This window comes from Pelobates fuscus, chromosome 2 (genome assembly GCF_036172605.1).
Source record: "Pelobates fuscus isolate aPelFus1 chromosome 2, aPelFus1.pri, whole genome shotgun sequence".
In the NCBI taxonomy this organism is placed as follows: domain Eukaryota; kingdom Metazoa; phylum Chordata; class Amphibia; order Anura; family Pelobatidae; genus Pelobates; species Pelobates fuscus.
Window position 1 is genome coordinate 186398687 of NC_086318.1, and position 72089 is coordinate 186470775.

The following is a 72089-nucleotide window of genomic DNA, read 5'->3' on the forward strand; positions in this document are numbered from 1 at the left end:
CTTACACCCTAAATGGTAGTGAATTAGGGATAAAAATACATGAGATTGATTTGGGAATTGTTATAGACAACAAACTAGGCAACAATGTGCAATGCCAATTGGTAGTTGCTGAGGTTAACCCTTTCAGGACCGCTGACGGTTCAGGACCGTCAGCGGTAAAACATGCGTTTGGACCGCTGACGGTCCTGAACCGTCATAACGGTCTGGGGCTACTTACCTGATCGCCGTCGGTCCCACGGCGGCGATCAGTGCTCCACCCGGTCCAGGGGGGATTGCCTGTCTGCCCGGGCAGTCCCCCCTCGGCAGATCAGGACCCTGCGGCCATGTGATCACTCGATCACATGACCGCAATAGGTGTCTGTGTATCTGCCTGCAGGGGGACTGTCTGTGCTGACAGGCAGTCTCCCTGCAAGTGAAAAATAAAAAAAATAAAGTTAAAAAAAAACAGTGTAAAATCAGTGTAAAAAAAAAATAATAATATGTGTATATATATATATGATATATATACATGTATTATATCTATATATAATATATGTATATGTATCATATATATAATGTCATATTAAGTGTATTTTTATATTTATATATACGTATATTAATATAAAAATACACTTATATTTAAATTACACACGAATATATACAATATATATAATTGCTATATATATGGTATATATATATTATTATAAAATACAAATAATATGTTAATAAAAATAAATAACAAAAAATAAAAATAATTTTTAATAATTATAAAAAAATATTTATATATGCAATTTTATTCTAACAGTATTTTGATATATATATATATATATATATATTTATATCAAAATATACTTAGAATGTAATGATATATATATCTATGTATAAATAAATAAATAAAAACAATACGAAATATACATATGTCCATATACATAATTACATAAATAATTTCATAAATATACACGTAGACGTCAAATATATAAATATGTATATATATTAAAATTCTACATGTGTATTTATGTAATATTTTTACCTAATTAAGTAATTTTACTGATTGCAATTTGAGGGACCTGCCTGCCAACCCAGGTTGAAAGTCCAGATAATTTAATTTGCTAGCACTGTGTTTAACCCTGTAACTTTCTATGACACCCTAAAACCTGTACATGGGGGTACTGTTTTACTCGGGAGACTTCGCTGAACACAAATATTAGTGTTTCAAAACAGTAAAACATATCACAGCGATGATATTGTCAGTGAAAGTGAAGTTTTTTGCATTTTTCACACACAAACAGCACTTTCACTGAGGATATTATTGCTGTGATACATTTTACTGTTCTGATACACTAATATTTGTGTTCAGCGAAGTCTCCTGAGTATAACAGTACCCCACATGTAGAGGTTTTATAGTGTTTGTGAAAGTTACAGGGTCAAATATAAGGCTTGATTTTACTTTTTTTTTTATTGAAATTTGTCGGATTGGTTAGGTTGCCTTTGAGAGCGTATGGTAGCCAAGGAATGAGAATTAGCCCCATGATGGCATACCATTTGCAAAAGAAGACAACCCAAGGTATTGCAAATGGGGTATGTTCAGCCTTTTTTAGTAGCCACTTAGTCACAAACACCGGCCAAAGTTAGCGTTTCTTGCATTTTTAACACACAAACAAATATAAATGCTAACTTTGGCCAGTGTTTGTGACTAAGTGGCTACTAAAAAAAACTGGACATACCCAATTTTGAATACCCTGGGTTGTCTACTTTAAAAAAATATGTACATGTTAGGTGTGTTTCAGGGATTTATGACAGATAACGGTGTTACAAGGTCACTATTGATACATTTAAAATATATATATATTGAAACAGCAATTTCCTACTTGTATTTATAGACCTATAACTTGCAAAAAAAAGCAATAAAGCATGTAAACACTGGGTGTTTTTAAACTCGGGACAAAATTTTGAATCTATTTAGCAGTTTTTTTCATTAGCTTTTGTAGATAAGTAAAAGATTTTTCAAGTAAAAGTCCAAAAACATGTTTTTTTTTTTAATTTTTCACCATATTTTATTATTTTTTTTAAATACAATATTGGACATAATACAAATAATGGTATGCAAAGAAAGCCCCTTTTGTCCTGAAAAAAACAATATATAACTTGTATGGGAACCGTAAATGAGAGAGCGGAAAATTACAGCTAAACACAAACACCACAAAAGTGTTAAAACTGCTCTGGTCCTTAACGTACAAACATCGCAAAAACAGGCCGGTCCTGAAGGGGTTAATAAGGTATTGTCATGTGAAAGGTGGGGCATTAATTCTCAGGATGAAAATATATGCATCCATGTAATGAAGAAGTTGCCTCAGTTAAAAGGTGTTGAGCAGAGGACCCCATGAGGTGGCAAGGAGTAAGATAACATTTCCCTTTTGATTTCATTTAGACACATATTTGGAGGAAGAGAATGTCTACTGTTTGGCCAGTGGGATTAAGCCTATATAGACTACAAAGAGTGTTTTGCAAATGTAATGTATTTTAATTGTGTTATGTCCATAGGCGCAACTACAAACCATGGGGCCCCGGTGAGAAAATTGCCCTGGGCCACCCCCCATAGGTCAACCCCCCCAAACGTTTACTTCCCCTTCCCCCATAAGTCTACTTCTCCCCTCCCGCATACGTCCACCCCCTTCCCACACATAGATGCAGACAAACAGATACACATGCAGACACTCACATAGACACACACATACAGACACACACATATACACACACACATACATACATACATACACACACACACACACACAGACACATAAACACACATACATACAGATACACATATACTAACACACACACACACATGCAAAATGTTTAAGTCACTCTCCTGTTTCCTATCTTTTAGGTGCAGGAGGGTGACTTTCCCTGGTGTCCAGTGGTGGCTCAGGCTGATGGAAGTCAGAGTTCCCACTCTGACTCCCTCTCCTTCCTCCCAAACAGCTCTCTCTGATAGCTAGGAAGAGTGACCAGAGCAGTCACTTCCTTCCAGCATCTGACATCATCACGACACCCCGTCGTGCTATTAAAGCACCGCAGTGCTTACTTGGGGCCCCCTGGATATTCATTGCCATCAGGTGGCTCTAACAGCATGGGCCAACCGATGGACCCCTGCAATGCGGTTCCGGCGGTTACACCGCGCGGGCCGGGGCCGCAACACATGGCGGCTGGGCCCCCTGGAGTGATGGGCCCGGTCACAGCCGTGACCCCTGCCACCGCGGTAGTTCCGCCAGTGGTCATGTCTTATGTGAGTGGTCATTTTGTCTATTATATCCACTAATTTACATTAAATATATTGCACTTTCATTTTCCTTTTTATATGAGGAACATCTGCATCCAAGTGGTAACTATACTATCACACATTGTGATTGTGGTGCCCTGTATTGTGAATAAAGTGGTTTAATGTGCATATTTTTGTTTATCAATTTGGTAGGATTGGGTTTGATTTCAGAGGCTGCCTGCACTTGATTGCTCTTCTGATCTCCACGCACTAATATATTGATTGTTGCATGTGAAACAGGGCCGGACTGGGAAAAAAATTAGGCCCGGGCATTTTTCAATCAGAGCGGCCCCCTAAGAAGGGGGCGGGGTCAGAGAGGGTGTGTTTTGTCATCACTAATGACAAGCACACCCCCTCTCAAAGTGAGCAAGTTGGTTCAATGCGCAGAGCCCTGCTGAAGAGCTCTGGCATTAGAAAAAGGCTTGCGCTGTGTTTGCTTTTAAATTGTCTCTGGTGTCTCCACAAGTGGGATACCAGAGGATAATTGGGCCAGGAAAGTGTATGGTGCATGTGTTTGGAGCCTGCTTGTGAAATTGCGTGTGTGTAGAGTGTGGTGTGGTATTGTGTAAATAGGTCAATTTCATTTGTGTTTGTGGTGTAATATGTGTGGCTAGGGGCTGTAGATAGTGTGTGTATAGGGGGCATAGTGTTATAGGGGATGTAGCGAGTGTGTGCATACAGGCTGTAGTGTGTGTGTGTGTGTGTATAGGTGACGTAGTGTGTGTAGGGGTTGTAGAGAGGGTGTGTAGGAGATCTAGTGTGTATAGGAGATCTAGTGTGTATAGGAGATTGTGTGTGTATATAGAGGATTAAGAGTGCATATAGGGTAAGGGATCTAGCGTGTATCTGGAGCGTAATGTGTGTGGTGGTGCAGTGTGAGGGGTGCTGTAGTGTGTGTGTGTGTGTGTGTGTGTGTGTGTGTGTATATATATATATATATATATTTGGACGTATTGTATGTGTGAGGGGCGCAGTGTGTGTGTATTTAAGAGGGGTGCTGTGTGTGAGGGTGTTTTTATCTGCCGTCACATTCTAGGTTTCTAATTTTCTTTGTCTGTTAACTCACTGAGGGTTATTTTATATATGTGTATGTGTGTGAGCGAGGGTGCGGTCTGTCTGAGGGTGCTGTCTGTCTGAGGGTGCTGTCTGTCTGAGGGTGCTGTCTGTCTGAGGGTGCTGTCTGTCTGAGGGTGCTGTCTGTGAGTGAGGGTGCTGTGTGTGTCTGAAGGTGATGTGTGTGTCTGAAGGTGATGTGTGTGTCTGAAGGTGATGGGTGCTGTGTGTCTGAGGGTGCTGGGTGCGCTGTGTGTCTGGGTGCGCTGTGTGTCTGGGTGCGCTGTGTGTCTGGGTGCGCTGTGTGTCTGGGTGCGCTGTGTGTCTGCGTGCGCTGTGTGTGTTTGGGTGCTGTGTGTGTCTGGGGGGGCTGTGTGTGTCTGGGGGGGCTGTGTGTGTCTGGGGGGCTGTGTGTGTCTGGGGGGCTGTGTGTGTCTGGGGGGGCTGTGTGTGTCTGGGGGTGCTGTGTGTGTCTGGGGGGGCTGTATGTGTCTGGGGGGGGCTGTGTGTGTCTGGGGGGGCTGTGTGTGTCTGGGGGTGCTGTGTGTGTTTGGGTGCTGTGTGTGTCTGGGGGGTGCGCTGTGTGTCTGGGTGCGCTGTGTGTCTGGGTGCGCTGTGTGTCTGGGTGCGCTGTGTGTCTGGGTGCGCTGTGTGTCTGCGTGCGCTGTGAGTGTTTGGGTGCTGTGTGTGTCTGGGGGGCTGTGTGTGTCTGGGGGGCTGTGTGTGTCTGGGGGTGCTGTGTGTGTCTGGGGGGGCTGTGTGTGTTTAGTTGCTGTGTGTGTCTGGGGGTGCTGTGTGTGTCTGGGGGGGCTGTGTGTGTCTGGGGGGGCTGTGTGTGTCTGGGGGTGCTGTGTGTGTTTGGGGGGGTGCTGTGTGTGTCTGGGGGGGTGCTGTGTGTGTCTGGGGGTGCTGTGTGTGTCTGGGAGTGCTGTGTGTGTCTGGGAGTGCTGTGTGTGTCTGGGGGTGCTGTGTGTGTCTGGGGGTGCTGTATGTGTTTGGGTGCTGTGTGTGTCTGGGGGGGATGTGTGTGTCTGGGGGTGCTGTATGTGTTTGGGTGCTGTGTGTGTCTGGGGGGGCTGTGTGTGTCTGGGGGGACTGTGTGTGTCTGGGGGTGCTGTGTGTGTCTGGGGGTGCTGTGTGTGTCTGGGGGGGCTGTGTGTGTCTGGTGGTGATGTGTGTGTGTGTGTGTGTGTGTGAGGGGGCTGTTGGTGTGATTTTTTTTTTATTTACATATTTTTTTTATTAATAATTAAAATAAAAAAAACTTATATCCCCCCCCCTCCCTTCTTACCTTTAGCATGGCAGGGGGGGAGGCGTTCTGCCTGCGAGGAGCCGTTCTGCCTGGGGGAATCCTTTCTGCAGATTCCTTCCCTGGTGGTCCAGTGGTGAGAGTGAACTCTAACCTGCCGGCTAGAGTTCACTCTCGCGAGACCTGAGCGTTGCCGCGGTAACCGCGGCAACGCTCAGACCTCGCAAGAGGACCCGGCGGAGCTGCTGGATTGAGCTCCGCCGGTCCTCTCTGCTGCCTCCCTCACACCCCAAAGCCGGCGGCCGCCTGTCAGTGTCTCAGGGCCGGTGAGGGAGATCTTTGATCTCCCCACCGGCCCATGGAGACACACAGCAGGGCCGGCGCTCGGGTAGCGCGCTGGCCCTGCTGGGGCTGGCAGGGGAGATCCTGTGATCTCCCCTGCTGGCCTCGGCCCCACGGCCATCGCGGCCCACTGGGCATTTGCCCGGTGTGCCCGATGGCCAGTCTGGGCCTGATGTGAAAATATAATTGTTCCTCTTTATATCACTGGTAAGACCACACCTTGAATACTCTGTGTAGTTTTGAACACCTGTTCTAAAAAAGGATACTATGGCACTAGAGAAAGTTACAAAGAAAGGTTAACAAATGTATATCTCTTTAGAAAAATGGAGCCTCAGAGGGCATATGACCAAACCATTGTCTGCAAATCTATTCAGAAACATATCATTTAGACTGGAAGAAATTAGATTTAGACTAAGACAAGGGAAAGGGTTTCATTACAATAAGAGTAATAAGAAAGTGGAAATTGCTGCCTGAAGAGATTTTTTTTCAGAGTCTATACAGATGTTTAATGGATCAACAGCAAAAACAAATGCGAGAAAGACTGAACCTGATAAACAAATGTTTATTTTAAGCTGTGTAACTATTTAAGAGTACTTGCCCGCTGCATCAAAAAAATATATATAACTAATAGTGATGTACCGAACTGTTCGCCAGGAACAGTCCCTATTCTGCTCTGTGTGAGTGTGTATCAGGGTCCCTGAGGACAGGTGTCAATAAATATCTGCCAAGTGACCCTATGTAGGGGGAACAGTCCCTATTCTGCTCTGTGTCAGTGTGTATCAGGGTCTCTGAGGACAGGTGTCAATCCATATGTCAAGGTGTCAATCCAGATGTGAAGGTGTCAATATGTCATATATCAGGTGTCAATCCCATATCCATTGTGATTTAGGAATGTTAGGTGATTTATGCCCTTCATGGATTAAAACCAGACTCTGCATCAACTGTGTAATTTTCCATGGGAGTTTTGCCATGGATCCCCCTCCGGCATGCCACAGTCCAGGTGTTAGTCCCCTTGAAACAACTTTCCCATCACTATTGTGGCCAGAAAGAGTCCCTGTGGGTTTTAAAATTCGCCTGCCCATTGAAGTCTATGGCGGTGTGTGTGTGTGTATATATATATATATATATATATATATATATATATATACCAAGAGGACTGCACTCACCTGAACATGCATAAATGATAAAGGTGCTGCTGGGGCCAATTCTCATACAACATACAAGATCCTTGTATGTTGTGTGTATTGGTCCCAGCAGCACCCTTATAATGTATTCATGTTAAGAAGAGGACAAGCCACAAGAAGATGGCAGCACCCTTGAGGGACAAGTTCAAGTAAGCAAGTCTCACCTTTACCTACCACCCTGGCCACAGGACCACCAGCCGCTATGTCACCATTGGGGGTCTTTGCAAAGCATGCAAAGTCTCCAAATAGTGACAATGTTGCTTAGAAGATAGATGTTTTTGTATCCCACCCAGACGTCCTTTCCCACCCATATTATTTCATTACTCTTAAAGAGAGATGTCGCGAACATAAAATTTTCCGTTCGCGAAAGGCGAACTCGAATTTCCGCAAATGTTCGCGAACGGGCGAACCGGGTGAACCGCCATAGACTTCAATGGGCAGGCGAATTTTAAAACCCACAGGGACTCTTTCTGTCCACAATAGTGATGCAGAGTCTGGTTTTAATCCATAAAGGGCATAAATCACCTAACATTCCTAAATTGTTTGGAATAACGTGCTTTAAAACATCAGGTATGATGTTGTATCGATCAGGTAGTGTAAGGGTTACGCCCGCTTCACAGTGACAGACCAAACTCCCCGTTTAACGCACCGCAAACACTGCAAACTGTTGTCAGAGGCAGACACACCAAAAAAATGCCACACTGCTGAGCTCTGCAATGACGGCATTCTGGTGGTGGCAACAGCATGCGTTGATCGGCGTGCTGTCGGGCTTACCCCGGGTGCCGATGCATGCTGTCTGACTGTGCCACTAGCTCCTTGCGACGACCTCCCCCTGCTTCCAACTCGTCTCCTCCTCCTCTCTGTCTCCCCATCTGAACTTTCCCCCTGTTCTTCTTCTGTTCTAGCGGGCACCCACGTGACATCCACGGACGCATCGTCATCATCAACCGCTTCACTTGTATCTGACAACTCAGCAAAGGAAGCAGCAGCGGGTACAACATCATCATCATCACACCGTACGTCCATGTGTGTAATGCTGCCTGACTGAGACATATCCCTGTTATCTACATCCTCTGGCAATAATGGTTGCGCATCACTCATTTCTTCCAACTGATGTGTAAATAACTCCTCTGACAGATCAAGTGAAGCGGCTGTGGTGCTAGTGTTGGTGGTGGCGGCAGGCGGGCGAGTGGTAACTTGAGAGGTGCCCGAAGCTAAGCTGGAGGAGGATGGTGCGTCAAGGTTCCGTGCGGAAGCTGTAGAAGATTGGGTGTCCTGTGTTAGCCAGTCAACTATGTCCTCAGAACTTTTCGAGTTCAGGGTACGTGGCCTCTGAACACTGGGCATTATTCTAGGGCCAAAGGGAATCACAGCACCACGACCACGACGGCCCCTGCGGGGTGGCCTGCCTCTGCCTGTCAATTTTTTGGGATTAGTGGTACTATGCGTGCAAGCTACTGTGACAACAGATATGAGTGGCACTGTGCACTGGCAGAAGTTGGCAGAGTAGACGCTGTAGGCCTGACACACACGCTTGCAGACAACTAACTGCTATTCAATCTCTTACAGTCAAATTTATTTCTATTTTTTTAAATGTACACTACTGTGATATGAGTTGCATTGGTGTGACACTGTGCCCTGGCAGGCCCTGAAACGCACACGTGTGAAGGAAACTGACTGCTATTATTTCACAGTCAAATTTCTAGTTTTTTTAATGTACTCTACTGTTACACCAGATATGAGTTGCACTGGTGTGACACTGTGCCCTGGCAGGCCCTGAAACGCACACGTGTGAAGGAAACTGACTGCTATTATTTCACAGTCAAATTTCTAGTTTTTTTTAATGTACTCTACTGTTACACCAGATATGAGTTGCACTGGTGTGACACTGTGCCCTGGCAGGCCCTGAAACGCACACGCGTGAAGGAAACTGACTATTATTTCACAGTCAAAAAAGTGTTGTTTTTTAAATGTACACTACTGTTACACCAGATATGAGTGGTGGCACTGGGCAAGTGGGCACAGTATACGCTGTGAGCCTGACACACACGCTGGCAGGCAGGCAACTGTAATTAGATTACACAGGAAAAAAAAAGCAGGGCTTTTTGGGGTGCTGTCCTTACAGCAGAGATCAGATGAGTCCTTCAGGACTGTAGTGGACACTGAATACACTAGCCTAGCTATTGATTTCCCTGTTAAATCAGCAGCAGCTACACTGTCGCTCCTCTCACTAAGAATGCAGCTTCCGACGGGTGGTGCCTAGCTGATATGGAGGAAAGACGCACTCCGTGTGAGCTCCCTCAATATCTCACTTTAAGCAGCTATCAACAAGCGAATTTCACCCCAGAAGGGGATGACCCAGCAATGTTGCTCCTACCTGACCGACCCGACATGCTTAATAGCGGTCAGCAACTCGACATTTTCTTACTTACCTCTGCGTGGCAAGTGTGGCCTGGTGCTCACCGGGCAGGAGAGGCGGCCGATCTCCCGATCCTGGGATGCCCAAGAGCAGCTACTTCCTGGCAGGAGCTCAGTTACCCCCCCCTCTAGGACCTGTGGGGGTTATCCCGGTCCACTCCTGAGAGGCTGTCTGGAGCTAATGGACGCACAGAGCACAGCCGCCCAGGCTGACATACTCATCTGCGACTCTCCCAATATGGCGGCAGCCGCGTGTCCTCCTGGTACCAGCAAAGCATGGCAGGATTTTGAGTCTAAGCTGGACAGACTCTTTAATCAATTTTGGAAGCAAATAACAAGCAGGAAGCCCCAACAAGCTCCACCACAGCTAAGCAAAGCAGTCCCCATTAAAATCCACAAACGCAAAAGGCGTCGAAGATGGGACCGGAGGCACAAACAGAAATGCAGAGTCTGCCCCACGTCAAGCACTCGCCTCCACCTTAAGCCACCACAATCCCGCACCGGACGTGAAGCTCCACCGGGACAGATCCGACCACCCGACAAAACAAGCTTCCACCACCTCAAGCCGCGAACCCGGGACTCAGCCAGAGACTTGCCTTTGTTGTTCCAGGTATCAGGGACCCCCAGGGTCTGCACCTGGCGCCCAGAAGGGATCGGATGAGCACAAGCAGTAAACAGCAGCCTGCCAAGCATGTCCCACTATAGCCGATCCTCCACACCATGCCTTTGATCACATGAACTGCTCTCTGCACATTAACTAATCGTAAAGTAGCAAGTGTTTAAACATGTCATTATTTCAACTCCTAAAGAGTTTATTGTCGTAGTTCCTTACATGCCTTTACCTTAACCTTTCATGTATTATGTTATTCACTAGTCTCATCTCATGGGGCGACTCACACTTGATTTATAACTAGTGGTGGAGCTGCTGATATAAATACACAGTTGATAACGTGCAAGCTACACCCTAAACATGACAGCCATCTTTCACAACAATACTTCTGTCTAAAAAATAAATAAAAAAAAATGCAGCTTCCGAATGAATCTAAAATGGATGCTGTCCAGGAGGTGGGAAGGTCTGGGAGGGAGGGTCTGCTGCTGATTGGCTGGAATGTGTCTGCTGACTGTGAGGAACAGTGTCAAAGTTTACTCAATGATGACGAATAGGGGGCGGACCGAACATCACATATGTTTGCCGTCCGTGGCAAACTCGAACAAGCTATGTTCACCAGGAACTGTTCGCCAGCGAACCGTTCGGGACATCTCTACTCTTAAAACCATTAGTCCTATTTCTTAATACCTTAATACCATAATTTCCTCCTATCTTACAACTACTAGAGTGTGTATATGCGCTCCTCCAATGAAAGCATCAGCAATGGAACAAATAATTCACTAGATATAATGATAATAAATGGAAAAAAACAATAAATCAGCTGGACTAAAGGTACCCATAAAAAGTATATAAACAAAACTGGGGAGCCGTCTCTGATCCTGTCGCTTGATGCTGAAAAAGCATTTCACAGGTCAGATGGCCATACCTATTTACTTTGCTGACACATCTAGGCTTACCAGACCCATACGTTAAAGCAATCAAAGCGATGTATACAGATGTCAAAGCTATTAAAATCACTGGAGCATCAAACAGACCCTTTAGTCTCAGAAACAGGACCAGACAGGGCTGCCCGCTATCTCCACTCTTGTTTATTTTGGAACATGATCCAATTTTAAATAAGATCAGAATCCATCCGAATATTCACAGAGTGACAGTGGGGGAAGAACAGTTTAAAGTGGAGGGATATGCAGACGATATCCTCCTCATGCTAACTCGCCGGAGGATTCAATGCAAGCCCTGACACTAGCGCTGGAAGAATACGGTAGATTATCAGGCTATGAGGTTATCCTAGGGAAGTCTAGTGCTCTACCACCTGATATGACGGACATATACAATACCTTCATCACCATGATACACCTCATACAAATTAACTGCATGGCTATCAAATATTTAGGAGTACAATAGACAGCCTCCCTGGACCAACTATATACACAGAACTATGCCCCTCTTTTTGAAGAGCTGATCAACAATCTAACTAAATGGACAAACCAATATCCACTTAGTTAAAATGAACATCCTCCCACAAATTCTATTTATGTTCGAAGCCTTGCCAATCCCTATCACCAAAACAGATCTTGCACCACTACAAAAAGCAATAGGAACCTTTTTCTGGCATTAAAAATTTCACAGGGTCTCCCGAAACAGGCTATATCGCTCAATGGATACAGGGGGTTAAGGAATGCCAAACCTTTTTTATTATTATTTAGTGGAACAACTGACGCAGGTAGCACTGTTGCATTCCCCCCCGATAAGAGGAGATTGATGGATCTGGAATCACTCATGGCAGGCTTGGACCTCCACCAATACTACATATGGTTACCCAAGGAACACAGGGAGTTTCTAAGATCGATTGCCTGTCCATCCTAAACTCCATCCGGATCTGGGACAAACACACAGGGAAGTATGGTCTAGTGAAAATCCCCTCCCCAATGACACCCCAGTTCAGAAACAGAGCATTCCCCAGCGGGATGAAAACCTGGGATTTAAAAAACTTGGAATATGCAAGACTCCAAAGGCTATGCAACATGACTACGGGGGACAAAATAATAACCTTTGAACTTAAAGAGAAGGCAGCTTTCAAACCAGGTAACTTTTTTAGGTACCTTCAACTTAAAATGTTGTAAGCCAAACCCACATTAAAGAAATCGCTAACAAAAACATTACTTTACTCGAATCCATGTGTCTGAAAGAATCAGTACACAGGGGCATGATCTCATAGCCTCCAACACAACATAATGGGGCAATCTAACATATATTAACCAATGGGAGTCAGACTTAGGAGAGAAACTAGAAGGGGTGGACTGGCAGGAAATTTGGGAAGCTAATAACACTGTGACGGACTGCCTGGCACCTCCTCGCACTAGGAAGCCATCTCACCAGACGTGACGAACCGCCTGGCACCCCGACCGGGTGCCTCCGTCAGAACTACACAAGACTCCTATTGCTCACCGAGGACTCCAAGCACTCCACCTGACACCATCAGCACTGTAGTCCCCACGTCCAGCGTTACAGCTTAGCTGGGAACTCGCCATCCTCAACCCACGCTGGACCCAAGACCAGGATCCAGCTTCCAGTGGGTGAACCTCTCCTACTCCAGAGAGCATAGCAGGAAAAGCTCTTAAATGAGCTAGTGATTATAACACTCCAAAGAGCAATCCCAAGAGCAGGAATTATAGCATGTATAGCGGTTCCCTCATTCACGAGACGAGGCTCTGTGTTGAGGGTAAGCAGGAACTCAATTTTAATGGTGCCACACTTTCCTTTTATGCAAGTCCCCAAGCAAGGTGTATGCCCAAATGGACCTTGTTGGGGACAAACAGTTGCACTGATACAAGCTTGAAAATTCCAGGGTGTTACAGCACTAGGTTCTTGTAAGGAGCAAAGGGAGGTAATGAACAGATAGGTATCTTCTTATGAGCTTTACCCTCCACTCTGTACATAATTTAAAATCCATTTGCTCCTTACAAGAACCTGGTGCTGCGACACCCTGGAATTTTCAAGCTTGTATCAGTGCAACAGTTTTTTTAAGTCTGTCCTTTATTGCATTGTTATGCTGTGATGAAACTAAAATAAAGATTATATTTTAAAAAAGTATATAAACAATTTATTAAGCTTAAATGTATCTTGAAAACAAATAACAATAATCAAAAATGTGAAATAAAATGCAACAATGTATCTGAATCTAGTCACAAAACTAGCCCCAAGTAAAATGATAGTGTATATACTCCTCAAAAACAAGCTTGCCACAGTTTCCAGAAAAAAGGAAGCCGCATATGGCAATCTAGAATGGGAGGTACACACAACCTAGTAATATCACTCATAAATGATAAAATAGTGGAGTAAATACTTAATCCCTATGCAGGAGGTCAGTGACATACACTAAGATAATTTTAAAAAATATGATAAAATATATCACCTAACAGCCAAACCTAAAAAAGTAAGGAGATTCCCAGTAATCAGGAAAGTAAAACAAAATAAAACTGCATTTGACTAGAACGTGCGAGAGCAATGAGGAAATATCACAGCAGAACAATATATCCCCAAGGTGTACGTGACAATGGACGGGACCCGATCAAAGAGGAAGGTGTATGTTGCCTGTTGCCAGGAATGGCAGATACAAAAACAGTACCCTCCGTGATCAGGTACACTTTGGGGATAAAGAAACTAGCAGTGAAACTGCAGGGTCTATATACACTGTGACTGCTTCATTAAGTTAACGTTGTTTTAGTGCCTTTTGTGTCACTTTAAAACTATTGTTGCTGTTCAATCCCTACAAAAAGTGTACACAGTTTGAAAATGCAATATGTTTGCCTCTTTTGGCCCTGTATTAGTCAAAGGTACTACATAAACCAATGCAAGTAGTAACCTGAAATGTGTCAATGAGGTAGGTTATGTGGTTGGATTTTTACATATTGGATATAGTATACAAAATGGTGGTGCATGTTTTATGTGAAAATAATGAAATCAATGGGTTCTGGAGTCATCATGATATATATCTTACCTTGCCTGAGACAGATGGTTTTTACATTATTACCTATAGTAGCTGCTATCTTAAATTACATCTTGGTCAGGCCGTGAAATGTATAATTTATTGCTATACAGAACTAAGGTGTCTTCCATATTGTTTTTTATTGTACCATGATCCTCCCTTTGAAATAAAAAGCTTGTTTTTTATAAATATACCTACATACACGTATACAAGATCCAGCGCACTCACTCATTCACTGAACAGAAAATTCAAAGCTCACAGAATATAATAGTTTTTTTTTTGTTTAGTTTTTTAAAACACCTAAGCTAGCTAAAAATTATGGGGGTTTAGTTACAGTATATGATCATACATTGCTTAAGCTTGCCACAACGCCAGTGTACTCCATTTTTGGCAGGTTCTATCCTAGCAACCAAATTCCTGCACTTACTTACAAAATCCTTCCTCCTGGAACGCTCTGCAGTGCAAGGTGGGTGGGGCAAAACCAGGGAGTTTGCCTGTACTCCGAAATCTATTTATATATGAAACATGTATGAGAGTACACCATTGAGCTCTATGGAGAATCTCACAAGACACAAGTAATATCTCTGCAGCCTACCCTTGCCCTAGTATGGATGAAAGAAAGGCAACTATGTATAGGAGATCGTTTCCATCTGAGACAAAGATTTTGCCTTCTTCTGGTCACTGTGGCTAATGTGCTAAAATAAACTAAACCAATGGGTCCTTATTGGCAATGATATCATATTACATGGCATCTTCAGTTACTCACACAGAAGGCAAGGGAACTCTATAAGACAGACTTGATGAGGCAAAGGAACTAAAACAGTCAGTATGTGTATATCGTAAAAATTGTATCTCTATGAAATACTCATTTTGCAGAGGGATGTAACAGTGCTATTTGAATACAACAACAAGAAGAAACCCTAGTGCAGGTGTAGGCAGCCTTCGGCTCCCATGATGCTTTGCAATCATTATGGCTTTAAGAACATTTTTAGAGATGTAGTCCATGGGTCCTTATTCGAAATGATATAATATAACATGGCATCTTCAGTTACTCACAAAGAAGGCAAGAGAACTACACAAGACAGGCTTGCGTTTCTGATAACCTCTGCTTCCTGTGACATCAGAGTTGTTTGTATTACATTGATCCAGTATAGCTCATTTCCATACATGAGGGACATGTCACTAAGTTAAAAATATATATATATATATATATATAAAATAAAGCAAACCCTGTTGACTTTACTGACATTCCCATGGAATTCCTAACTCACTGCTATTCACAATTCTGAGTACAAGTTGTGTTGCCAGTTACAGAAGCATAAACATTTATGTAACCCTCTGCCCTGCTCTCTGCACTGGATTGTAAGCACACCAATGGTCTGTTGAAGCACACACCACATCAAATTATTATGGTGATTGGTCTTGTTTCAAGGTATACTCAGACCTTACCAAGGTCTTTACAGATTCCTCAGAAATTAGTCACATAAACACAGCCTTCACAAATAGCAATATAAGTGCTGCTTACATTTAAAATGTCAGCTTGATGACACAAAATCTGACCCCAGGGGTTAACCAATCACCATTACCCTATGATATACAGACATGGCTTTTCTTGTTGTAATAGTGTGGAACACCATTTCTCATAAATTATTTTAAGTAAAATGGTATGCATCTTTGAGAGTATAAGATTAATGCACATGGTGCTTTCTATATAATTTACTTTCTATTGCAAAAATATATCACATTCTATGAATTAAATATAGTTTTAGTAGAGCAAAATATTTAAAATATATTAAAGAGCTTTTTCTTAATATAATAGTCAATACCCAATTAATAAGCTACTAAACGGTAGGCTCTCACCTAACCCAATTATTTAATGGTACTAAAACAGGTATGTCAAACACATTTATTCCATGAGCTGTAGCTTAAGTAGAATTCAAAGTTATGGTTTTTGCAATAAACGTAAAAATGTAGTCTGTATGTTTTAAGTGCAAAAAATTACATCAAATACTATTTAAATGTTTGGATTGTAGCATAGATGACATTCAATGTCATGGCTTATCACCAAAAATTTAACATTATGGTCTGAATTCTCTTAGGAGAGAAAGGGTTTACTCTGCTTACTGAATATCAATTCCTGCATTGAAGCCAATGGGAAAATTGAATTCAATTATCAGACTAAATCATTGCTCTACTAGTAGAATCAAGTCTTTTAAAAGGATATAAAGGCATAGTAAGATGTAGTGACTTGGATACCGAATAGCTAAACCAAAATTGCTAGATTGTTTGGGGGGGGGGGGGGGGGGGGGTAGCGAGGGGGTCGACGTTACAAGTTGGTATTCAAGTTGACACAACTACCTAATTATTCAAATAATGCCTTTGTGTTTCTGGGAATAAAATATAGTTAGCTCTACATGTGTTGGTGATGGCAGTACAGACATCACAAGAAAATAAACTGCACATCTCTCTGGCACTATAAGTAGAAAATACACTTAAGTCACAGTTAATAAATATGAAAAAAATTAACACTGCTCTGATTTGGATTTCTACCCATTTATTTTGCAAGTCTATATTATCTTATTTAAATATAAACCAATTTGAATTCATTGACAGTGAACAATAAATACATTGCAGGGTAGTATTTAAAAAAACAAACAAAACAAAAAAACAGGCAAAATCCATACATACTCTGTGCTTGATTTATTAACGATGTGCAGTAGTAATCACTGATTTATAAAATATTTTGCAAGCTTTCTTTCTGTTCCTTTTGTTAATAGAATTTTATTACTAACCCTTTGGGTTTGCAAAATAAATAAACAAATAACATTCCATATATTCTTCTGGCACTCGAACAATTATTCTTGCTAGATGCCTCTAAACCACAGGCTGAGACAGAGACAGTTTTGAAGGTGTAATAAATACTGTAGAGGGCTAACTCTTCAGTTAAACACCCATTGAAAAGAGCATACATCAATACACACCATACTTGTGTACAAAGAAATTTAATAATTTGTGACTCAATTCCCATTTAACTTGATTTAAAAATACAAATATGAATATAGAACCCTGCTTGGCATCTTTGACAAAATAGCAGAGATGATTCATTTATTTTCACATTTGGACATATAATGAAATTCTTTCTTATTTTTCTGTTAAATCGTGTAAACCTTACCCAATACATAAATAAATGACAATAGTACACATAGACACATTAATTCATATTAAAGACAAAACAACATAACATCTGTGCTCCTATGCACACCCCTACAGAAAGCATGGGAGAATTTACAAAACCTCTCAGAAAGCAAATAACAAAACCAAAAAAAAAGGTTAGTGATGCAAAATGGATTTTACAGGTTGTAATGTCAAGAAGAAAAAAAAATACATAGTATAACAAAAGTTAAATATTTATGTTAAGTTTTTCCAATCCGTATGTCATTTGTAATCATGGGTTTGGAGTTGCCCTCCTTGCATTTGAGACATGAGTAAATATTTAAGCAGCATCATTGCAAGAGCCAAAATAGTGAAATGCAGAGCTGAACAGAAGGGTGGCAGTATGTATTGACGTTTTGCTCAGAAGCTCTCATGAGTCTGACAACTCAGGATGGGGACTTTCAGGCAGTGGTTCTTTACAATATCGACTTGGTTCTGCAGACAAAAGGAAAACATTCATAGGATTATTGATAAGTGTTAAAATTGGATGTATATTAAAACGACTAAGTCATGCTGGATTTGCATAGTATATAATTTTTTTTTACTGCTATTGCATGGTCTGCAGGTTTGTATTAGTCAAGAAAGTGATATTAATGTCACACAAATTTCAGTGTGACTTTTCAATTAAATCGGATAATGTATTGAATGACCAATTTTAAGTTACCATTTATAGTAACTCTTTGAGCTTAGAACTACAGGTATGAGGCTAATACAGGCTAAACTATAATCAATAGCTGTATGTGTTTACACAATGCATATTAAGGACTTTGTAATTAATACACATCCACTGGAACACTTTTCATTAGACAGCATATTTTAAACTCTAGAGTTTGGGCAACTTTGCATATTCGTAGGATGTACAATATGTGTGGACTACCAGGCTTTATAAGGATACACTAGGGAAGTATACACTAGTGAAGTCTCATCTTCTTGGCCATGCCCAATACAAGACCTTTTAATGAAGAAGGTGGCGTGAAACAGACAGTTCATTTTGGGCAATGAAACATATGAGCAAGACCTAGAAAAATGGTTTTCTCATGTTGAGCAATGGAGCAGAATAGTGTTTAAGATAATGAATTTTGTGGATATTGTTTAGCCTGGCACAGTGGTCATATGGAAAATATATAGTATGACTGAAGAATGACATGAAAAAGCAAAATAAATCGTTTTTATGTATTTCACCAACTCGTTTGAATAATCACCAACATAGTATCTCTTTACATTGATAACAACACTTTATATAACATGGATCATTTCTCACTTGTTCAGTTCTGTCTCATCAAATGCTAGAATCCCAAATATTCTGAAAGGATGGATAGCACCAGGCCCCTCCTTACCTGAATTTACATGGGACTAATTTGCTCACCATGCCAAGTCAGCATATGACGTCATGTTAATGATATTGGGATTGCCATACCAATGTGTGTCACAAGAGGATCATCAACCCATCCCAATATATCATATAGGTTACTCATATTTTAAATTGCACATATCAAGATCAATTTGATTTTGAAGTATAGATCTCTTAGCAGCAATTTGGCTTAGTTGACTCCAGAAAATGAACCTAAACACTATTCCACCGACTGACCCAATCAAAGCATGATGTATGGACAAAAGCACATCTTTTAATACTTCAACTTTTTATCTGACACAACACACATTGTTACTAAGCTAACTCTTATCACAAAATACACTGTTTGCCATCCTCAGCTCGTGCAGTGTAGCAGCAAAGACTAAATGGGATTTTATTGCTTGTGACCAAGTGAAATCGTTTCTTTTACTACTTTAGAATATCATGATGCAACAGTATCGTCACACACGACCTCTGTGCAGTTATTTTGACTCACAGCTGACCTCCGTTCTCATATGGACCAGGTAAACAACAACAAAATAAATATTCCATTGTCAGAAAATAACTCTATTACAAACACAGCTATAAGCATGTCTCGATGATTTGCTGAATCATGTAGATAATGCATTGCTGCCTAACAGTATAATGCTCCAGTCTGGCAGTCACAGGGTTAATGAGTAGACTTTAGCAGTCATAGGGTTAAAGAGAAACAAGTGTTAGTTTATATAACCCAAATATATTAGAATTTAGTTGAAACTTTAGTTGTTACTTTATATATGTATTGGGGAAAAAATAAATATAAAAAGTACAAATGGACTCTTCAAAGTGACATTATAAAGCAAGCTTGATCACATTTCATGAATCCGATCCACTCATTAGAATAGACAATCATCTATAAGTAGATTTATAATTAAAATCACTTACCTGTGATGTGAGACCCATACAATTGCATTCATGTGTCTTTGAGAAATATGAAGATGTATTCAGGGTGGACACGTTAAACGATGTATCAGTTTGTGAAAGGCTTGCTTGAAGTCTTCATTGGACATAGTGTAAATGATTGGATTTATTAAGGAGTTCAGATATCCCAGCCAATTAAAAAAGTCAAAAATAGCAGGGTGAAACCAGCAAGCGTCTTTGCAAATAGGCATAACCAATGAGATGATGAAAAAGGGTAACCAACAGACAATGTAGGCTCCAAGGATAACTCCCAAAGTCTTGGTAGCCTTCCTTTCTCTAGCTGCCATTATTTTCTTCTTCTCAAGGAGGGCATCAGAAACCTTAACCTTGACCTGGTTCAAATATACTGGTGACCCTGTGTCACTTGCCATATCTGGAGTCCTTGAGTTTATGGAGGACACTGATGAAGATCCTGGAGAATCTGTGATTAGGTGAGCCCTTGTCAACCGTTTTCCTGTGCTTTTGGGAGATTGCTTCAAAATTCTAGATCTGGCTTCTACATAGATTCTTCCATAAAGAGCAATCAGAAGTAATGTAGGAAGGTAAAAAGCTCCAACGGTGGAATACACAGTATACAAAACATGATCTGTATTCACTGTGCACACAGTGAGCTCTTCAGCTTTTGCCTGTCGCCAGAAAAGAGGGGGCATTGAAATTGATATGGAGAAGACCCATACAAGAGCTATCATTATAACGGCTCGTTTTGGAGTCCTTTTCTTAGTATATTCAACAGCATCAGTGATTGCCCAATATCTGTCCAGTGCTATGACACATAAATGAAGGATCGATGCAGTGCAACAGGTGATATCTGATGATAACCACATATCACAAATAATCAGCCCCAAATTCCACTTACCAGTCACAGTATATAAGGTGGCGATTGGCAAAACAAGAATAGACACTAAAAGATCTGTAAAAGCCAAAGAAGCTATGAGATAGTTGGCTGGAGTGTGCAATTTTCTGGTCTGATAGACTGTGGCGATTACAAATCCATTGGACAACAAAGTGGCTAGAGTAATTAGAGCCATGATAATGGTTAGAATGATCTTCCAGAAGGACCACCCAGGTTCCTCATCATAGCTGTCCATGCCTGGGATACAACTTCTACCATCATAGGAGTAGTTGGTGAAGGAGACATTCAGATGGTCAGAACTTGAAGCTGGTTGACATTCAATGTTTTGTTGCTCCATCGTGGGTAACTGAGCACTCAACTAGCTAAATTCATGAAATAAAAAATCTAATTGGCTTAACCATAACTACCTCAGATCTGCAAGAAACTAGACGTGCTTACACATTCTCACCTTATCAAGGATACCTGACTGATAGCTTCCAGAAACATGTCTTCATGGGAAGACTTTAATATTCCACAGCTTTAACATCCATGAGTGGTTTATGCATGTTAATGTGCTCTACAATGGCACAGGAGCCATAATTCTGTAATAAAAAAAATTAAAAATAAAATCATTCAGTTTTATTTGGTTTTGACCTCTTATGAAAGACCATAGATAAGCATAGAATGCACTCTACCAGTAGCAGCAGCAGTTGAACTGATGTGATCCAGGTTGATTTTTAAAGTCTTTCTTGGTAATGAATTATCACACCACTGTTATGATAAATTAATAATTAGTAATAGAGTGATTGCAAGCTGGCTATAGCTTTTGACGTTTCAGTGAAAATACAGCAGCATTCGTTTAGATTTGTAATTCACCTGTTATTAAAACTATAAATATTCCTATGTTATTGCTTTATTTTTCATTAAAAATGTATATAGTATATGTATATATATATATTTTAATATTCACCTGATTTGATTTGCTGGCTCAACCCATTCCCAGGCACAGAGGGCATCCATTGTTACATTCATAAATTTATGTCTGTCTACAAAGAGTCTTGGCTTTCAAAAAAAAAAATCCTTTCTGATTTCCCTCTGCTTGCTCTTTGAAGTTGTGTGCAGAGGCTGAAGTGCCTGCAGGTTCTTCCTAAATCCTTGTTACATTTAGGAGCAATAAAGTTGCAGGAGATGTTGCAGCTAGTTTAGCTGGTCAAACTTGTGAAGGGGTATGTGTGAAGTCTATATTCACAGCCAGCTTTTATATATACTGTGCAGCTCATCGCAGGGGAGAAAGCAGGAGCTGTGGTAAAAGAGGAGGGAGTATGGTTGATTCCAACTTTTGGATGTCCTTAAAACATGCCCCCTGTAAGTTTCCCAGGGAAAATCATTGACCTTGATAGATCAGTGCAGCTGGGATTATAATGAAAGCTGCCGATCTCTCTCCCCTGTCTTGTCTGTGCTTCTTGCAGGCAGCAGCAATAGTACATCTCCTGGTGCTTGCTGCTACTGACATAGAGGCTGATGTGGGAGTGGAGGAGGGGGAGTGGGCAAATGAACACAAGCTTTTAACACTGCAACTATGAAGTGAGCAGTGGGGGGAGGCAGTAAACTGCATGCCAGATAGTATTTCTAGTGCTCTTCCATCATAGCCTTGCTTTGCATGACTTTGCTGTAACTGTTTTGTGAAGTGAGTGCCTAATGACTGTATTAGTTTGCTTAAAAGGGCTGCAGACATGACTCAGTAGATGAGCCAGTACAGATGATTGCCTTCACTTTGTGATGCCTGGATTTGGCTCTTGGAGCAATTGCTCCGATTAGGTATGTTTGCCAGGGATTTTCATTTTTTTTCTTTTAAAAAAAATATTTTTAGGAAAGAATTGAGAACAATTGAACTTTGTACAATGGCATTAACTTTCTTTCAGGTAATTAAAGCATTATGAGCTGCTACATATGAACGAATGTAATATCTAACAACAATAATATAGTATTATACTTAGTTTCTATTGCATGTTTAATTGTCAGAAATGGACAGTAATTAGTATTCAAGAGTCAAACTGCTATTTATTCTGCATGCAGCTCTGTTATGCTGTAGATAAACGATGCATTTCTTTTTATGTCTGTTGCATTCATAAGAGCAGTTTGTATTTTATGAGGATGTAGGGGATATTCTCAAGTCACGCTTCGAGCTAGACAACACAGGGTGCAACTTTTACTTATTATCACGCAGATTAACATTGCATACACTGATATATTCTCATTTGTATGAGAGGACCAATGTGTACAAATACTATAAATTATTCCAGTGCTTGGTGGACTGCTATAACATATCGAAATAGTCTGAAAAAATGTGAAGAGAGGGGTTTTAAGTTCAAGACATCCATTCTGTTTGTCAATAGACATAGAAACAATTCAGTAGTTCAGCTGATGGGAAATCAATGTATTATCCAATAGCATGCTACAAACTTATAAATGAACTTGCCTCAGAAGAAACACTAATAATTACTCCATAACTATAAGACACATTCTTGCAGACCCTTCAGTGCTCTAAACAACCCTTTTATGGGATTCATTGATTCAAGAGAATATTCCTCTAAAGTAAAATTATGTATATTCTAGTACCAAATCCCTCTATCTAGAGTTCAGTAAATAGGATGCACATAGAAAAGAATAGTCTAATAAAATTCGAACAGTGATTGAAATAAATAGCTACAGTAATTTACATTTTATGATACTGTGTGTCAATATATAGTTGTGTGTGTGTGAGTGCATATTATGTTGATGGTGTATATGTGTGTGTGTGTGTGGGGGGGGGGGTGTTACCATAGAAATCAATACAATTTCATTTTGAAGTTATACTTCTAAAATAGAATGTTTTGATTTTTTACAGGTTTCTGAAAGCAATTTTCCATTTCAATTACTCTTTTAAGCACACCCTGATTATTTTCTGAGCAGGAGGCAACTGTGTGCCACAGCAGGAAGTGAAGAGTGCAAATCAGACTTGTGTCCCCCTTGTCTTTTAAAAATGAGCACATTCATTTTCAAATATCCAAAGATCTTTCAAAGGACTTTCCATATTTAGTTTAGTTTTAGAATAAGCTTGTCCTTTAACCACACAACTCACATGAAGTAATATAGAACTGTAGTACATTTTATTATGCATTTTCAACTTTATTATCCCTACCGTGAGTCCAGTAAAGTCCAGTAAAGGTAAATATTACAAGATACTGCAGTTATTATTACATATAAATCACTCAACTAATACTGCAAATTCAAGCTAAGGCAGTTCAACAAATAATGAACAAATGGTATTCTTTATTTTTTTTTAAATATTCTATTTTATCTTATTCTTCATAGTCCTACAAATGATTTTTGTAATCATAGATCCATACTTTCTATGTGAATGTATATAAATGATGTATTTATGTATATACAGTAAACTCTGACTTTTAACTATAAAATATGAGAAACGTTAACAGACTCTCAAAAAGGTAATGTAAACCAAACTAGCTGTTAAATGTACACTCCAAGAACAATAGCTGATGCAGCTTGTTGCAGTAGTTAAGGGGTTATGGAGCATTATTTGGTTGTTGACTATTTATGTCATGCACATGGATTTTTTTTTTAAGAGCTTTCCCCAAATCTCCAGAGTTCACTCCCCAGCCCTACTCTCTACCATTATTATAACATTAGAGAGATCAGAGTTTGCAGGAATCTATGATCTGCAAACTTTCTTTGTCTTAGGGATGAGCATAACCACCTAGCAAAGCTAGTGGGTATGCGGCAGTCTCCCGGAGTCAAATGCCAGAGCTGAAAAGGCTCGCGCTGTGCATCTGCACAGCAACAGCCTTTCAGCCAATCAGGTAATCAGGAGAGCCGTGCTGAGCGCGGGATTCCTGATTACCTCAGATTTTTAAAATTGGGAAACTGCGGATGGTTAGCACATCCCACGAAGTACTAAGGATAAATATTTCCGACAGTGTACGGGAATATATTTAAACGTCTAAACGCAAATAAAACAGTTCAAGATGCCAATAGTACAGGGGAACAAGAAAATATTTAATAAATCATGAAGACATACAAGATAGACTTGAAACTTTGTATAAAACAGCTGAACTGAAAAACAAGGCAACAATGTATGCCAAAGGAGAGTAACAAATGAATAGTGGAAACATTCAACAAATTGCAACGAAATAAGTTCAATAAAAGAGAAGAGAAATGTTGAAACAAGTCTCAGCAAACATATTCTTTATGCAGGGAGTCCATGCGAATATTGAACCGACGAGACTACTTGCATCCACTTCTCCTATTTAGGTGGATCTTTGGTTTGTTGGTCCGGTCTTGGAGTACGGCTATAGTCTGTAAAAAACAAAACAGAGAACGGTTATCAAATGTTGAATAAGCACCAGATAACCTTATGTTTTAGAAAGCAAACTACCACCAGCAGGCAAAACTCTTAACTTGGAGGAGGGTGGGACGGGCGCTATTGCTAGGTGGTTATGCTCATCCCTAAGACAAAGAAAGTTTGCAGATCATAGATTCCTGCAAACTCTGATTTGTCCTCCGGGAGGCATAACCACCTAGCAAAGCTAGTGGGTAGAATAGCACACACCTGGTGGTGGTCCTAAGAAACTGAAGGCGTTCAACTTCTGATGGCCTCCAGTAAAATCTAACAAAGGTTTTACTGGACAACCATCTTGCAGCTTTTAAGATAGTAGGGAGAGGAAGGCCCTTTTCTGCTGCTTTAGTAGCCGAGGCTCCCCTAATTGAATGGCTTTTGAACACTGAAACATCAATTCCAGCCGTAGACATGGCGGAAAGTATCCAGCCTCTAATTGTATTAACCTTGGCTGGACGAAAGGGATTCCTTGATGTAATGAATAATTGACTGATATCATTTCTAAATCCAGCAGAAAGTTGAAGGTACGATTGTAACAAACTGACTAAACATAAGCCTGGATCGGAAGAATCTTGGACCAAGTCCAGTTCTACCGGACCAGGAGAAAAATGGGATGTTTTTTGTCTGCCTTTTAGTATAATATGGAAACCTCCCGGGGTCCTGGACAACCAAGGTTCTGAAATATGGATTTGAGTTAACTCTGCTCCTCTAGCTGCCAGGGCCAAGGACAGCAGAGAAGCCAACTTAATAGCAGTCCATCTTAAATCAATTTTAGCATTATCCAAAGACTTAAGGAAATTTAATAAGACATCTACATCCCAAGTAGATGTGTAGCGTGGGGTATATGGGCGGCAGACGGCTAACCCTTTTAGTAATCTCAAATACAGGGCATCCTGAGTAAGGTTGGGGATCAGGAAGTTTAAGGCAGATCCGTAGGTCTTGATTGAACTGACAGATAAACCAGAATGGAACTTAAGGGTAAGAAATTCTAACGCCAAAGGAATGGTATCAGATCCTTGTGTGTTAGACAGAAAAGAAACCTCCCATTCTTTGAATTCCTCGATCATCTTTCTATATCTTACCCTAGTTCTATGTCTTAAAGATGAGTTAATAATATCCAAGACCTGATCCGATAAAAGGGGATGTGTTAACAGCCTACCAGGGCTGCGATCCACATTAGCTGCGGGAGCTTGAGCAGAAGATCGCTGGTTCCCTGAAAGCAGTCCACTGTCATGCCTAATGGGATCTTGATTCCCTTGACTAACTGGTGGATCAAGGGATACCAGGGTCTGGAGGTCCATACTGGATAAACGAGAACTAAGCTCTGCACCCTGTCCCTGCGGATCTTCTCCAGCACTTTCATCAGTAAAGATGGAGGGGGGAAAGCATAAGGGGCTGGAACATCCGTCCATTGGAAAGACATTGCGTCCATTTTCCAAGCTCCCTTTGTCCAGGTTCGGGAGACGAACCTGGGGGTTTGAGCAGATGTTTGGGATGCAAACAGATCTACCTGTCTCTGGCCAAAATTGCTTTCTATCCGTTGGAAAAGAGCAATCTTTAATTGAATCGTTGCCAGGGACAGACTTTGGCGAGAGAGAGAGTCTGCAAGCTCGTTCGCCTCTCCCGGAACATATTCTGCGAAGACCTGAACGTTGTTTGCTAAGGCCCAGGACCAAAGATCTAGAGCCTCTAAGCAAAGACCCCTTGATCTTGTACCCCCTCTGTGGTTTATATAAGCCACCGCTGTCCTGTTGTCCGAATTGACTTTTACCAACATCGGTGACTGGTTTAGAGGAACTAGGCCCTTGAGAGCTAATTTTATAGCTCGTAACTCCAAAATGTTTATATGGAGGTGACTCTCTTGGTCTGACCAGATTCCCCTTATGGCGTTCTGGGATGTAAACGCACCCCAACCGTGACTTGAGGCGTCTGACGTCAGAGTGACTGTCGCAGGCTGCTCTAACAGTGGACGAGGAAGTGGAATTTCTAACTCCAAAATGGACTTCAGTTCTTCTCTGACCTTCTTGGGGAGAACAAATTTTGATTCCCAATGGCCACCCTGTCTTAGTCGGTTCCCTAAAAACAGCTGACTTCTTCTGCAAAGTAAGGGGGAATTGTTGTATGCTGGTGTTAAAGCTATTAATTTCCCGATAATCTTTGCTAGGTCTCTCAAGGACCAACTCTGGTGCCTGAGAGATGAGTTGAGATGTACCAGTAGTTTGTCCCATTTGTCTCGAGGGATTCCAAGAGACATAGTCCTGGTGTTCAGTATGAAACCCAGAAAGAGGATGCTTTGAGTGGGAATTAGGACTGATTTCTGTAGGTTTACTACAAATCCTAGGTCTTGTAAAAGGGAAGCAAGGTAATCCCTTTGAGAAGCAAGGGCTTCCCCATCTGGATGCATGAGCAGGATGTCGTCTAGATAGTATAGACACATGAAACCTTTTAGTCTGACATGAGCTATCACTGATTTCATAATTCTGGAGAATGTGTATGGTGCGTTGGATAGGCCAAACACCAAAACGGTCCACTGCCACACTTTCCCTTTCCACTGAAACCTGAGAAAACGCCTGTGTTTCTTGGCTATGGGGACTGAATGGAAGGCATCTTTTAGGTCTAACTTTATGCAGAAAAAGGCTTTCTGTACTAAGCCTGGAAGATCTGATAAACCCTCCATCCTGAACCTTTTCCTTTTGATGAAAGCGTTCAGAGGCCTCACGTTTAGGACCGGTCTCCAGGAACCGTCTGACTTTGGTATTGGGAACAATGGGCTGACCCATCCTGTAATAGACGTGTCTGCCAACTCTATTTTCCCTTGACTTAAAGCTAAGGAAAGGGAGGCATCTAGCACTGGGTTCACCTCTCTGAGGGGTGCAAACTTCTGGACTGGGAACCTTAAAAGGGGGAGTTGTAAACCCCTTTGAAAAATCTTTAGGACCCATTTGTCTGAGGAAATATCCTTCCAATTTAGTGGCATATGAGGAGGCACACTTACTTGAATGCATGGGTTTTCTTTTGGAGGCTGAACCGCCTCTGGAATGCGCTCCTCTGCCACCGCCTGGGAGCTTATGTCTTCCACTGTAGTGGCGGTACTGGGCCTGGTGAGAGGCTTCTCGGGACGCTCCTGCAGCCCTATAGGGGCGACCCTCTGTCCGAAAGGGCTTTTTGTAGCCAGGGACGGTCTTCTTGAGCTCTGAAAAGGATCTCCTTGCCTTGTAACGGCCTTTAACCTCCTGAATGAACGAGGGACCGAATAGGTGAGAATCCTCCAAATTTGGGAACTCATGCGATTTGGGGGCTAGGTCGGACAGACCAGCTGCATGGAGCCAGCGTGATCTGCAGATGTTCGATATATAATTAAAGGCTTGGCCGATAATTAGCACTGCCCTGCCAGACGCTTTTAAAAGGGCCATCTTAGATGCTAACAGAGATGAAGTGGAAGGTTTCTGGACATTGCCTTCCTTTTCTGCCTTATCCAGCATCAGTAATAGCGGGCCCACAGCATCAGCAATTTTAAACTGTATATTGCGAAAAGTCTGGTCTGTGGGATCAGAGGATACGCTGCTCCCTGTGATGGATAACAGCGCAGGGTCTACCTCTGGGGCCATTAAAGCCTGAATGTCCGGGATACCGATGTGGTTCCTGAGGAGAAGATCATCTTCCTTAACCAAGGGAGATCTGAAGGCTAGTTTAGCAAAATCTCTAACCTCAGAGTCGTGCTCCATAGCCCATCTGGAGTGAAATAATTTTGATGGGAGAGTCTTTCCTAGGAGACTTACTCTGGCCATCTGAACGTTGCTTAGCTTCCCTCTCTCAGTGGAAGCCGCTGAACGAACCACTTCCTCGGATTCCCAGTCTATTTCTGGAGAGCCGTATCTGGAACTGGGACGGCTTTGGGAGGAAGAGTGAGCGAACGCTCTAGAAGAGGAAGGAGAGGGACTATCTAACCTCCAACGAGATTTGCCCTTTTCCTCTGGAAGGTGTTTCTGGTGCTCAAACGAGGGAAACACACTATTCCTTTTTTGGGGTCCTGTCCCTTTAAATTTTCTTTTACTCAAACGAGTATGAGGGGAAGGAGAAGCGGAGAAGTTTTCCTCAGAGGAGGAACTGTCGGAAGAGACCAGCTGTCTTCCTTTATGTTTTTTATTTAAAACTGGGACCAAATCCTCCTCAGATGATGAAGAGGAAAGTTCCCTGGCAAGGAAAGCTCTTTTATGGAGCTTTCTAACATTGATGGGGCTGCCTTTAAGAGAGGCATCCACTAAATCTGTGGCAGACACAGAAATAGAGTCCTCCATCAATGATGCCATTTTAAAAATCTGAGGTAATCAGGAATCCCGCGCTCAGCACGGCTCTCCTGATTACCTGATTGGCTGAAAGGCTGTTGCTGTGCAGATGCACAGCGCGAGCCTTTTCAGCTCTGGCATTTGACTCCGGGAGACTGCCGCATACCCACTAGCTTTGCTAGGTGGTTATGCCTCCCGGAGGACAAAAGTCTAGATTCTCTGTTTACCAATATGTGAGTGAATGAACAGAAAAGCCTCTTTCTCACCCAACTCTAGCCTGTGTGTGTCACTGGCTGGTTACTCCCCTCGTTATTAAACTAGTTATTCAGAGAACATCAAAACACAAAGAGAAAAATATAGATATATTGCTGGAGATAACACAAAACTTAACAACATATATATTGTACAGCAAAGTGTATTTGTACCCTAGGAGAGGCACTCTAGTTCTGCAACAGCAAAAGAACACTGAACCTCCCCTACAATATTGCTCTTCATATGTCTTCTTTTTAATCAAGGTCATATATGCTTATCTACTTCTTACCTTATGTCATTTATCAAAGACAGAGGAGATCTGGAAACTGACTTACCCATTGTCCACAAATAGTGAAGATAAACTTTTCTGCAATGACCTAGAATAGGGAGTGGGCTTTGTGCATTTTGTGAATATAATTTGCAAAGAAAAAAAAGGGAGAGAATGATACGTTTATTGCACCATGACTACTGCAATCTCTCAGACATGTTTTGGATTTAGTTATATTTGTTTTGTAACTGGCAATCCAGTGTCTTCTCAGGTCTTAACCTTCATATGACCTTTATATCCTGCTTTACTTTTCTATTTTATGTATAGACTATAATTTCATTGTGTCTTAATTTTGATATGATAATGTATCTTAAAGTATAGAGTTAGGATACAAAAGGGAAACAACTATAGACACAATTCTAAGTGAAATGTGTCCGAGTGTTCCCTATGCTCCTAGGCACCAAAGAGAGACTCCAGGGGTCTCTCAGGGCATAACCCTAGATCATTAAGAAAGACAAAACAAAACAGAGCATGCAGGTTCACCACAAGGGAACATACACTGTTTCCTGGAGATATAGATAGTAGTATTGCTAAATATAAATATAAAGTAATTAGCCTATAGCAAAGTAAATGTCCTCTGAAATTCTGCAGTACAGTATTAAAAGAAAAAATAAATACAATACACTCCAATAAACACCTCATATGGTAAACCTCCTATCTCAAAATAAGTATTATACAAAGTCTTACAAGGCTGGTATCACAATAAAAAGGAGCTTTATTAAATATGGCTCTGTATACAAACACACGTCAGCCCCTGTGAAAACAATTGATTGCTGCAAGGAAAGAGAGTCTATGTAGTCAATCAGTATACATAGCACCAAATGGATCTAAGGTAATGTCAGCCTGTATGAGGCATAAAGGGCTGTTTAAATGAGTCAAATGAACCCTGCTGGGTGGCCAGGTGGCCAAATAGGTATATACCATATAGCCGATCAGAGAAAGAGGAAAAATTCTATTACCAGTAAAAGACTGGCAAAAAGTTAAACTATCAAAGCCTCTCTCCCTGTTCAGCTGGCTAGACAGACACAGGAGGAAAGATCAAAAGTAATAATCAAAGTAAGTGAAACATCGAAGCAATATGCTAACATTAGTGAAAAATAAAGTGCCCAGTGTTAAAACAAAAAGCAAGAACGCACAACGCGCGTTTCTGTGCAGAACTACATGCACCTTCGTCAGGGGAAAAAGACGAAGGTGCATGTAGTTCTGCACCAAAATGCGCAATTTTGTTCCCTTGTGGTGAACCTGCATGCTCTGTTTTGTTTTGTTGATATTGTATCTTATATTACTGGTTTGCTATCATAGGAATAAAGGAGTGAGGAGATGAGATGGGGAAAGTAAAATAGCATAGAATTGATATTATATGTGACCAACATGCAAAAGGCAGTGGCACAGAAAGCAGTTTGGCAGTCATGAAGGAGACATTAAATATGATTAGATTGGTGGACAGGGAAGAAGGAGGCTAGGGAGATGAGCAGAAGGAAAGGAAGGATTTTAAAATGAGGAGAGTAGGAATCAAGAAGATTAAAAAATGAATCTTAACGCTTGTGAGAAAGGTCTGTGGGAAAGAATTGAGGCAGTGGTGGGTGGCTTGTTGTGTTAATGGGGGTAGTTATAAACTGAGATGAAGTAAGAGTGGGGTAGAAACTGAAGAGATGAATCTACATGATTATATTAGCTAGAATGTTCTGATCTTCCCAGCTTCTAACACTTTACTTGCTATTCAGTACTACAAAGTGATCAAGAAGCCTTTTCCAACAGATCTCTGCAACCTTCTAAAATAATAAAATGCTTACCACTTTTAAATCTCTTATGCAGTCTTTCTCCCTGTATCATCAAGCACATAACTGTAATCCATGCTAATGTTTAATGATTTGTTTTTAAATGTTTAAATGTATACATTTATAGTTGCGTATGTGAGTCCTCAAGTCATAAAAATATCTGAAAATTAGATCTCAATGTAATTTTCCTAGTAAACTATTGAATATATACATAGAATGACAACAAATATTTTGCAGTTTTGTGCCTTTTTTACATTCAATGGTTTGCATTTTGCTTTCCTACTGAGTTATAATTATGTTAGCTGCTTGCATGGATGCTTAACTATTTGGCTAGGCTGCTACTGGCATTGATTGGCAATGCTGCTGTACTGCCAATGGCTCTTTGCCTATTGCACTGACTTGCTTTTTAGCAAATTCCTACTAAAACAGAGAACTATTTTTACTCTCAGGTCACAGGGTTGATATTTACAATAGATATATATAAAATATATATATTGTGGCTGATTTTATATATATATATAAAATCTAAGGCAAAGGAAAGGTTTTTTTACTGTAAGAACAATCAGGATGTGGAATTCTCTGCCTGAAGAAGTGGTTTTATCAGAGTCCATACAGATGTTCAAACAGCTACTAGATGTATACTTGCAAAGACAGAATATTCAAGGATATAATCTTTCAATGTAGGGTAATAACTGCTTGATTCAAGGATAAATCTGACTGCCATTCTGGGGTCAAGAAGGAATTTTTTGTCCTAGCTTGTTGCAAAATTGTGCTTCAAACTGGGTTTTTTTCTTTTCTTTTGGATCAACAGCAAAAAACAGGTGTGAGGAAGGCTGAACTTGATGGACGCAAGTCTCTTTTCAGCTATCTAACTATGTAACTATGTAATATATATATATATATATATATATATATATATATATATATATATATATATATATATATATATATATATAAAATCAGCCACAACAATAAAATCACAGGTGACAGGTGAAGTGAATAACATTGATTATATCGTTATAATGATACCTGTCAAGGGGTGTGATAAATTAGGCAGCAAGTGAACAGTCAGTTTTTGAATTTCATGTTTTGGAAGCAGGAAAAATGGGCAAGCAAAACTATCTGAGTGACTTTGACAAGGACCAAATAGTGATGGCTAGACAACACTGTCAGAGCATCTCAAAAATGGAAAGTCTTGTGGGCTGTTTCTGGTATGCAGTAGTTATTAGTTACCTTAAGTGGTGCAAGAAAGGAGTGAAGTGGTGCTAGGGTCCTGTGAGCCCAATGTTTATTGATGCACATTTGGAGCGAAGGCTAGCCCGTCTTGTCTGATCACACAGAAGAGCTACTGTAGCTCAAATTGCCGAAAAACTAGAAAGGTGTCAGGTTTATGGAGCTGCTTAACTGTAGACAGGCCAGAGCGCCCATAATGACCCCTGTCCAACACCGAAAGCGCCTTCAATGGGTACATGAGCATCAGCACTGGACCATGGAGCAATCGAAAAAGGTTGCCTGGTCTTGCGAATCATGTTTTCTTTTAGATAAGATGGAAGGCGTGGGTTTGTGTGTGTGTGTGCGTTCTGTACATGGTGAAGATATGTCAGCAGGATGAGAAAAGAAAAAAAGGTAATTAGCGCTCACAGAAAGAAATTGGTATTACCTTCTACATACAATATTTCAGGTAATCACACAAACAGGTTTTTCTTGTAACCTACATATAAATAGATAAAACACACATAGTGTAACCTGTATATACAATGTCAAAGTGAGGAAAAAAGATTTTCTTCAAACTCACAATTTCCAGAGCCTTTTAAAAGTTGGCTCTAAGCTTTTAGCGCTTATCGTCTCCTCCTTGAGACATATAGTATAGAGACTTCAGGTATGTCCGCAGGAACTTGGAACTGATGAGATTGTAGCAGACTCCAGAGTAGGTATAAAAAATGATTTATTTTAACAAATAGTTTAAAATAAAGAATGTATATATATACAAATAAAATACAAATACAGCACAACGCGTTTCAACCATAAGAGGTCTTTTTCAAGTGCATCGGACTTGACAATGAGCTTAGAAATACTTATATACAAAAAGGGAAACAAGGAATAAAGTGAATAATTACTTACACATGTATATACAAAACCACCCACTTCCATATATAGTCATAGCCGGAAGTGTCACGCCAAACAAAATATGGCCGCACCTCCAGCTATGTACTACTCCCTCTAAGCCTCCCCAATATGTCCGCTAAGTCTTTCCTTTATTCGCCGTCAGAGCCGTCCGGTTGGTTTTTCGGAACGTCACTTCCTGTAATTCCGGCTTTGTGTGTGCCGGCACGTCACTTCCTGTGACGTGTAAATCATCACGTTGTAAAAGTCACATTGGCGGTAGACGGGACGTCATTTCCTGTGACGTATCAGTCATTACGTGGTGAAAATCACGTGGGCGGTAGACGAAGCGTTCATTAGGAGTAGGGCAAAGTGCCCTCAGTTCATAATTAGATTACCGAATTACCGAACCATATTAGATTACCAAATACATAAAAAAAAGAAGAGAGGGAAGGAACAAAATAAAAAATATTTGTTACTATGTATCATAAACATGAAACAATATATTGCATCCACATGAACATTTCTTTTTTAAAAAATATTAAATGTTGATACAATACTCTACAACCAGTATGTGTATTACGTCCTGTAAGCCTGGGTACTTAAGCACAAAGCGTTGTACGATCAGATTACACACATGTGCCATGCCGCCAACAAATTTCTTCCGTTGTCACAAACCACTTTGCCGATCTCCAGTTGGTGCGGAGTCAGCCACTAATCCACCTGTGCGTTCAGGGCAGACAGGAGTGCTGGTCCGGTGTGACTCTCTGCTTTCAGGCAAGTCAACCCCAAGACGGCGTGACACTGCCGTATCCGGGATGTGGAATAGTACCTGGGGAGCTGGGGGGGTGCCGTTGATGTGGAGCAAGACGCAGCAGCAGAAGAGGACTCAGCCGAGGAGGTTATGGAAGAGGATGGAGTAGAAGGAGTAGAGGAGGTGGCAGCAGGCCTGCCTGCAAGTCGTGGCGGTGTCACCAACTCATCTGCAGAGCCACGCATTCCATGCTTGGCAGCCGTCACCAGGTTTACCCAATGCGCAGTGTAGGTGATATACCTGTGCTGACCATGCTTTGCAGACCAGGTATCAGTGGTCAGATGGACCCTTGCCCCAACACTGTGTGCCAGACATGCCATTACTTCCTTTTGCACAAATTGAGTACAGGTTGGGTATTGCCTTTTGTGCAAAGAAATTTCGGCCGGGTACCTTCCACTGCGGTGTCCCAATAGCTACACATTTTTGGAACGCCTCAGACTCCACCAGCTTGTATGGTAAAAGCTGGCGGGCTAAGAGTTCAGTCAAGCCAGCTGTCAGACGCCGGGCAAGGGGGTGACTTTGTGACATTGGCTTCTATGGGATCAACACATGAGTACAAGCAGCACACAAACTCAAAGCGGCCATCCTCCTCCTGGTCCAGCATCTTCAGCCACGTCAACCACTGCTGTCCTCCTTGCCCCCTCTTAACCATCCGCCACTCCGTCTCTCGACCTGAGCAGTTCCCGCTCATCTGCCCACAGTCAGGTGTCTGTCAAAGACATGTTTGAGCATAAGAAGCCAATGTCAGAAAGTCACCTCCTTGCCCAGCGTCTGACAGCTGGCTTCTCTTAACTATTAGCCTGCCAGCTTTTACCATGCAAGCTGGTGGAGAATGAGGCATTCAAAAAATTTGTAGCTATTGGGACACTGCAGTGGAAGGTACCCGGACGAAATTTCTTTGCACAAAAGGCAATCCCCAACCTGTACTCGATTGTGCAAAAGGGAGTAATGGCATGTCTGGCACACAGTGTTGGGGCAAGGGTCCAACTAACCACTGATACCTGGTCTGCAAAGCATGGTCAGGGCAGGTATATCACCTACACTGCGCATTGGGTAAACCTGGTGACGGCTGCCACGCATGGAATGCGTGGCTCTGCAGAGGATTTGGTGACACCGCCACGACTTGCAGGCAGGCCTGCTGCCACCTCCTCTACTCCTCCTACTCCATCCTCTTCCATAACCTCCTCGGCTGAGTCCTCTCCTGCTTCTGCGTCTTGCTCCACATCAACGGCATCCCACCAACTCCCCAGGGACTATTCCACATCCCGGATACAGCAGTGTCACGCTGTCTTGGGTTTGACTTGCTTGAAAGCAGAGAGTCACACCGGACAAGCACTCCTGTCCGCCCTGAACGCACAGGTGGAAAAGTGTCTGACTCCGCAGCAACTGGATATTGGCAAAGTGATTTGTGACAATGGAACAAATTTGTTGGCGGCATTGAAGTTGGGCAAGTTGACACATGTGCCGTGCATGGCACATGTGTGTAATCTGATCGTACAACGCTTTGTGCATAAGTACACAGGCTTACAGGATGTCCTGAAGCAGGCCAGGAAGGTGTGTGGCCATTTCAGGCGTTCCTACACGGCCATGGCGCACTTTGCAGATATCCAGTGGCGAAACAACATGCCAGTGAGGCGCTTGATTTGCGACAGCCCGACACGTTGGAATTCGACACTCCTAATGTTCGACCGCCTGCTCAAACAAGAAAAAGACGATAATGAATATTTGTATGACCGGGGTGCTAGGACAGCCTCTGGGGAGCTGGGAATTTTTTTGGCCACGTTGATACCGGAGAAACTGACGGAAGCCAAGCACAGAGAGATGGACACAGGTTTCTTCAGGAAGGAAGAGATTCTTTATTCGATTCACCGACCGGGACTCAGAGGGACTAATGTCACCAAAAAACAGCAAAGTCTGAGTCCTGATCATACAGTGTAGGTCCCTTATATAGGCATGTAGCTCCTCCCATAATCAGTTCAACCTACACATACTCTTATCTAATCAACCGAATAGAGACTAAAATCCTGTTTGACCACATGGCTTGCCCAGCACAATGGAGGAGGGGAAATACTCGTATATCCTGTATTCCTACTTATGCTCCTTACACTACTGATTGTATCTTAGCTACGTGTAACTGACTTAACTGGTACATCAACATATGCAAATGCACATACCATGTGGCAATCTTGTCCTAGTAAATTTATTTTTACTGAGATTCCACCACATTCCCCCATTTGATGCTTCTGATATTTCACAATTCCAGATGCATCACTTAACCATAGTTTGCTTACACCTCAGGTTGCTATGAACCAGACCAGACTTTGCGACTCCCTAACGATATGAATCCCTCAACATTCCTCTTCCTGTACTAGTTCTCCCTGATTTAGAGCCTCATACCTATATATAGCCATTATCTGTGCAGCAGCCTTTCTCTCTGCTATATTCTCTATAATGCTCTGCACAGACCTAACTACCAAAGGAATCAGACATGGTAGGAGAAGGCACAGCATCAAAATTAGCATGACTCCACCTACCAATGCCTTAAGTCCTCCAAACTGCTCATACCAATTACCAAACCAACTACTTGGATTATACCCTTTCCATACCTGGGTAGGCACATGCGCTAGTTTAACCATATGGCTAGTAAGCTCAGCTATTGCTTGCCCTTCATCATCTATTTGAAGACAACAATTGCTTAGGTTAAACTTCCCACATACACCTCCCTCTACTGCCAATAGGTAATCCAAGGCTAATCTATTTTGGTAAACGGCTGTCCTCATCCTAGTATTATGTTTTGCTAGGAGATTGAGCGCTTGTGATGTCTCATTGGTAATTATCTCAACCACTGCCTGTAATCTTATAATGTGGTTGAGCATATATATTGGGGTTCTATATCCGAAAGTACCATCTTCTGCCCAAGTGGCTGGCCCATAATAATCTATGATACGCTGGGGAGGCCATTCATTATCTTCCCAGGTACCTATCTCTAGGGGTCCCCTTTTCTTCCTATGATTCACATCATATACTTTAACTCCCAACGTCTCTCCTGTTTCAATAGGCAACAAGAAGAAGGATGGTTTGAGCATACCTAACACACATGCCCCTTCCCAGTCCTGTGGTAACTCCGAATAGGCCTTATTACCACAGATCTAGTACAAATTTGCTGGGGCTTTCCAACTAGATGTGATAGATAGATCAAACCACACATCCTTTAAATTGGCATAACTTGCAAACGGGTTAGGTGGTTCTGAGACATTTGAAGCCGACCACCAGGTTGTATTCTTTGTAGTATCATCATAAGCTTTTTGCCCTAGACAAGTTAGTTCTCCTACAGATGTGTTAAACATTATTCCTTTTCTTGCTATGCAAACATAACCTATAATGGAGGTCTTTAATCGCCACTCAGATTTACCTCTAACACTCATTTGATAATCGGCTTGAGAAGATGTTATCTGTTCAATTGTCTCAGAACCAGAATACATTACCTCCTTTGCTTCCCAGGGCCATTGGTCTCCCATATTAGTACCTCCACACACATAGCAGTTGGTCACATTAAGACTACCAGCAATACTCTCGGCTAGATCAATAAACAGGTTCTTAGCATTATGGGGAATCTTATTTTCTACACTCATCTCTTCATAAAAAGAATGGAAAACCTGATGAGTTTGGGATTCTACGGTATCGGTCTCTATCCCTATAAATAATATTGTCCCAGGATCCAAACCCGTCCCATATATCTGGAACCCAAATAAGTTACCAAACCTATCTAAAAATTGTTCAGGATTATTAATAAGTATATGGACTGGGTTACACTCCATAGACTTACAATACGGTTTGGTAGGCAACTTAGTAACAATCATATCCTTATCTACTGTCTGTCCCCAAGTTGCCCACCCCACACAAGACCAATATGGGCAATAATTATAATCCCTATCTGGGCATTTTGGACTTACGTACTTATTTTTACTACTGGGACAAATATACTTATCGTTAGACCCATACGTTCTCTCCCACTTAAGATCCCCGCATACATTCCACGGTTTTCTACCACTTGATATCGCCTTACATGCATCAAATAGCAGAACACCTGAAGAATGTACGGTTTCTAATACTATTTTATTTATTAGGGTCCCCTGTGAGTCTCCATTCCGGAGGGTCAACCAAATTGTACGGGGTTGATACTCTGGATTGAAGCACTTAGGTTCGCCTACTCCTAAATGGCATACACTATACTCTATACCTAAGTATCTACACCTTGATACATATCCTTTACATTCATATTGTGAATGCCAAATTAGGGTCTGGGAAATATGATTACCTGTTATAGTAGTCTTAATGCAAACCTCACAGCTAGGTGTGTCGGTACCTCTACCTTCCTGAATAATAAAAAACATAAAAATACACATTATCAAGAGCACTTCTTTCGACGTCTTCATCCTCAGTCTTCGTCCGTGCGATGGCACCTCAGCTTCCAGGATGTAAGGGCTGCAAGGAATGGAGTTCTGCAGGTCCTCTCTTCCCTTCACAGAGGTCCCTTCGAGACACCCTGGCTATGTCACGTGGGTGAGTGGTCTGGCTTTATTATGGCCGACAAAACACTCACTTACTGATCTCTTTAAACACACTTGTAATCCCAATATCTCCTCGTTACTCCTACTGAGTCATGCGCTTTAACCGGATCTTGCAGGGATTCTCTGGATCTGGTGTAGCTTGCCAAGAATCTACTGCTGCTGGTTTAACCCTGGAGTGATGAATCCACGGAGTCACTTCAGCCACCTTTATTGCTGTAGGGGTAGACAAAAGAACAACATAAGGACCCCTCCACTTAGGCCCTAACGGTATACTGTTCCACTCTTTAATCCACACTCGATCTCCTGGATGATAGCTATGAACAGGGGGATAAATATTCACAGGTAATCTATCTTGTACCCATTTCTGTACCTCCTCCATAGTTTTACCCAACTCTACAACCTGCTGCCGGGTAATTCCTTCTCCCAACTGACTCAAATCGCCCCTTAAGTTACCAAGTACGGGAGGTGGATGCCCATACATGATTTCAAAAGGTGAGAGACCCATCCTTCTGGTAGGTGTACTACAAATACGTAACAGAGCTATAGGCAAAAGAACATTCCACTTAAGTTGAGTTTCTTGACACATCTTTGCCAATTGGTTCTTAATAGTTCTGTTCATCCTTTCCACTTTCCCAGAACTCTGAGGTCTATATGCCGTATGAAGCTTCCACTTAATACCAAGCATATGAGTCAGTTGTTGTAGGCACTGGTGAACAAAGGCTGGACCATTATCCGATCCTATAGAACATGGTAGTCCATATCGGGGTATTATTTCTCGCAACAGGAATCACACAACTTCTCATGCTTTCTCTGTACGAGTGGGACATGCTTCCGCCCAACCTGAGTAGATACACACAACTACTAGTAGGTAGCGATGTTCGCCGGATTTAGGCATTACCGTATAGTCTATTTGAAGATCGGACATAGGGAGTCCCCCCATATACTGGACTCCCGGTGGTTTCACTGGTCCTTGCTTTGCGTTATTCTTACCACATATTACACATCTTCGTACAATGGCTTGAGTCAAGTTGGACAATCTTGGTATGTAGAAATGTTTTCTGAGAGATTCTTCCATACTATCTCTTCCAGAATGTGTCCCGTTGTGATAGTTCTGGACAATTTCTACAGCTAGTGATGCTGGAATGACTATTCTTCCATCTTCTAACTGATACCATTTGTTCTCCAGGTATTTCCCAGCTTCTGTCTTTAACCACTCTTCTTCTTGAGCTGTATAAACTGGAGTCCATTGAGACAGTGGAGTCGGTATAAGTGCAGCTATATGTTCCACATATTCCTGTCTTCCTGATTCAGCGGCACGCTTAGCTGCATTATCTGCCATCCGATTTCCTTTGGTTACGTCACCATCTCCTTTCAGATGCGCCCGACAATGTATAATACCAACTTCTTTTGGTTCCCACACGGCTTCCAGTAGTTGCAATATTTCAGCTGCGTACTTAATTTCTTTACCCTCTGAATTCAATAGTCCTCTTTCTTTATACAAAGCTCCATGGGCATGAGTGGTTAAAAACGCATACTTGGAGTCCGTGTAGATGTTCACTCTTAAACCTTCTGCCAATTGTAACGCTCGTGTTAGTGCAATTAATTCTGCCTTCTGTGCTGATGTTCCTTTTGACAATGGCCGAGCTTCTATCACCTTGTCTATGGTAGTCACTGCGTATCCTGCATAGCGAATACCTTCTTTCACATAACTACTGCCGTCCGTATAATACTGGACATCAGGGTTCTGGATAGGAAAATCACGAAGGTCCGGTCTACTTGAGAACACTTCATCCATCACCTCCAGGCAATCATGTTGACTCTCAGTAGGTTGTGGCAAAAGGGTAGCTGGATTCAAGGTATTAACAGTCTCTAAATGCACTCTTGGGTTTTCACACACCATAGCTTGATACTTAGTCATGCTGCTATTACTAAACCAATGATTGCCTTTATAGTCTAGCAACGTTTGTACTGCGTGCGGGACTCGCACGTAGAGTTCCTGACCCAGAGTGAGCTTATCAGCTTCGGCTGCCAGCAGGGCGGCGGCAGCTACAGCTCTTAGACAAGGTGGAACACCACTGGCCACTGCATCCTGTTGTTTGGACATATATGCAACAGGTCTTTGCCATGATCCCAAGTACTGTGTCAATACTCCCACAGCCATTCTTCTTTGCTCGTGTACATATAAGTAGAATGGACGTGTATGATCAGGTAGACCTAATGCTGGGGCACTCATCAAAGCCTTCTTCACATCTTCAAATGCCTTTTGCTGTTCAGGGGTCCACAGGAAGGGATCGTGTTCTGTACCTTTTATAGCTGCATGAAGAGGTTTCGCCATTATCGCATAACTGGGAAACCATATCCTACAGAAGCCTGCTGCCCCCAAGAATTCCCGCACTTGTCTTCTATTCTTGGGTATTGGTATTTGGCATACAGCTTCTTTTCTCTCTGGCCCCATTATCCTTTGACCTTCAGAGATATGGAATCCCAGATACTTGACAGTTGGCTGACACAACTGAGCTTTCTTCCTGGACACCTTGTATCCTGCCTTCCAGAGAATGTGTAGTAGATCATGTGTTGCTTGCTGACATATTTCTCTTGTAACTGCCGCTATCAACAAATCATCTACATATTGCAATAGTACACACTCTCCTGGGATGGACTTGAAATCCAGTAAGTCTAGACTTAAAGCTGATCCAAATAGGGTGGGTGAATTTTTAAACCCTTGGGGCAGTCTTGTCCAAGTCATCTGGCGTTTCGAGCCCGTTACAGCATTTTCCCGTTGGAATGCGAAGATACACTGGCTTTCCGCAGCAATTCGAAGGCAAAAGAAGGCATCTTTGACATCTAAGACAGTGAAATAGGTAGCCCCGCCCGGAATTAAAGCAAGCAGGTTATATGGATTGGGCACAACTGGGTGTATACTTACGACCGCATCATTGACTGCTCTCAAGTCCTGCACAGGGCGATACTCATCTGTACCAGGCTTTTGAACAGGCAACAATGGGGTGTTCCAGGGGGAAGTACAGAATTTTAGGATACCATACCGTATGAACTTATCCAAATACGATTGTATATTCTTCTTGGCCTTTTGTGGGATATGATATTGCCTTAAGCTCACTGGATAGACCCCAAGTTTCAGTTCGATTCGAATTGGTGGGATATTGCGGGCAAGTCCTGGTGGGTTGTTCTCTGCCCACACTCCTGGTATATTAAACAAGGATTCATCACTCTTAGGGTTTTGGCTAGTCAACACTGTATAAAGTCGCCACTCTTCTTCCTTTGGTACAGATATTGTCATTATACCTGAAGGTCCATTGAACTTTAAAGATGTTGTTCCATTTGGTAGAAACGTTATCTGCGCTTGTAGTTTTGACAACAAATCACGTCCTAACAGTTGGACTGGACATTCAGGCATATAAAGGAATTGATGTTTTACTACGTGGCCTCCCAATGTACAGAGTCGACTTTTAAGAACCGGTTTAGCAGCACTCCTTCCAGTTGCTCCTATTACGGTGATAGTTCTTCCGGATGGAGGAGCAACTAGGTCAGTCACCACCGAATGTTCAGCACCAGTATCGATCATGAACGCACTCCTTTTTCCCCCTATTGATACATCGACCATAGGCTCCGCTCGGCCAAGGGGGATGGAGCCCGGTCGGTATCAATAGTCCTCCATGACCGTGTCAGCCAATCCTACAAAGTCCCTATCTTCTCTATCGCGGGATCTCTGCGCTGCTGGATAATACCTGTCTTCTCTAACACTTCCTCTATTGCTAACATTATTCCCTCCAGGACCTCCTCTACCTCTCGCTCTGCCTCTATAATTACCATATCCTGCCCTAGGTCTGTCTCTCTCATACTGTTCCCTTCGCGGACACTCACTTCTCCAATGCCCTTCTTCCCTACAGTATGCGCACTGATTTCTACTCAGGGGTTCCCCATTCCACTTACTATCACCTCTATCTGTTCCCCTATATACTTCCTTTTCCCTTCTATCTACGCCTGCGCTTGCTACCGCTAGCTTATCTGCCTTCCTACGCATCTTGCGCTCTTCCTCTTTCTTTGTCTCTGTTTCCCTGTTCATGTACACTTTATTCGCTACCTCCATTAGTTGGGTTATGGACATCCCTACAAACCCTTCTAACTTTTGTAGCTTGCGCTTTATATCTCCGTAGGATTGGCTGACAAAGGCAGAGTTAACCATCCGGGAATTCTCAGGGGCCTCCGGATTAAAGGGGGTATACAAGCGGTATGCCTCTAATGATCGGTCATAAAAGACACTGGGCGATTCATCACATTTCTGCAATACCTCAGCCGTCTTAGACATGTTAATCGCCTTCTTTCCTCCAGCTTTCATGCCAGCAATAATAGCGTCCCTGTATGCTTTTAAATGGGCCATATCTGCGCCATTGATATTCCATTCCGGATCAGTGTTTGGATAATGTGCTGCGGCCCATGCTGCCGGATTGGCCTGATTTTGTGTACGGGCCACTTCTTCCAGCGCTTTAATTGCCGCTTGGTTTATCCTTGTCCTTTCCTCGTTATTAAACAATGTCATAAGCAGTTGCTGGCAATCAGCCCAAGTGGGATTATGTGTCTGGACTATGGAGGTAAACAAATCCGTCATGGCTTGAGGCTTTTCGGTGTATGAGGAGTTATGGGTCTTCCAATTAAATAGATCAGTAGTTGTGAAGGGAACATAAACGAATACTGGATCAGCATATTGTATCTGGCCGTCACCGTTAATGTGTGTCGGGCCAGGTGTCAGTCGAAGTGGCATTTGATAATGTCGGGGTTGTAGGGTACCGGTCAATTGTCGGGTTAGTATGGGGCTTCGTTTAGGAACGTCAGTTAGGGGTTCCGGTCGAGGGGTAGTAAGACAAGGGGATGGGGATGCTTTACTGAGGGGGAGGTCGGTGAGTAAAATATTCCGGGCCGGGCTAGGAGGAGCCTGACCAGGAACTAGAAATGGCGCCAAATCTGGGTAGGTGGAGTTGACAGAGGTAGGTACTGAGAGGGGAGGGTTTAAAACAAGAGGGCTGGGCTCTGAGCTAGAGGAGGAAGTAGGTGGGGACAACGGGGCAAGGGGAGGAGCATTTCCAGCAGCACCTCCTCTTCCTCTTCCGGTGGAGGAGGAGTAAGGGGGCGGCATAGGGATCTCAGACTCAGGAGGCGTGTCCAAAATGGGCGTAATTACGGCCTTAGTGGACAAGCGAGTCCTGGCCACCATGAGGCGACATTGTTCCTCGTGGCATACTCGGATCCATTTTGGCGAGTCTTTTACGGCCTGCCTCCAACAATCAATATATGGAAACTGGCTGTAAAGTTCAGGCCTACCTGATACAGCCACGTGTACACGCTGTACCAGATTAGGATCCAAACTGCCACGTGGCGGCCATGCGGCAACCAAAGTAGGCCATTCCCTACTACACAATGTAATCAAGCGTGCTGGAGACATCTTTACCCCAAAATCACATACTGTATATCCCTTTTTAAAATTCTTTATCATACATCCTAAGGGATCCAAAATCGTTGAATCTGACGCGCCCATACTTAACAATGGAGCGTCGTTTCCAACAGAAACTATACAAACACTCTACCAACGGTCACACCCATTCCCTCGGCAACAGCACCACGTGGTACAGTTACTAAGTGAAACGCACACAACAAAACACTCAGGGAATTCCCGTACACACACAGCTGTTACACCAGTCACTAAGTAACTAATACTGTGCCCTTTGGCGAAACTATACGGTCACCAACGCTATCATTCCCTATATTTCAATTACCCGTCTATAACATACCCCAGTAACATCGTCTTTACAAACAGTAGTTACAGTACGGTTAGCATAGGTTAAAGTACAATTTAAAGTCACAGTACAATTAGTAGTGGTTATGGTGTTAATACATGCAACATAGACGACAATTATTAGTACTTATTTACAGTATCAGTAATTATACATGGTTATGGTACCGTGCGCTATAATACAGTTACACACTATTCACACTCTTGCTAGACGGCAGAGCTCACGCTATCTAGCAAGATATACACGCTACTACAACAATCTTTAACACATTTACAATTCCCAACTAATCTATTGGCCAGTACCTTGATGGACTACCTAAACTATCTACATACGTTTTGGTTAGCCACACTGCCCAAGCACCACATATAGCGAACTAGAAGGCGGAATTTACAACAGCACCCTTTTAGTCTATTTACTCTATCAAAAATCTAGTGGGTTCCAAATTTACACGCCTTCCCACTTAGCCAAGATAGGTTGAGATCTAGCGGACCGAATTTACACAGACGCCGCTTAGTCTCCCGGGCCTTCCGACCTAGCGAACAAAATATACACCCTAGAATGCTAGTCTAGACAAGACACCGGTGTCCGGCTAGGGCTATTTACACCAGAACCCTGCCTGACTCCAAACCAAAATTAAACGGGCTTACTAAAGGGCGTTTAATTGAGCGGTGCGCCTTCGCTCCTTCCCTCCACTGGAGGGGGCAGATTCCAAATAACCCCTTATGGGCCTAACGCACAATCGGTATCCAATACCCCTAGTGGGTCCGCCGTCTAAAACAGCGGTCATCTTACCTCCTCGTTCCTGAACCTGAGTTCACACTCATCGACGGGGACACCCCAGCACTTACTACGTAGAGGCCAATGATCTCCTGGACAACAGACCAGTGGCGCCGAGATGAAGGGAGGTCCACGCAGAAGTTTAGGGGTGCTGCCGTAGAGAACGTGGGCAAAGATAGACCGTCTCACGCCTCTGCTTCTCAGCTACCGTTGAACGATGAGCTTCCCGGCCAATGCACCAAATGATACCGGAGAAACTGACGGAAGCCAAGCACAGAGAGATGGACACAGGTTTCTTCAGGAAGGAAGAGATTCTTTATTCGGTTCACCGATCGGGACTCAGAGGGACTAATGTCACCAAAAAACAGCAAAGGCTGAGTCCTGATCATACAGTGTAGGTCCCTTATATAGGCATGTAGCTCCTCCCATAATCAGTTCAACCTACACATACTCTTATCTAATCAACCGAATAGAGACTAAAATCCTGTTTGACCACATGGCTTGCCCAGCACAATGGAGGAGGGGAAATACTCGTATATCCTGTATTCCTACTTATGCTCCTTACACTACTGATTGTACATTGTACATTTGGTACATCAACATATGCAAATGCACATACCATGTGGCAATCTTGTCCTAGTAAATTTATTTTTACTGAGATTCCACCACAATGTTACTGGACGCTCATGCGCAATGCCTGTAGGCTCATGCGTCCTTTTGAGGAGGTGACAAACCTAGTCAGTCGCACCGAAGGCACCATCAGCGACATCATACCATTTGTTTTCTTTCTGGAGCGTGCCCTGCGAAGAGTGCTGGATCAGGCCGTAGATGAGCGTGAAGAGGAAGAGGAAGAGTTGTGGTCACCATCACCACCAGAAACAGCCTTATCAGCATCGCTTGCTGGACCTGCGGCAACACTGGAAGAGGATTGTGAGGAAGAGGAGTCAGAGGAAGAATGTGGCTTTGAGGAGGAGGAGGAAGACCAACCACAACAGGCATCCCAGGGTGCTCGTTGTTCCCATCTATCTGGTACCCGTGGTTTTGTATGTGGCTGGGGGGAAGAACATACCTTCATTGAGATCACTGAGGAGGAACGGGAAATGAGTAGCTCGGCATCCAACCTTGTGCAAATGGGGTCTTTCATGCTGTCGTGCCTGTTGAGGGACCCTCGTATAAAAAGGCTGAAGGAGAACGACCTGTACTGGGTGTCCACGCTACTAGACCCCCGGTATAAGCAGAAAGGGGCTGAAATGTTACCAAATTACAACAAGTCGGAAAGGATGCAGCATTTGCAAAATAAATTAAAAAGTATGCTTTACACAGCATATAAGGGTGATGTCACAGCACAACGGGAATCTATCAGGGGAAGAGGTGAAAGTCATCCTCCTCCTCCCACGACCACGCCGGCAAGGACAGGACGCTTTAAAGACGTGTTGTTGATGTTGAAGTCCTACACATCGCCACAGTGTTTTCGGGATCCACCCTCAGAGAACGACTTGACCGACAGGTAGCAGACTACCTCGCCTTAACTGCAGATATCGACACTCTGAGGAGCGAGGAACCCCTTGACTACTGGGTGTGCAGGCTTGACCTGTGGCCTGAGCTATCCCAATTTGCAATAGAACTTCTGGCCTGCCCCGCTTCAAGTGTCCTGTCAGAAAGGACATTCAGTGCAGCAGGAGGTATTGTCACAGAGAAGAGAAGTCGCCTAGGTCAAAAAAGTCTAGATTACCTCACCTTTATTAAGATGAATGAGGGATGGATCCCGAAGGGACTGACAGTGGGCGATACATTTGACTAAAAAAAGGCCTGTTGAGATGAGCTGCCTTGGGCTAAAAATGGTGACCCTATGTAGGAGGAACAGTCCCTATTCTGCTCTGTGTCAGTGTGTATCAGGGTCCCTGAGGACAGGTGTCAATCCATATCTGCCAAGTGACCCTATGTAGGGGGAACAGTTCCTATTCTGCTCTGTGTCAGTGTGTATCAGGGATCCTTAGGATAGGTGTCACTCCATATCTGCCAAGTGACCATATGTAGGGGGAACAGTCCCTATTCTGCTCTGTGTCAGTGTGTATCAGGGTCCCTGAGGACAGGTGTCAATCCATATCTGCCAAGTGACCCTAGGTAGGGGGAACAGTCCCTATTCTGCTCTGCGTCAGTGTGTATCAGGGTCCCTGAGGAAAGGTGTCAATCCGTATATGCCAAGTGACCCTATGTAGGGGGAAAAGTCCCTATTCTGCTCTGTGTCAGTGTGTATCAGGGTCTCTGAGGACAGGTGCCAATCCATATCTGCCAAGTGACCCTATGTAGGGGGAACAGTCCCTATTCTGCTCTGTGTCAGTGTGTATCAGGGTCTCTGAGGACAGGTGTCAATCCATATCTGCCAAGTAACCCTATGTAGGGGGAACAGTCCCTATTCTGTTCTGTGTCAGTGTGTATCAGGGATCCTTAGGATAGGTGTCAATCCATATCTGCCAAGTGACCCTATGTAGGGGGAACAGTCGCTATTCTGCTCTGTCAGTGTGTATCAGGGTCTCTGAGGACAGGTGTCAATCCATATCTGGCAAGTGGCCCTTTGTAGGGGAACAGTCCCTATTCTGCTCTGTGTCAGTGTGTATCATTGTCTCTGAGGACAGGTGTCAATCCATATGTCAAGGTGTCAATATGTCATATGTCAGGTGTCAATCCATATCCATTGTGATTTAGGAATGTTAGGTGATTTATGCCCTTTATGGATTAATACCAGACTCTGCATCAACTGTGTAATTTTCGATGGGAGTTTTGCCATGGACCCCCCTCCGGCATGCCACAGTCCAGGTGTTAGTCCCCTTGAAACAACTTTTCCATCACTATTGTGGCCAGAAAGAGTCCCTGTGGGTTTTAAAATTTGCCTGCCCATTGAAGTCTATGGCGGTTCGCCGGTTCGCGAATGTTTGCGGAAGTTCATGTTCGCCGTTCGCGAACCGAAAATTTTATGTTCGCGACATCACTAGTCAGAGGCAGACACACAAAAAAAATGCCACACTGCTGAGCTCTGCAATGACGGCATTCTGGTGGTGGCAACAGCATGCGTTGATTGACGTGCTGTCTGGCTGACCCCGGGTGCCGATGCATGCTGTCTGACTGTGCCACTGGCTCCTTGCGATGACCTCCCCCTGCTTCCAACTCGTCTCCTCCTCCTCCTCTCTGTCTCCCCATCTGAACTTTCCCCCTGTTCTTCTTCTGTTCTAGCGGGCACCCACGTGACATCCATGGACGCATCGTCATCATCAACGGCTTCACTTGTATCTGACAACTCAGCAAAGGAAGCAGCAGCGGGTACAACATCATCATCATCACACCATACGTCCATGTGTGTAATGCTGCCTGACTGAGACATATCCCTGTTATCTACATCCTCTGGCAATAATGGTTGTGCATCACTCATTTCTTAAAACGGATGTGTAAATAACTCCTCTGACATACCAAGTGAAGCAGCTGTGGTGCTAGTGTTGGTGGTGGCGGCAGGCGAGTGGTAACTTGAGTGGTGCCCGAAGCTAAGCTGGAGGAGGATGGTGCATCAAGGATCCGAGCGGAAACTGTAGAATATTGGGTGTCCTGTGTTAGCCAGTCAACTATGTCCTCAGAACATTTCCAGTTCAGGGTACGTGGCCTAGGAACACTGGGCATTATTCTAGGGCCAAAGGTAATCACAGTACCACGACCACGACGGCCCCTGCAGGGTGGCCTGCCTCTGCCTGTCATTTTTTTTTCGATTAGTGGTACTATGCGTGCAAGCTACTGTGACAACAGATATGAGTGGCACTGTGCACTGGCAGAAGTTGGCAGAATAGAAGCTGTAGGCCTGACACACACGCTTGCAGACAACTAACTGCTATTTAATCTATTACAGTCAAAATTACAGTACATTTTTTTTAATGTACACTACTTTTACACCAGATATGAGTTGCACTGGTGTGACACTGTGCCCTGGCAGGCCCTGAAACGCACACGTTTGAAGGAAACTGACTGCTATTATATTACAGTCAAAAAAGTTTTGTTTTTTTTAAATGCAAGCTATTGTGACACCAGTGAGTAAGTGGTGGCACTGGGCAGGCCCTGAAACGCACACTCGTGAAGGAAACTGACTGCTATTATATTACAGTCAAAAAAGTTTTGTTTTTTTTAAATGCAAGCTATTGTGACACCAGTGAGTGAGTGGTGGCACTGGGCAAGTGGGCACAGTATACACTGTGAGCCTGACACACACGCTGGCAGACAACTAACTGCTATTCAATCTATTACAGTCAACATTGTATTTTTTTTTTTTTTAAATGTACACTACTGTTACACTAGATATAAGTTGCACTGGTGTGACACTGTGCCCTTGCAGGCCCTGAAACGCACACGTTGGAAGGAAACTGACTGCTATTATATTACAGTCAAAAAAGTTGTTGTTTTTTTTAAATGCAAGCTATTGTGACACCCGTGAGTGAGTGGTGGCACTGGGCAGGCCCTGAAACGCACACTCGTGAAGGAAACTGACTGCTATTATATTACAGTCAAAAAAGTTTTGTTTTTTTTAAATGCAAGCTATTGGGACACCAGTGGGTGAGTGGTGGCACTGGGCAGGCCCTGAAACGCACACTTGTGAAGGAAACTGACTGCTATTATATTACAGTCAAAAAAGTTTTGGTTTTTTTAAATGCAAGCTATTGTGACACCCGTGAGTGAGTGGTGGCACTGGGCAGGCCCTGAAACGCACACTCGTGAAGGAAACTGACTGCTATTATATTACAGTCAAAAAAGTTTTGTTTTTTTTAAATGCAAGCTATTGGGACACCAGTGGGTGAGTGGTGGCACTGGGCAGGCCCTGAAACGCACACTCGTGAAGGAAACTGACTGCTATTATATTGCAGTCAAAAAAGTTTTGTTTATTTTAAATGCAAGCTATTGGGACACCAGTGGGTGAGTGGTGGCACTGGGCAAGTGGGCACAGTATATGCTGTGAGACTGACACACAGGCTGGCAGGCAGGCAACTGCAATTACATTACACAAAAAAAGCAGACTGATGTTCTAGCCCTAAAAATGACTTTTTGGGGTGCTGTCCTTACAGCAGAGATCAGATGAGTCCTTCAGGACTGTAGTGGACACTGAATACACTAGCCTAGCTATCAATTTCCCTATCAAATCAGCAGCAGCTACACTGTACCTCCTCTCACTAAGAATGCAGCTTCACAATGAATGGGAGGGAGGGTCTGGGAGGGAGGGTCTGCTGCTGATTGACTGGAATGTGTCTGCTGACTGTGAGGTGCCAGCGAACAGTTCAGGACATCACTATATATAAGTATTTCTAAGCTCATTGTCAAGTCAGATGCACTTGAAAAAGACCTCTTATGGTTGAAACGCATTGTGCTATATTTGTATATATATACATTCTTTATTTTAAACTATTTTTTAAAATAAATAATTTTTTTATACCTACTCTGGAGTCTGCTACAATCTCATCAGTTCCATGTTCCTGCGGACATACCTGAAGTATCTATACTATATGTCTCAAGGAGGAGACGATAAGCGCTAAAAGCTTAGAGCCAACTTTTAAAAGACTCTGGAAATTGTGAGTTTGATGAAATTTTTTTTCCTCACTTTGATATTGTATATACAGGTTACACTATGTGTGTTTTATCCATTTATATGTAGGTTACAAGAAAAAACTGTTTGTGTGATTACCTGAAATATTGTATCTACAAGGTAATACCAATTTCTTTCTGTGAGCGCTAATTACCTTTTTTTCTTTTCTCAATCACATTTGTAAGTGTAATAGGTGTCACTACATTTGGGTAATTTTAGCTGCACCAGGTTTGAGAAATAAATAGCGCCTCTGTATCCTTTATTTGTTTTTTAACTATATTAATGTCAGCAGGATGCACTATGGGAAGATGGCAGACCACTGGAGGCAGTGTTATGCTCTGGGGAGTGGTCTGCTGGGAAACCTTGGATTCTAACATTCATTTGGATGTTAATTTGATACATACCACCTACCTAGACTTTCTTGCAGATCACATACACAACTTCATGGGAATGATGTTCCCTGATTGCAGTAGCCTCTTTCAGCAGGATAATGCACTCTGCCACGCTGCAAAAATTGTTCAGGAATTGTTTGAGGAACATGACATAGAGGAACATGGTTTAAGGAACATGACCTTCCTAATTCCCCAGATTATCTGTGGGATGAATCTAATGTCTTGATGCCTGATACCACATGACACACTTAGAGGTCTTGTGGAGTCCACGCCTTGACTCATCAGAGCTATTTTGGAGGGTGACCTACATGATATTAGGCAGGTGGTCAAGCATGTGTTGTGGCTGATCAGTGTGTTATATATGTTGGAAGGCCATTTGGCCTGAATTTGTGGGAGGAGTAATGATCCTATTTAAACCCTACTTACCTTTGTCTTGCAAGCCGTTTGTCTCCTTGGTTACCTGTACTTCTGGTCGAGGTTGCCGCCAAATTCTGCCTCGAGTATCTAGTCCCTCATTTCAGCTCCTGTCACCGACCTCCGAGCTCCTTCACCGGCTTCCAAACCGCCTTCATTACTCGTGTCCGGCTTCCGGTCACGAGACCAGCACCTACACGTAAGCACAAACGTGGGAAATGACGTTCGGCTATTTCCCACATTGGGGCCTAAAAACACGGGGATAGGCTCCCTATTATTATTAGTAATACTTACCATTTCATTCCTTACGCCGTTCGGTTACTTCTGCGTTCGCGCGTCTAATAGCCGAACGCAGAACTTCATACTCACCTTTCTTTCATTCGTTTAAATATTACATACCGATCGCTCATACTTACCCTATGTTCGACTGTTTCACACGTTCATACAGCCGAACACGCTTACGTACGGCTTTTATGCAGCCGTTTCCATTTAATCATACAGTCTGAAGTTGTTTTATAGGTTAAATCCCTCTCTTGTTCGCTTAGCCGAACGCGGGAGGGATAAACAGGTATTCCTATATGTTTTGTATATACCCCAGTGTGAAACTATACATGTCTATTTCCTTGTTATATTTAAAGTTTATACTCAGTTTTTTCCCCCTGTATTTATCATAGTCCTGTGGCACCTTTTCCCGTTCCACCGTTACATTTAATTATGAACTTATTCCCAGCACTCTGCGGTTTCCACAAAAGGGTTACCCTCTTAAACAAAAACAGTTGGCCATTTAAACCCCTTTTTATTTTCTGGGTCACTCAGCAATCCCCCCCTCCCCCCCCCCCCCCCCCAGGTACCCAGGGGCCTGTCTCTTACTATGGACCAACGTTCAGGTCCCTCAGCTTACTCATGCTTACGTTACAGTACCTCTGGTACACACCTACCCATACGTTCTACATTTTTACACTTGGCACACCGGTGGCACGCCTCAGGCCCACTAGCATCTCCTTTTTCCTTAGGTTCTGGATCAAGCCTGTTTTCCTACAGAAGCGGTTTTATAGCCATATTGAAGTCTACCTGTGCTTTGTCCGAACTAACAGGTCTTATACTCAAGGTTAGGTATTTACATACGTACTTATACATCACTACGAGAGACAAGCCCCAGTAGTTTAGAGAACTGACTCCTAAGGTTAGGTTCTGGCCTTAGCTATTTAATTAAAAACCTGGTCCCGCGAGGTCTACACCCCCACCTCATACACAGAGGTTCGTCCCACGACCAAATCATTGTTAGCCACCTCGCTCGCCCTTCTTGTGGGCTATAGCTAGGGTTTCCAAAGTCACGGCCACACGTTTTGACTCTCTCTACGGTCACCGAGAGGCCTACACGCATGTGGCCACAAAATCCCCTCGGGCCAAATCATAGGTAGAGCCTCTCTCCGCCACTTGGCACTAGCAGGGCCTCACCTGTCACTTCGTCTAGGTAAACTTTTCGCTTCGGCACTAGCTAGCAGGCCAGTTCTCCAGAGGTCTCAACCTCACCTCCTCTTCACCCTACTTATTCAAATCATTATTCTCTTTCAGATATCTCAAAGGTCAATCACCAATCTACCATCGGGCAATATAGCCAGCATGCCAGTCAGGCCTGGGTCTCTGGAGAAAACCCTCACCCCTTTTACCCACAGGTCCCTGAGATACTGGACCATTCCAAAAATCTCAGTGGAGCTCAGAAGCAGGGGTATCCCCTTTCCTGCCACGGCCAGAAAGGCCGAACTATATAGGCTCATGACCACTCAAGCCAACGTTCCCAGGCCAGGCTGTAGTTCACAAATCCTGCCAGCTCACACTTCGTATTCCACACGAGACACCCTGGCTGCTATACTCGCCAACCTCCAAATAATCAATCACAGACTAGCGAAACTGGAATCCGCTATAGCCACACAAGATGCCTTGTCTGGCTCGGCAAACCTACCCCTGACGGTCTCAGCCAAACCCACTTCTTACGTTTCCCCGGCTCACCCTGTCCCTGACTTCATCAGTAAGGGCATTTCCAAGGCTAATAATGTCAACTCCATGGCCCTACTGCTGACCTCCCAAACTATGCTCACTAGTACGACAATCACTTCCACAGCCCCCCCCCCCCCCCCACCCCACACACTAGTCAGGGTGCCGGTTGGAGTGACACGCCAGACAGTCACATCACATTTCTAGGCAGGGTTCGGGTGTGCAGTGACTTTAACGCCGGAGTATGTAATCTCACGACAAGCGGAGCACTGCATATCTGCTCCATTTGCTTCAGAACCCACTCCAAGTCCATTTGCCCAGCCCTTCTGTCTCCTAAGAAATGACTGACCGAAGTCAACATTGACATACTGGAATACTATCTCCAGTCACATCCAGCTAGGCACCTGGTAGATTATCTGGTGATGGGTTTTTCACAGGGGTTTCACCCCTTTAATTCTGAGGCTCATTCTAAGTGTGATTGTATGCTGGCTTTGCATTTATAAGATACACTCCAATTATAACGGTGCATGGCTTAAGAGCCTGTATGTAAAGCTATGTCAGCGTGAGGAGAAAGTTAAAAAAAAAGAATTTTGAAAAAGACATAGCTAGCAAAATCATTTAAGCATCAACTGGTGGCAAAGAGAACTGGGTCAGTTAGCCATACAGCACTGGCAATGTAGGAGTGATCTGCCCTGGCAGTAAGCCTTGCATGCCAGTACAGTCAAGCAGTCATTCAACCAATTCCCTGGCTGGGCTGTAAGCTTCCATGTGAAGACCGTTCATGCAGGGCTGGTGTCGTTATCCCAGATGTTGGTAAGGTAAGTCCTTGGGGTTATAGGTTGCTCTGAGAGGGCGGATGTATTAGTCCGGTATAGCCAGGTAATGGTGGCGCTGGGGTTGGAGCGCAAGTTCCTCAGCTCTGTTTAGGTGACTGGTGTGAGGTTTCGGGGTACAAACGTGGCGCTGTTCGCCGGATCCCAGCTCCGATTCGGTGTGGTGGGGGCTCGAAGGCCCGAGTGAGTCCCAGGTTTAGCCTAGGGCCTGTAGCAACTCCGTTGCGTCCTGTGGGTCGTGGATTTGATAGGTTGTCTCACCTCGCTGCACAAATAGTATGTGAGGGGACCGCCAGCGATATTGAATTTTGCGTTGTTGGAGTATGGCGGTGAGGGGTCGGAGCGATCTACGCCACTCCAGGGTTCCCTTTGGCAGGTCGCTGTAAAAGGTTAACTGTGCATTTTCAAATTGTAAGGGTTTTTTCCCCGTAGGGCGGTGAGGAACGTAGTTTTGTCCGGTCCGTTTTTAAAGGATAGAATAGTGTCCCTTGTGGCTGTGTCTGGGGCCTTAGCGGGCTTTGGGATCCGGAAAAGGTCTGTGGGTGCGATAGGTTTAGTTGGACCTGGGGGCAGTATGTGTGTTAGGAGGCGTTTGATCGTGTTCGGGAGTTCTGTCTCCGGCAGCTCCTCCGGGATCCCCCTAACCTTAATGTTGTGTCTCCTTCTCGCATCCTCCTGGGCGTCCAGGCGCCGTTCAAGCATCGCGTTTTTGCAGCTCAAATCCTGCATGTCGCTTTGCAGTGTAGCGATAGTGCGTTTTTGGTCTTGAGAGGAGGCCTTCAGCTCAGTAATGCGGCCTGTCAAGCCCTGCAGCTCTCCCCTCAGTGCTGTGACGTCTGTGAGAATGTTTTTCTGCAGGTCTGCGAGGAGGGCTTTCAGCACCCCGGTGGTCACTAGATCAGCATCCTTATCTTGCTAGGTTTTTCTTTTGGTTTTGGGTCTGGTGCTCGGAGGTATTCCTCATCATCTTCCTCTGAGTAGCCATCCGAGAAATCCGTGCAGCCTCCATGGAGCGCCGCCATATTGGCTTCACTGGGGCCGCGTGCTTGCCTCCACATTTCCCCTATTGTGAGCCCAGGGGCTGAGTGGTCTGGCATCTTTTTCTTATTTTTACGGCCCATGGAGCTCGTGGGGGGTCTACTTGTGGTCGGTGTTTCGTGGGGATAGTTTTTGCTGTAATTAGGCTTGATTTCTCAGCGCTTAGTCTGGAGGCCCACTTATTAGCTGGTAGTGGAGCTTGGTTGAGCAAAACAGATATAACAAACGCCTTCAAATTATTACCTATTCACCCCTCACTATGGCACTTACATGGTGTTAAATGGAGAAACAGGTATTTTTTCGCCACCCAGCTCACTTTTGGCTCTAGGAGCAGCCCCAGGTTATTCGATATCCTTGCAGAAACCCTCTGCAGGTGCCCCTCTGTCATCCACTACCTAGACGATTTTCTATTGATAGAACCAGGTTCAAAATCCCCTCACTTCATACACTCCACCACAGCTTTTTTCACAACACTCGGGGTCCCCTTGTCACCTAGCAAAACACTCGACCCCTCCACTAAGCTAGTTTTCTTGGGCATAGTACTCAACACCACTAACACCACTACCTTCCAAGCCAGTTTACCACCAGACAAGCTGTCCCACATTAAGAACGAGATTGTCCTGTTCCTGCAGAGTGTTGCGTGCACAAGGAGGAGCCTCCAGTCCTTATTGGGGCCCCTTAACCCCTTAAGAACCAAACTTCTGTAATAAAAGGGAATCATGACATGTCACACATGTCATGTGTCCTTAAGGGGTTAACTTTGCTATGCGCATCATTCTACAGGGTAGATCTTTTGTCTCCAGGCTTCTCAACTTGCTCCACGGTGTGCCCGACTCATGCCCAACCGGCTAAGTCAGATTTACTCATGTGGAGTAGTTTTCTGGCTGATTGGAATGGTATCTCTTTGTTTATTCCCTTTGTTTATTTGTCTTTGTTTATTCCCCCACTTTCAGAGCATTCACCTTCAATTCACACAGACACAGCAGCCCACACAGGGTTCGCAGCCATCTGCGGCAACCACTGGTTTAGGGACAACTGGCCCCCTGAGACGGATGCCTTGCTGGCCTTTAGAGAAACATCTACTTTATTTGAGATCTACCCCATCGTAGCGGCCGCCCACACGTGGGGTCACCTTTGGACCGGCAAGGCAGTTAGATGCTTCTCCGACAACTCCGCAGCCTGCGACATCATTAACAAAGGTCGGTCCTCCTCCCTAACAATTATGAGGCTGATTCGCAGGCTGACATGGTTGGCAGCTACCTCTAAGTTCTTCCTAGTCTGTATCCACATTCCTGGTGTCCACAACACAGCAGCTGACGCTCTGTCAGCGGCACACCTCAACCAACTTTTGCTTCCCCTTTACATTTCATTACGTGTTAGATAAATTCCGAGCACAAATTATATATATATATATATATATATATATATATATATATATATATAATGGTACATACATCTTCATAGAGGCTTAAAGCAATTTAGTGTCCATGTCACGCTGAGTGTTATCTACTGATTTCGTGTTTGATATGCTACAATGTCATCTTTCAAACTACACCATTGTTGAATCTCTGAAGAACCTTCTATTGGATGCGTATGTTGCAGAATTGCAGCACTGCTTTCCTATGGGAATTTGACTGAGGCTGGATGTTCTCATGCAGAGGTTGAGAATGTCCAGCATTAGTTAGGTGACCAGGAAGTGCTTGACAGTCACTAGAGGTAGACTTAACTCTGCAAGGTAATCATTATAGTTTATCAGAAACTGCAATAATTAACATTGCAGTTTTAAGGGGACAGGTTCACAGCACCCAGACTACTTCAATGAGCTAAGTGTTTGGTGGTTATAGTGTCCCTTTGGGACTAATTTGATTCTCTTTTTAAAATATAACCTTTTTTTACTTAGCTATCTATATAAAACTAACTCAGCTGCAAATGTTTTCATGTGAGTGTTCTCAAATTGTCCTGAACATAGACAAGCGCAGCAGAGCAGGGAATCCCTCAAATCTATTTTTGGGGAATATTCCACAAACATAGACCAGCTCTCTAACATGGGGAATCCCTTGAATCCCCATGCTAGAGAGCTGGTCGTAAATGCGAGCTGTCGTAAAACAGGAAGGTCGTAAAGTGAGGACCACCTGTATAGCGAATTGGCCAGCTGGATGTTTGACCCCACTGAATTCCATGGAATTCAGGTCAGAAAATTAAAAATGTTAGGCATGAAATCTCACAATGCGATCTGCTAAACGAGTTATGGAATTATGATTTCTAGGCTTGCTTATGAGGTTGATTTTGCTCTGTCTGGGAAATATATTTCTCTGTCAGGGATGTTCACTGGTAATAAGTGAGTCACATGCTGGCATAAAATACAGCATCACCTAAAAAAACAAACAACAAATAAGCTAATGACACCTATGAATGTAACACACCATACAAACATAGTGAATTGGTTCAGTAAATATTATACTGATTAAAACTGATTTCACTTCTAGGAAGTAGGAAGCAGGACAAGGTCCACAAAACCACATTCATCTGCACCCAAACTGAGATTCACGCAGGTATAGCAACTAGATAACATTGACTTGTAAGGCAGGAAAAAAACAAAAAGTAAGTTTATCTCCCTGGGAACAACTGTCCACTGCATGTTACTCTGGAAGTGCTGCAGTCAGGGTTAGATTAACATAGGGTTATTGAATCAGGCCAATCTTCAGGCCAATCTTTTAAATAGTCCCCCAAAGGGGGGTTACTACTAACTCTTCAGATCTCAGCTTGTACTGTGCATGGAGACTGGAATGTATGTTATATATGCAGCTTCAAATATGTGACACAATCACATGGGAGTGAGAATCCAGAGGTCACGCGGACCAGTTGTAGTTGCTCTATATGTCATACATGTAGTCCATACCTTCTATGACAATGAAAATTTAAATTCAAATTGCTCATCAGAGCCATACATTTATTTTCAGCTCCAGGAACATGGACCTCTAAGTCCAGCACTGTCTGTGGTCCCACTAGGTCATTGTCTTGTGTGTCATCTTCCGAACAAAGAATTCAGCAGTGCTGGGCTTTATCCTTGACCTTTGAGTCATCCTCGATATAATTTGAGGTGAAATGTCATAGGGTCATCATACAAGTAGTGACAAGAACACAGGCAATGTAGAGCAGTGCTTCCACATGATACTCGATTGCACCCCTTTTTACACTGTAAATAGTACGTGTCTCCCTCTCCTCCTTTACTGCCTGCTTTATCTACTAGATATAGTCATCTACAGGACTGTACTCAGCAAATAAGGACTACTTATACTTTAACTACTCCAATAATGTACTCAGCATAATTTAAACAACTGAACAGTTAACTCATCCAGTGTGCTATACTCAGTAGTCTGCCTATATTTTCTGTTAGCCGCTCCAGTGTTGTACTCAGCAGACTGTTTTTAACTGTACAGTTACCTGCAGAGTTGTTTGATTTAAATAAAAAATTTTTTTATCAATTTAATAATTTCCATTGTAACGTAAAGAATGTAAAATGCTTTAAGTTAACTATACTTATAATAAGCTAATACAGCAGAAAATAAACTAAACAGGCCAACAAACAGATTAGTGGATAAAACTTGCAGATGGTATCCTGGACTTTAGTTTCTGAAAAGATGGTTGCCAGTGCCTTCTGATGCATGGGAAAAATGTAATCAATTTTGTGACAATACAAATTCCCTCATAAAAACTTGAGTCATAGCAAGAAGCAGAAAAAGGAACACAAGACTCTGTGCCACAGAGTAAATTAAGGTAAAAAAATATTTGGGGGCATTTTATGTAAATACCAAATGCCAGTGGGAAAAACTTAAGAGCAAAATGCAAATTTTGTAAGAAAGAGCTTCAGGACCGTGTGCCGTGTGCTTGTTGATAAATGTCCAAACAACTGTACATAATTCTGGTGTCAACACTTGACCCAAGAATGACTCCAACCTTTGACTCAGATTTGACCTGAAACTGATGTCCTACCCATGATTACATCTCCCCATGATAATGTTCCTTCCATGGCTATACTGCTAACAGCAAGCAGGAATATCACTGCATAAATGTGCTCTTTCTATTGAGATATTGCCAGTGAAAACTCCCATGAGAACTTATATTTATTGAAGCATGGATTCACTATTTTATCAATGCCCAGGGCAATTGCTTTTGGCACTTCTGTTAGTATATGCATGTGTATGTTTGTGAGTGTCTGTTGAATCAGTGAGAGTCTGTTTGTCATTTAGAGTGTGTGTGACTTAGTGTGTGTCTCTCAGTGTGTTTGTGTGTGTCTCTCTGTCAATGAATGAGTGTGTGTCAGTGAATGTGTGTGTGTCAAATCAGTGACGTCTGTGTGTTTGTCATTGAGTGTGTGTGTTACAGTCAGTGTGTATCTGCCAGTGTGTGTCAGTGAATGCGTATGTGTCTGTCAGAGAGTGTGCTTAAAGGGACACTATAGGCACCCAGACAACTTCAGCTCATTGAAGTGGTCTGGGTGCAGTGTCCCAGTCCCCTTAACAAAATGTAAATGTAATATGGACTGACAGTGAGAAATAAATATACCCAATGGGATGAAATAACAGTAGGGCTGCGTCACATACAAGGGAGCGACTTATTAAATGAAACCGAAAAGATATAACTGGTATGTGAGCGCTCCAATTAATTATGCAGATCTACATAAAAATCAAGATGAAAATATCAATAAACTTAAAAATGACCAATCTCGCCGAGATCACCACAATGACCACCATAAACCACAATTGAATGTACTGGGTGAGTCTTATCTGAATCAAAATACTCTACACATATATATAAGAGTATAACAAAATATCATTTATTGTATAATAAACCAATCATAAAAAATGAAACAACATCTCAAAACGTCCAGTATCAGATGTAAACGTGATGAATAGTAAGGGGCCCCTTATTCATATTCTTGTCGACAAAGGACTGATGTAAAAAATCAGAGATGTGCACATTAGCATAAAAACTATATGTGAACTCAAAAAAGTTCAAGCAGTAGGCTCCAGTCCAGTCCGTGAAAAAATATATAAGTGGATAAACGGATAGTGCCCAGACGACCAAGCCGTCTTACGGAGAGGGAGCTCAAACACCAGCCAAACACCCTGGTCAAGACTAAGAGGGAAGCGATAGGGATGGCCCCAAAGGTGAAAAATCACATCCAGATATGGAAAACTATGGGGATATCACTTCAGCAACTTACCCTATCCGTCCGACCATCGGGTGAGAAACTGGGAGCACATAAACTCCAAACCGTGAGGGCTGCAGGAAAAAGGCCGTTCTCGCCAGGTCGCTTGCCGAAAATCAATGGCGGGTCGTAAAGGACGAATCGGCTGGGAAGTTCAAATCCGTCGGCGGTGTGGTGAGGTAGCAGACAGCACGTCTACGCGTTTCGTCCTAGCTGGAGGACTTTTTCAAGGACTTTTGTCTTGAAAAAGTCCTCCAGCTAGGACGAAACGCGTAGACGTGCTGTCTGCTACCTCACCACACCGCCGACGGATTTGAACTTCCCAGCCGATTCGTCCTTTACGACCCGCCATTGATTTTCGGCAAGCGACCTGGCGAGAACGGCCTTTTTCCTGCAGCCCTCACGGTTTGGAGTTTATGTGCTCCCAGTTTCTCACCCGATGGTCGGACGGATAGGGTAAGTTGCTGAAGTGATATCCCCATAGTTTTCCATATCTGGATGTGATTTTTCACCTTTGGGGCCATCCCTATCGCTTCCCTCTTAGTCTTGACCAGGGTGTTTGGCTGGTGTTTGAGCTCCCTCTCCGTAAGACGGCTTGGTCGTCTGGGCACTATCCGTTTATCCACTTATATATTTTTTCACGGACTGGACTGGAGCCTACTGCTTGAACTTTTTTGAGTTCACATATAGTTTTTATGCTAATGTGCACATCTCTGATTTTTTACATCAGTCCTTTGTCGACAAGAATATGAATAAGGGGCCCCTTACTATTCATCACGTTTACATCTGATACTGGACGTTTTGAGATGTTGTTTCATTTTTTATGATTGGTTTATTATACAATAAATGATATTTTGTTATACTCTTATATATATGTGTAGAGTATTTTGATTCAGATAAGACTCACCCAGTACATTCAATTGTGGTTTATGGTGGTCATTGTGGTGATCTCGGCGAGATTGGTCATTTTTAAGTTTATTGATATTTTCATCTTGATTTTTATGTAGATCTGCATAATTAATTGGAGCGCTCACATACCAGTTATATCTTCCCAGTCCCCTTAAACCTACAAGTGTAATTATTGCAGTTTCTCAGAAACTGCAATAATTACCGTGAGGGGTAACTGCACCTCTAATGGCTATCTACCAGACAGCCACTATGTTGACTTTCGGGTGGTTAGGTGAACAAAAGTCGGCTAACTGATGCTGGATTTCCTCACGCTGTGCATGAGGACATCAAGCATCTGCTAAATACCCATAGGATTTTAACCCCTTCAGTGTCGAGTGGGGGAGGGAAGGACACGAGGGAGAGGGGCACTATAGGGAATTATAGTGCCAGGAAAACAGCACAAAATTAAAATACACCACTGTGTGAGTGTCTGAGTATGTGTGTGCGTCTGTGAGTGTCTGAGTGCATGTGTGTGTCTGTGAGTGCATGTGGGTGTCTGTGTGCACCTGTCAGTGTGTGTGCACGTGTTTATATATGCATGCAAGTGTATTTTTGGGGGGAGAGGGGCAGGAGGGGGGAGATCTTGCAGAGGATCCTGTTACAAAATATTACAAACATAAAATTAAGTTAGTTAAAAAGTAGTTTTAAAAATAAAGGTAATAATAAGTTTTTTTTTTAAATAATGAGACAGGTTTCTTCAAATGTGGATAATGTTTATCATGTACAGGAATAGCAACCCATAGACAAGCTATCAAGGAATTTTAAGGTTTATATTCTGTCAAGATCTACAAAATTAGACAATTGATAACCTGCCATACCACTAATGTTATTTATATTTTAAGTTGTCTGTTTAGGTTTCAATATGTAGGAAAAACTACTTGACAGGTGCACTAACACACAGACATATTAGAAATATTAGAAGTTTTAAAGAACATCTGCTATCTTTATATATTTTTTTAAACAACATGATGGAGAGCCTAAATTATTAGATATTTTGTCAATGGAGAAGGTAAACAAATATTGGAGGGGTGGGTATTTTTATTTACATAATACAATTATTACAACAGGAAATGAGGTGGATTGTTAAATTAACAACACTCTCCCCAAGAGAATTAGACAACACACAGAGAGTTGTCATAAATGGTAAATCGTCAAGCTGGACAATAGTGGTATGTGTTCTCTTCTGGGAACTCTTCTATTTAACATATTATAAATGATCTTAAAATAGGCATTAAAAGCCATGTTTCAGTGTTTGCAGATGCCACAAAACTTTGTAAAAGAGTACTATGTGAGGCAGATATTGTTTTTCTGCAGAGGGATTTACATAGATTGGAGGACTGGGCACTCAAATAGTAGATGAAAATCAATGTGGAAAAATGCAAAGTTATGCATTTTGGGGTAAAAAATAAACAAGCAACTTACACCCTAAATAGTAGTGAATTAGGGATAATAACACATATGAATGATTTGGTAATTATTATAGACAATAAACTAGGCAACAAAATGCAATGTCAATCGGCCGTTGCTAAGGCCAGTAAGGTATTGTCATATATAGATAGGGAAATAAATTCTCTGGATGAAAATATACTATTGCCTCTTTATAAATCAATGTTAGGACCACATCTTGAATATGCTGTGCAATTTTGAGCACCTGTTCTAAAGAAGGAATCCTGTCACACTCCTCCCTCCAACCACTCCACCTTTACTCCAACTCTGTCATACTCACCCACCAACTATGTTACACTTATCCTGTCATATTAACCCCTCCAATCCTGTCACACTCATCCTTATTACCATACCAAAATTGCCCTGGCATACTTACCTCCGCCCTGTCAAACTCCCTCATCAAATCATGTCATACTCCCTCTCCCTCATTCTCTCTCACAACCACCCCCATCCCATTTACTCCATTCACCCTGTCACGCTCTCCCTGCCACAGGTACCCCTTTACTAACACTGTCACAGACACCAGCTGAAGACATTCACCATACACACACAGTCAAGAAACATAGCTTTGCCATAAACACAAAGGCTACAGGCAGACCCCCATACACACAACACACTTCAATCAGCTTCCCCTATACACATACAGTCCCAGACAAAAACGCACACGTGCTCACAGAGACATACATTTACACACACAAGGATACTCTCTGTCAGACACACACTCTCAGGGACACACACTGATAGACAGTGCAAGACACACTCAGAAATACACACAGCCAGATACACATTGTGATTTTATGCGTGTGTGTGTCTATGTGCATCAATGTGTATATGTGTGCTTGTATTGCACTTTTCACTTCCGTGGTGTTAATGGGGCTTTATGTTTGAGTTTCGCCTAAGGCCTCATAAAGTCTAGAGCCGCCTCTGTTTGAGATTAATTTTGTTTGGAGCACAGGCAATAGGAGAAGTAAGCCTGTGACTTCACCATGTCTCAAAGGGTAATGCACAAATGAAGGTATTTGAAATGCCAATCTATGGCCAAGAAAACAGCTATATTCATTCTGGGGATTGCTATTCTCATTACACTTCCTTGGATTATAATCACTAGCTCTTGTAAGAGCTATCCTGCTTTACTCTCTGGATTCGGAGAGGTCTACCCACTGGAAGTTGGATCCTGGTCTTGGGTCCAGGGTGGGTGGAGGACAGCGAGACCCCAACCAAGCTGTAATGCTAGCTGTGGGGTTTGCGGTGGTTATTTTTGTCGGGTGGTGTGCTTGGAGTACTCGTGAGCACTAGGAAGCATTGATTGGCGGAGGCACCAAGTCGGGGTGAATGTGAGCACATGACTGAGAACCCACAAAGACTTTAAGTAAGCTGCTTTTAATATTGTGTTTAATAAATATATGTATTCTACACCATTTGGTTTCTCCCTTCTTAGTATCCACACTCAAGATACTGTGTGGCTGGTGATCTTTAACATTGTCCTCCTCCCCAGATTACACTAGATGGTCTGCACCATTATGTATTAGTATGATTTAAGTATTATTCCAAGTACACCATTGTTTTTTTTTTTTTTGGTATACATAGGAAAAATGCTTTTCCCCCTGTGACTTCACAAGAGGCACTATAATCTTGTTTCAACATAAAGATCTGGCCCACATAGTCTATATTACCACAGTGCTTTAATATAAATTGGGCCTATTCATTTAAGACAAGTATCTAAAATGCTCAGCAGCAAAGCCTACCTTTAATTCCTTAAGAAGTGCATACATTTGCCACCTATATCCTGGGTTGCTACTTTAAGCAAAGACCACTGTGGTCAATATTTAAGATCATTGGGGAAGAAGGGGGATTATCAGTGGTTAACCAAAGAGCCAACAATGAATCCCTCTCAAGCACCCTCGTTCACCCAAATTGTTAACAAGTTGCAATACTTACTTTACTTACCGTATATACTTGAGTATAAGCCGACCCGAATATAAGCCGAGGCCTCTAATTTTACCCCAAAAAACTGGGAAAACTTATTGACTCGAGTATAAGACTAGGGTGGGAAATGCAGCAGCTGCTGGTAAATTTCTAAATAAAATTAGATCCTAAAAAAATTATATTAATTGAATATTTATTTACAGTGTGTGTATATAATGAATGCAGTGTGTGTATGAGAATGCAGTGTGTGTGTATGAGAATGCAGTGTGTGTGTATGAGAATGCAGTGTGTTTGTATGAGAATGCAGTGTGTGTGTATGAGAATGCAGTGTGTGTGTATATGAGTGCAGTGTGTGTATGAGTGCAGTGTGTGTGTGTGTGTGTGTATGTGTGTGTGTAATGCAGAGCCTTGGTGGGAGGTGGGCATTTTTATTTTTTAATTATTATTTTAATATTTTTTTTTGTTTCATTACATTTTTTTATTATTATTATTATTTTTTATTTTATTATTATTTTTATTTTATTATTTTTTTATTTTTATTTTTTTATTATTATTAATATATATACACATTTTTTCGTCCCCCCTCCCTGCTTGCTAGCTGGCCAGGGAGGGGGGCTCTCCTTCCCTGGTGGTCCAGTGGATGGGCACTGTGTAGGAGGGGGCTGTGGGGGCTGCAGAGAGATGTTACTTACCTTTCCTGCAGCTCCTGTCAGCTCTCTCCTCCTCCGCCGGTCCGTTCAGCACCTCGGTCAGCTCCCAGTGTAAATCCGGCTCTCGCGACATTTACACTGTGAGCTGACAGAAGAGCTGAACGGACCGGCGGAGGAGGAGAGAGCTGACAGGAGCTGCAGGAAAGGTAAGTAACATATCTCTGCAGCCCCCACAGCCCCAGTCTGTATTATGGCAATGCAAATTGCCATAATACAGACTATTGACTCGAGTATAAGCCGAGTTGGGGTTTTTCAGCACAAAAAATGTGCTGAAAAACTCAGCTTATACTCGAGTATATACAGTAAATTAGTTGAAACCGTTCTTAAAAATAAACTAACAAAGAGGGCCAAATGGTCTCGCCTTAATATCCAATTATCCACATGGTATTCAAAATAAAGTGGGAGGCAAAAAAAGATATACAGTTAGGTCTGTAAATATTTGGACACTGACACATTTGTTATTTTGGTTGCTTTGTTAATATGTAAATACGTAAAAAAATAAAAATAGAAAAATTATTAAAAATTAAATATTAAAAAATATATAGATGTGTTTTATTTCGTTCTAACTGTATTGTGATATTAATATATATATATATATATTTATATCAAAATACACGTAGAACGAAATAATATATATATCTATATACATAAATATATACGTATATATCGCTATATATACCTATATATAAATAAAAATATTTTAAAAAAATTATATATATATATATACGTATATATACACATATGTATATATATACATATATTAATTCTACACATATATTTATGTAATAATTTTACATAATTAGGTATCCTAATTAATTACAATTAGCGGGACCTGCCTGACAACCCATGCCGAAAGTATAGGGAATTTAATTTGCTAGCACTATATTTAACCCTATAACTTTCCAAGACACCATAAAACCTGTACATGGGGGGTACTGTTTTACTCGGGAGACTTCGCTGAACACAAATATTAGTGTTTCAAAACAGTAAAATGTATTACAACGATGATATCGCCAGTAAAAGTGAAGTTTTTTGCATTTTTCACGCACAAACAGCACTTACACGGACGATATTATTGCTGCAATACTTTTTACTGTTTTGAAACACAAATATTTGTGTTCAGCAAAGTCTCCCGAGTACAACAGTACCCCTCATGTACAGGTTTTATGGTGTTTTCAAAAATTACAGCGCCAAATATAAGGCTTGTGTTTCATTTTTTTCACATTAAAATTCGCCAGATTGCTTACGTTGCCTTTATGACCCTATGGTAGCCCAAGAATGAAAATTATCCCTATGATGGCATACCATTTGCAATAGTATACAACCCAAGGTGTTGCAAATGGGGTATGTCCAGTCTTTTTTAGTAGCCACTTAGTCACAAACACTGGACAAAATTGGCGTCCTTTTGCATTTTTCACACACAAACAAATACTAACGCTAACTTTGGCCAGTGTTTGTGACCAAATATACAGTAAAGGAAAAAAAAGGTTGCGCCACAGATAAAATGGATCAAATAAAAGTAAAAACAACAATACAATAAAAATATAAATAGGTATAGTCCAAAATGGTTTGTCAGTTCCAATAGGTGTCTTGAGGTAAAGTAGGTATAGTCACTAATTCCGCTGTGGGGGTAGATTCTCTTGTTGTAGTATTTTCTACCGTCTCGTAATATGGAAGACACAAGATGAAAAAGACTGATCGTGCGGAGTGTATACACTTAATGTGATAGTATAAAAATGATATATGTTACACTCACATTTAGTTGAGCTATAGCCAGCTCGGGGTTTGTAGGCATACAGCGGTATAATCCCCGCTGATGGGATATATTGTTGCTTGTCCTCCAAGGGGTACGTCCAACTCTCAGGAGAAGAGGGAAATAAAAACAGCAGATAGTGCTCTCCGATTGATTGATTAAAAGGTGGTGAATAAAATAAGATAAAATATACTCACAAATAAAGTGCAGATCACACTGCACTCAGGTAATAGCGTTAGTGGTATAATCCCCACTTCAGGATATGTAGAATAAAAATGCCAGGAAAAAAATAAATAAAATAAAATAATAATAATAATTGTGTATATAAAATGATAGTGGTACACTAATTAGACCAAAAAATCATTTATTATAAAATAACACAATATAAATAACCATTTAACGCGTTTCACCACTGGGGCTTTATCAAAAATGGAATAACATATTACCTGGCACATAAAGAATTTATATAGGTACTGGTACTTTAAAAAATGGCGCCAAGATGACATCATTGTTCGGCAGCCAGTTAGAATCATACAATTAACATTTCACATAAAATAAGTAAAAGCTTTAAATAAGAATATGCATCATATTCCTTAATGTACCTTATCCTTGTGGGTTACATTCTGTTCAAAACCGAAGTCTTAAAACATAGATTTGAATAATTTTTAAAAATTGCGCGTCACGTGACTCGCACAGCATCTTGGGGAATGTAGTGTGCGAGTCACGTGATCGGCGTGAGGTAGTGCAGCCGTCCTATTGGTGGGCGGCATGTACTCCTCTGAAGGTGGGGCAACGATCATCACGTGACCCGCGGCCAATAAGGAAGTAGTGTGCGGGTCACGTGGTCGGCAGATCGGCGAAAGGGCGCTTGGGAGATGTAGTTTAAAGCGCCCTTTTGTCTAAAAATCGGATTAAATGAAAAGGATTCTTTACTTTTACACATATAGATAGACTTAAGAATAGACATAATGTTTATATTTTGGTTGGACATATTTTGTATTCATATAAAAGTTAAATTGATTGTGTTGATATAAATTAGGGGGGGGGGGAATTAATTAGAGACATGTGTATGGGAATTATATAACAAATATTAATAATATGATTATTAAAATACATAAAACAATTTTAAATCTAATAACACATTATATGAACCATTTTTAAAAGGAGTATTTTAAATAAATATATTTTTTTTAAAGTTTTTTTTTTTAAATTAACTTAGGTATAATAAAACATTTTAAGAACCATTATATAATAAAATGGTGGTAGGTAAAAATATAGGAATGCCACATAAAAAAATGATTATAATGGGGATTATATGTACATACTGCAACTGTAATGCATACATTGAATGTGTGTTGACATATATATATATATATATATATATGCTGCAAATAGCAGTGAGGAATGCTGTCAGGTTGGGGGTATCTTGGCCATAATGCCGTAGTTGACAACTATGAGTAGGATAGCCCCAAACTGACAGCAAAGAAATAAAAATGATAATATAATTTAATAACATCATAAAAAATTAAATAAATCAAAATCAACATTAAGACCTTGGGGGGTTAAAGTTTGTAAATTAAACACCCACTCCATTTCTAATCTCCCTAGAATATTTTTCATATTTCCACCTCTCCATGGCATTTTGCATTTCTTGATTCCTATACATTTGAGGAATTTAGGATCTCGGTTATGTTTGACAAAATGCTTTGATACAGAGTGGTTGGGATATCCGTTCTTTATATTTCTGCAATGTTCTGCTAATCTAACCTTAAGACATCTGGTGGTCATGCCCACATATTGGAGGCCACAAGGGCACTCCAATAGATAGATGACATTGGTGGTATTACAGCCTATAAAGTCTTTTATAGTATAGTTCTTCTTAGTATTGTTAGATCTGAAGCTAATAATTTTGGACTGTGTGGAGGGGTCAGTACTCTTGCATACAATGCATCTTTTGCACTTGTAAAAACCTTTAGCTCCATTTAAAAAAGTGTGTTGGGTATTTTTGATTTCTTTCGTGTAATTATTAGTCAGAATGGATCTAAAATTGGGAGCACCTCTAAAAACAATTTTCGGTTGTGTTGGTAAAATGTCTTTCAAGATATCGTCTTGTTTTAGGAGATGCCAATGCTTTTTGATTGTTTTCTTGATAAAACCACTTTTATTGTTATAGTTAAAAATAATCGGGAGGGTGGGGGCTTCTGTGTTACTTTTATCCCTATAGGTAAGAAGACTCTCTCTTGATTTATCTTTCACTGTTTGTATAGTGTTATCCAGTTTTGTGGGGGAATAGTTTTTTTCTTTAAATTGTTTCTTTAAAAACTGTGATTGTTCACTGAAATCATCGATATGGGAACAATTGCGTCGTATTCGTAAAAACTGACTTTTGGGTGCACTTTCAAGCCATGGTTTATAATGGCAGCTGGTGTGGTCAATTGCAGTGTTGGTGCATACTTTTTTAAAATGTGTTTTAGTGTGAATTGTGCCTTCTTTGATAAAAATACATAAATCTAAAAAGTTAATTGTTTCTTTACTATATTCACATGTTAAAACAATCCCTCTATTATTAGAATTAAGATGGGATATAAAAGAATTAAGTGAGTCCTCTGAGCCTTTCCATATAAAAAATAAATCATCAATATACCTAAAATAGGAGACCAGGTTTTGCTCCCAGGCATGTTGTCCCCAAATGGCGCTGGATTCCCAGTCTGCCATAAAGAGATTGGCATAGCTGGGAGCAAACCTGGTCCCCATAGCTGTAAAAAGAATCATAAAACCAGAAATAATTATTGGTTAAAATGATATTAATACCTTCTACAATAAAATCAATCTGAGTATCCGGAATTCTTTTTTCATTGGATAATATAGTTTTGACAGCATCACATCCAAGTTGGTGAGGGATGATGGTATATAATGAGGTGACATCACATGTGACAAGTATAAGATCTGGTTCCCAATTAAAACTGTTTAAAAATCTCAGCAGTGACATTGAATCTTTCAAATAAGATTTTGTAAGTTTTGCTGCTGGTTGTAGCAAGATATCAATATACTGAGATAAATTACACAGTGGAGAGTTAATCCCTGATTCAATTGGTCTACCTGGGGGATTTTTAGCATCTTTATGTATTTTTGGTAAAAAATTAATTACCGGAATCCGAGGGTACTTTAAAAACAAATAATCAAATTCTTTTTTGTTTATGATATTGTTATCTAGTCCTTTTTGTAAAAATAATTATTTATTTATTAATTATATAGGCTGTAATACCACCAATGTCATCTATCTATTGGAGTGCCCTTGTGGCCTCCAATATGTGGGCATGACCACCAGATGTCTTAAGGTTAGATTAGCAGAACATTGCAGAAATATAAAGAACGGATATCCCAACCACTCTGTATCAAAGCATTTTGTCAAACATAACCGAGATCCTAAATTCCTCAAATGTATAGGAATCAAGAAATGCAAAATGCCATGGAGAGGTGGAAATATGAAAAATATTCTAGGGAGATTAGAAATGGAGTGGGTGTTTAATTTACAAACTTTAACCCCCCAAGGTCTTAATGTTGATTTTGATTTATTTAATTTTTTATGATGTTATTAAATTATATTATCATTTTTATTTCTTTGCTGTCAGTTTGGGGCTATCCTACTCATAGTTGTCAACTACGGCATTATGGCCAAGATACCCCCAACCTGACAGCATTCCTCACTGCTATTTGCAGCATATATATATATATATATATATGTCAACACACATTCAATGTATGCATTACAGTTGCAGTATGTACATATAATCCCCATTATAATCATTTTTTTATGTGGCATTCCTATATTTTTACCTACCACCATTTTATTATATAATGGTTCTTAAAATGTTTTATTATACCTAAGTTAATTTAAAAAAAAAAAACTTTTAAAAAAATATATTTATTTAAAATACTCCTTTTAAAATGGTTCATATAATGTGTTATTAGATTTAAAATTGTTTTATGTATTTTAATAATCATATTATTAATATTTGTTATATAATTCCCATACACATGTCTCTAATTAATTTCCCCCCCCCCTCATTTATATCAACACAATCAATTTAACTTTTATATGAATACAAAATATGTCCAACCAAAATATAAACATTATGTCTATTCTTAAGTCTATCTATATGTGTAAAAGTAAAGAATCCTTTTCATTTAATCCGATTTT

General features: G+C 42.0%; 1 protein-coding gene across 2 annotated transcripts; it reads right to left on the reverse strand.

The window, feature by feature from the left end:
* Nucleotides 1-17467: 17467 nt before the first annotated feature.
* Nucleotides 17468-21972, reverse strand: HTR1B (5-hydroxytryptamine receptor 1B). Of its 2 annotated transcripts, XM_063441136.1 has the most exons (3): nucleotides 21469-21972; nucleotides 19631-21100; nucleotides 17468-17790 (listed from the first exon to the last, which is right to left on the reverse strand). In XM_063441136.1, the coding sequence occupies exon 2, from the start codon at nucleotides 20854-20856 to the stop codon at nucleotides 19690-19692; it is 1167 nt and encodes a 388-aa protein (XP_063297206.1). In that variant the 5' UTR covers nucleotides 20857-21100; nucleotides 21469-21972; the 3' UTR covers nucleotides 17468-17790; nucleotides 19631-19689. The 2 variants fall into 2 exon arrangements, with proteins under 2 accessions (XP_063297206.1, XP_063297205.1); XM_063441135.1 differs by lacking the exon at nucleotides 21469-21972 and having other exon boundaries at nucleotides 19631-21330.
* Between the last annotated feature and the right edge of the window lie 50117 nt (nucleotides 21973-72089).

Bases quoted from the DNA above. Each gene is read 5' to 3' on its own strand.
- HTR1B (XM_063441136.1), bottom strand. From the start codon at position 20,856: ATGGAGCAACAAAACATTGAATGTCAACCAGCTTCAAGTTCTGACCAT.